The sequence below is a fragment of the Papio anubis genome, chromosome 9 (genome assembly GCF_008728515.1).
Source record: "Papio anubis isolate 15944 chromosome 9, Panubis1.0, whole genome shotgun sequence".
NCBI classification, from domain to species: domain Eukaryota; kingdom Metazoa; phylum Chordata; class Mammalia; order Primates; family Cercopithecidae; genus Papio; species Papio anubis.
The window spans coordinates 124,763,960-124,836,048 of record NC_044984.1 but is presented as its reverse complement, the minus strand read 5'-3'; the positions used below and the strand labels follow the sequence as shown (position 1 = coordinate 124,836,048).

Genomic DNA, 72,089 nt, shown 5'->3' with positions numbered 1-72,089 from the left:
GAGGGATGGCTGATACAGACATGGCCACGCAGGAGAGAAATCATGGGATTCCCAGGGACACGGCCAGCCCTGACGAGCCCTGTCCCTGTGGCCCGGATTTTCCTGTGCCACGACAGAGAGAGCGATCTGTCGTCCACATCTAATGGTGCTGCCACCTGAGGGCCATCTTTGGGAGGGAAATAAAAGCCCATCACATGTGGTCAGCAAACAAAAGCAAGGCAGTAGGCCCCTCACATAGAACAGAACAGTAGACAGGAAAGCAGGGATCGGTGAGGCTGCGTCGCCCGGCACCGCTTGGGATGCCTGGTGTCTTGAAGGCTGAAACCGCTGCCTTCAGAAATGAGATGGGGTCTCCAGTCTCTGCAGCCACCAGCTGAGATGACAAGATGTACGTGAACCCATGTTACACAGTACTTCGCGCTCTCTGACAAGCCATTGGTTTGCCAACTATATTCCCTCATTTTTACATTTAGAAAGAAAACGTGTTTGGTTGTTAATATCATCTAGAATTCTGTTTCCATGTTCTGCTTGGTGACTGTGAACTGACATGCGCTGGGTCAGTTGGACTCCTGACGGCAGTGAGGCGTTTCACACCACCTGACTCAGGGTTGCAGCCTGGCCCACAGTAGACACTGAATAAAGTGATGTTCAGGCCGGGTGCGGTGGCTCACGCCTGTGATCCCAGCACTTTGGGAGGTGGGCAGATTGCTTGAGCTCAAGAGTTCAAGACCAGCCTGGGCAACAAGGCAAAATCCCATCTCTCTAAAAAATATAAAAGTTAACCAGGCTTGGTGGCACACACCTGTAGTCCCAGCTGCTCAGGAGCCTGAGGCAGGAGAATTGCTTGAACCCAAGAGGCGGAGGGTGCAGTGAGCCGAGGTTGCGCCACTGCTCTCCAGCCTGGGCGACACAGTGAGATTCTGTCTCAACAAATAAATATATGTTTCATTAATAATTGAGTAGGTTTTAAAATACTCAGTGAAAGGATATTTATTTGATGGTCCTTATACTACAGAGAACATTCCCCTAATATTCCAGGTTTTTACAGTTAACTATTTCACTAGCTTTAAAAATGTATTACCAGTAGAACATGGTAATAATCTTGAATTTTGGCCAAAATCAAAGCACTGCAGCATTTTCATTTAGGGGGGCATTATCTTGGTTTGTCCTTACTTTCGAGAAGACTGTGGGCAGAGCCATTCATTAGCTTCTACCTTTATTTGAACGAGTCGGTGAATACCAGAAATTCTCGAATAGTAAGGGAAAGCATAGAGAACTTATTTTTAAAAAACAACTACTTTTGTATAGGAAAATACTATTAATTTTACGTTTCATCTCCACAGGCTGAACTTACATTTTGCACAGGAGATATTATTACCGTTTTTGGTGAAATTGATGAAGATGGATTTTATTATGTAAGTTTTGGAAATATCACGAGGTACCGTTTATGATTGTATTCTTTTTCATTTATTTTGTGTGTGTGTTTTGCTAGTCTGTTCCTTCTCTTAAAACTGGGCATGAACTTCATACGGCTGCTGACAGCTTTGCTGAATTGGCTTGTCTCTTTGCTGAGTTATAATCTAGAAAGTTGGGACTGTGAACTTCATTGTTTCTTCCTTGCAAATACGAGTCTTTTTAATGGATCTACATTGTAAACAAAACAAATACATTCATATTTTAAATTGCTGCCACCCAAACATTTACAAAACAATTTAAGTTTCTAGATTACTTACTGTATAGGTCAGAAATAAATTTTAGGAAAAGAAAGAAATACAAATAAGCAAAGAAATACATAACTAAAACACCCCAGATTTTAGGACTTTACCCTTTCCTTTTATCTAGAGCCTATTGCTGTTAGCAGCAGGGAACACCCCACCCCACCTTGCTGCCGGTGATTCCCGGCAAGGACCTCAGAGCCACCCTCCTTCCTTTTCTGTTCCCCTGGAGCATGTCTCGAATATTCCCTGGGGCAAAGAAGGGAGGGAATGGGGTGGGGTTATCTCAGAGTTTCTGCAGCTGGGGCAGCTTTGCAAGTAGCTGCCCCTCCCTGACCAGAAGCCCACAGGGCCACTTAGGACCCTGTGCAGAGCCCAGTGGGGGTCCCCATCTTGCACATGTGTTTCCACCTGCTCCCCCGCTGCCTTTATCAGAATCCGCAAGAAGTGACGACACCCTGGATGGTAGGTTTCTCTTTGAGTCAAACAGATGCTGCAGCCACAGGCATGTGTGGAATTCCCAGGCTCTCTCCTCTGCCTGGTTTCTGATTTTTAAGAGTTCAGCCCTTGGTGAGGATATTCATACTTTGTCACATGTGTTTCCAATAGTTCCAGCTCAACCTCTGCTTTTTAACTTTGTGTGTGTTTGGTTCTCCATTTTTGTTGTTTATTAACGATGAATTTTACGTTTGTATGTGGTCAGATGTTTCTGCCTTGGGGGTCATGCCTGAAAGGTCCTTCAATGTGATAGAAATAATCACCTCATTTTGTTTCGATTTTATAGTTTCCTTTTCCACATGTAAATCTCAAGTATCTACCATCTTTTCCTAACTATGAGAACTAATGTCTCAACACGTTTACTAAATAATCTGCACTTTCCCTACTTTAAAAAAATCATTTAATACTAAACAATGTAATACATTTTAAAGTATAAATAGGAATTTAATATTAGAGTATTTATGGACTTTAACACTACTCCATGCTGCCTTAATTATTGTATTTTTATCATGCATTTTTACATTTGGGAGGGGTCATTTTGTAAAGAGTCCCACCCCCACAATCTATCTATAATTTTTTGTTTAGAGGTACATTTCGCTTTTGGAAGAAACAGACATAGTATCGTCTTTCAATTCTGACGTAGCATGTACCTCCTTCTAAAAAGTTTTTCCTTTCATCTGTCAGACAAGATTCATGGATTTATTCTTACACATCCTTTATAGATCTTAAGTTTACTCTTAGCAACTATACAGACCCAATGGCTGGGCACGGTGACTCACACAGAGGCCGAGGCGGGCTGATCACCTGAGGTCAGGAGTTCGATACCAGCCTGGCCAATGTGGTGACACCCTGTTTCTACTAAAAATACAAAAGAATTAGCCGGGCGTGGTGGCATGTGCCTGTAACCCCAGCTACTTTGGAGGCTGAGGCAGGAGATTCACTTGAACCCAGGAGGTGGAGGTTGCAGTGAGCCGAGATCGCGCCACTGCACTCCAGCCTGGGTGACAGAGCGAGACTCCATCTCAAAAACAAAAAAGGAATTATATAGATCTTATTGCGATTGTGAATGATTTTTCGCCCTAGTATATATTCCACTGGTTATTTAGAAAACATGTTGGAAAGGTGTGTGTGTGTGTGTGTGTACATGTCCTCCACAAATCATTTTTCTGAATGCATTTATTTCTGTTATCCACCGATTCCCTTGGGTTCCCCCAGATTGTCATTATTTTGCCTCTTCTTCATCAATATTTATAATTGTCATCATTTTTAATTGTCTTACTAATCACTTAGAATAACTCTGAATAACAGATGAGGAAATCTGTGACTTGGTATGTATTTTAGTAGGAATACCACTAATATTTAACACTGTTATATGTAGGTTAGACTATCAATAAAGATAGATGGTCTTTATAATGCTAAGAAAGTATCCCTTATAATGCTAACAAAGTTTTAGTTTGCTATGCTTATTTTTCATCGGTAAATTACTGGCCATCATATATAATACTACTTTTAAGGCACTGGAAGTTGATTTACTAATATTTTATTCAGAAGTTATATTCCAGAGATGATAATAATCTGTATTCTTTGGATACCTTTCTTGTGGCTTTTGGTATCAGGATTATGCTAGAATTACCAAATAAACTAAGAAGATTTCAATCTTTTTCTATGCTTTGGAGCTGATTGAGTGACATAGGAATTACTATAATTGGAAGGTTATTAGAATCTGCCCAAAGATCCTTTAGGTTCAGTATCTTTTTAGACTGCAGTTTTCATTTGCTTAAACGGTTATCTTATCGACAATTTTTAACAATCTACGTATCTTTAGAGGAACGTACTTCTCATTTAGATTTTCACATGTAGAAATAATGGGCATGGTGCTTTCTTGGAATTTAAAAAGATTTTTCTAACTTGTCTGCATGTTTCTATTCCTGAGTTATGTTTTATCTTCTTAGTTTCTTGAATAGTCTTGCCTAAATTTTTATATTATAGTGGGAAGACCTAAATTAATATTAAATGTATGCTTCTGTTTATTGACCACTCCTCCAAATAGTTTTAGTATGATTTTGCTGGTCGTGTTAACTGAGCAGACTGCCCAGTTCATTTAAATATTTCTTATTTGATAAACAATGACAGGGGACACCTAATTTGATACCCAAAATCTTAAATTTCTTGGAACTTCGTTTTCTGATATCTGTAACCTTAAACATCTCAAGAGAGCAAACTCAAATATTCCACCAGTCCTAATATTGTAATATCACCCTCCTCTTTCTCTGTTCTGCTATATCCTGTATCAATAAAACAAGCGTAAGCAGGGACCCTGGAGGGATCCCTGCTGTGCTACCTGGACGTTTCCTCCTTTTGCTATTTCCTCATTTACATCAGCCCCCATTAAGTCACTGAAGACACTGAAGACTTCTAACACCCCATCATATTTTCAAGCTTGTGCTGTTCTTGCTACAGCCCAGCATCTCGGTATCTGACACCTTAAATGATGCACCTTCCTATGTCAAAAGCGTCCATCACGCGGCGTACTAAGGTACGGAAGATAATCCAGAGGTGTGCAAACATGAGTGAACTTCTCACTGACTGGGGCACAGAGAAAACTGGGAGGGAAGTGATTTTGGTGTTTTCTGCCTTTCAGCCTATTCCCATTCTGTCTGGACATTAGGCCTCCAGGTAGTTACTGTTTGGCCTCAAATAGAGGAGTGGTGGGAAATGAGGCATAGGAGAGAAGCGGAAATCAGATTATGGAGGGACTGAGGAGGGAAAGGTCAAGGTGAAATTTTTTTTAGAGAAAGTTATTCTGTAAAGGGTTTTGTTGGTACGCTTTTAAAGGGGGATGGGAGTGGGTCCAGGAAGCCAGGTAACATGCTATATGGAGCCGTCCAGGCAGGAAACATGGCCTGAACTATGTCAGTACCAGGAGAAGGCAGACAAGAGGCAGACTCAAGATGATCTTATCCAGAGCTCAGACTGTCAGTCAGAGAGACAGAGAATGTCGTCCGGGGGAGCCTCAGTTTCTGACCTAGGCGATGGGCGCCCTTGAGACTGCAAGGATAAGAACAGTGTTGAATGGAAAACCTGGCTTAGAAACTCTTGAGCTTGAGGGGTATGAACAGGACATCTGAGCCTCTCCAAATGGAACGGAACTTAGGCCAAAGCAGTGTTCACACTGTGAGCAGCTCCAGTCATCACCTCAGATGCAGCAGCGTGCAGTGGTAGAGGCATCAGACGTGGGGGAGTGACGTGGCACATGTGCGTTCTGATGTGGATTTTACTAGGGCTATGTGTGTTCAGCCCAAAACAACAAGACCAATAACCAGCGCAGGCAGTTCCACCCACGTTCTACCCAGCCAGAGTAGGGGCTGGCCTGGAGACCTGGCTCTGCAGGAGCCTCTGCGGGTTGGTGTACACATGCCTCTTGTGGTGTGAGCATGACACCAGTGGAGATGGGTGCATGAAGCTGTGTGTGTTCACAGAACACAGTCCCCAAATATAAGCCAACTACTCCATCTGGTGCTCAACCAAAGGAAGACTCTTTTCTAAGGCTGGAGGAGAAATCTGGCTGTTGGACCTAATGAGGGGGGGACTTGACTGGTTATAACTTTTGAGTGTCTTTGTGTTTAGATGTTATTTAAAACCCTTGATAGGAAGAAATCGCCAGGGGCACATGCACAGTAAAAAGGATAGGTGGCCTCGAAATAGTCTGTAATGTCAACAGAGAAAAATAACTAATAACGGAGCCGGAGAGAGAAGGCCCAGGGTAGTCACAGGTAAATAAAATAGGATCTTCAAAGTCCAAGCAGAAGAGTGGGGCAGGGCAGGGCAGTGAGTGTGCACCTGGCAGGCTGCTGAACAGGAAGATGCAGGAAGTATGTGGGGCTGCCTCTTCCAATTATTTTTTGTGATAAAATCTACATAAAATTTATCTAAAATTGGCCAGGTATGGTGGCTCAGCCTGTAATCCCAGCACTCTGGAAGGCTGAGGCGGGTGGATCACCTGAGGTCAGGAGTTCGAGACCAGCTTGGCCAACATGGCGAAACCCTGTATCTACTAAAAATACAAAAAATTAGCCGGGCATGGTGGCACGTGCCTGTAATTCCAGCTACTTGGGAGTCTGAGGGGGGAGGATTGCTTGAACCTTGGAGGTGGAGGTTGCAGTGAGCTGAGATCACGCCACTGCACTTCAGCCTGGGTGACAGAGCAAGACTCCATCTTAGTTAAAAAAAAAGATGTAAAATCATTTTAAGTATATAGTTCAGTAGTATTAAGTACGTTTACATTGTGCAAACGATCACCACCATCCGTCTCCAGAACTCTTTCCATCTTGCAAAACTGCTATCCTGTTTTCTAGAGCAGCTGCACCATCTCACCTTCCCACCAAAAGTGCACGAGTATTCGTTTCCTCGTATCTTCACCAGTACCTGTTTTTCCCATTTTTTTTTTTTTTTTTTTTTTTTTACTGATAGTAGCGTGAGGTGGTACTATATGGTTTTGAATTGCATTTCCCTGGAGATTCATGGTGATGGGCATCTTTTCATGTGCCTGTTGGCCACCTGAATCTCATTTTTGGAGAAACATCTTTAGTTGGGTTTCTGAAGTTGTTTATGTGTTCTGGATATTAACCTGTTAGCAGATAGATGACTTGCAGACATTTCCTCCCATTCCACAGGTGCTCATCACTCTGCTGTGGCCTTCACTGCACAGGTGTTTTGATGTAGTAGGCTCTTTATGTCATTTCCTAGACCTTATAAACAGAGGAACAGGATCCCCTGTTGCTCAGAGCCAGCCAATTTTGAACTTGGTTTAGGCACTCTGGGGGCAGATGAGAGTTTGGGGAAGAAGTGACGTGGTGGGCTCGTGAGCCACTTGGTGCAGATGACCAGGAGGCGGCTGGACTTACACGGATCTCGACTTTAGACAAGGCATAGATATGTAAATGAGTAGAAAGATCTGGAAGGACATATACCAACCTGAAGCAGTAATGTCTGAGGCGGTATCAACAGACACTTTCATTTTCCCCATATTGTTTGAATGTTTACAGTAAGAACATGTCCATGAGTAGGAGGGAGGACAGTCTCAAGGCTGAGTAGATGAGTAGCTCTCAAGCTTGCTGGCACGCGAGGACCACCGGGCCCCCACTCTCCGAAGCTGTCCGTCATCGGTCAGGGCTGGTGTGCTGAGTGATGGTATTTTTAGCAGCTCCCTAGTGCCTCAGATCAGCCAGGCCCGAGAACCACTAAATGACATCTACCAAGGAGTGTTTCCTTCAGAAGCCTGATCCTAAGAATTCCAGGGGCTCCTTGGCCAAAAGGCAGATTCCTCAGCTCCCCACTGAACAGGCAAAATCGAGACCCCAGGAAAGCGGCTTAGGACTCTGCCTGTTGCTGAGGAAAATTTGGAAACCCTAATTTAGAGTCGAGTCCTGCCACTTTGGAACCAGAATAAACTCACCATCTACCTGTACTCTGAGCTGTATTCCTTTAGCTAAAGCAAGATGTGAGTTTCTAGAAAAATAAATTGTTCTTCTGCTTCATCCCTGGTGTTTTAGGGGGAGCTCAATGGGCAGAAAGGCCTTGTGCCCTCAAACTTCTTGGAAGAAGTGCCTGACGACGTAGAAGTCTATCTTTCTGATGCTCCATCCCACTACTCTCAAGATACACCAATGCGCTCAAAGGCAAAAAGGGTAAGCAAACCTATTTAGCCTTTTAAATCTCTGTCCCGTTCTGCCATATGTGGTCTAATACAATCTCTGCACTGGTATTTTTATATCTTGGGCCGAAAAGCATATACCCTGATTTTTTTTTCCTCTGCCCTTCCGTTGGAGTTGTGCCTAAAAAATTCTTAATTCTCATTTTACAAAAAAAAAAATGACCCTTTCAATTCTAATCAATCAATCTGCCTTTACTCACAAACAAATGTCCCATCCTACATTATAGAAACACATCTCAGTTTGATCCAGAATGAAAAGAGGATAGCTCCTCTTCAGATTTGGTGGGCAATGAAGGTTATTTGCCCTCTGTTAGGATTTTAGTCTCTTCACAGGGATCCAAGGGCTTCTCAAGCATATTTAACTATTAGATTACATTCATGTTTAGTATCTCATTTTTATTTTATTTCATCACTGCAAGTTTTTATATATTATATTTTTATATATATATATTTTTATTTCTTTGCTCATCTGCTTGGAAACAGAAGAAGAGTGTTCATTTCACACCTTAATCAGGCAATGTAGCCTTCACGTAAGTGAGCAACTGAAGATACCGATAAAGATACCAACTTAAGCTACCTTAAACGGGCCAATGTGGTAGACTTAAGGCTTCATTGTGGGGTTAACAAAAAAAAAGATAAAAAGAAATATGTCTCAAAAAATTATTGGACCTAAATAATCAGAATATTACTTGGTCTCAGTTGTAAAGCAACTGAATTTATAGTGAAGCAAATCATCTTTAATCATTTCCTACTATGTGCATTAAGACTATTTGAAAGGCCAACATTGGGAACATATTTCTTAACAAGCTAACTGTGTGTTTACATAGAGCTGCATATTGCATTGTTAGCCACTCTTGGAAAAAGCACAACCTAACAAACATGTTTACTATAGGAAGTTTGACTTGAGACACTTAACCTAAGGTCAAGCAGATGAGTAGTGAACACAGGCGATAGAGTGTTGGCTCTGCACACTCCAAAGGCTGGCTTGAACGGCCAGCACGTGTTTTCCTTAAGTAACCCTGCCTCTACCTTACGAGAGGGCTATGCTCCTCCTCAAAGCACAACCTTCTGTGAGAGAAGTTGCTGCAACACGGAGTTGTTGTTGGTATACCAATGCAATACTAAGTTGATGAAGCACGCAGCTCAAACGATCGCATTAGATGGAATAGATGGTATCTTCAGGTGTGCTTTGGGATGCTTTACTAGGTGTTTTCCATTAGAATTAGACCTTGATTTTAAATCCAAGCAAGCTTGAAGCCCCTTGGCTTAGAGCATTTGCCTGCTGAATACTGAACACTCCCATGGCAAGAGTTGCTCTGGAGGGAGGGCCGGAGGAATGCTGCTGCTCTGTCAACGCAGGCACATGCTTCGCTGTAAAAGGAAGCGAGGTAAAGTCGTCCTGCAACGTATCAGAGCAAAAGTCTACCCCCTGAAGCACTATTAAGCGCTTAACGTATACTGAAATACTACCATGTGCTGTCTGCTGAGGAAAATTCATGTTTAATTATTTGGAAATAATGCAAGCATCCACTAAGGGCCTTTAAGCTTTCTTTGATTGTAATTAAGGTTCATTTTAGTTTTTTTTGTTTTTCTTTCAACCAGTGTGCCATCTCCAATATTTCTATAGTAGACTAACCAACCCAGGAATGCACTTTAACAATATCAGGATTTTATATAACCAAATAGTTTCCAATACAACAAAATTCCCTTTATGAACTTTTGCTTTTTAAGATTACTGATGGGTACTCGGCCAACTTTACTATCAACCTAATTTCAAATAATGTCTCCCCTGCCCTTAGTCTTCATTTACGAAGTGAATTATTACCTGCCTTAGCTTTGCCAAAGCAATGGCCATCCCGCACTCCCTTGAGACAGAGAAACGGAACCCACACATTTATGTCTGGGCCCTCTCTCTGGCGTGCTGTGGGAGAGGACCTTTGCTTCTCACGGCATACTTTAACAACCGAGAGAACAAATGAACCCCCTTGACCTTTCCTGGTGGGAAACGGGGACAGTACGATGTTACCAAGTGAATTCTGTTGTTGGCGCTCACACACTCAATAAACTGTCACACTGTACCTACTAGGTTCCTCCTGAGGGTTCAGGTACAGCAAGGAGAGCTCCATCCCCCACAGTCCATCTCCATTCGGGGTCACCTACGTCATCTATGGGTTCTGGTAGTCCTGGGAGAGGCAGGGAAATGTCCTCGAAAAAGAAAAAGGGGCTGCTTTCCAAAGGCAAGAAACTGCTGAAAAAGCTGGGTGCAGTGAAATGATTCATGTACTTCCGGACAACTGCCAAAATCTATGTAATTTTCTTTAATTCCAAACTAGGGCTTTCATGACTCAAGTACTTCCTAAAAAAACCCAATCTTCTCCCCTGACACCAGTAGAGAAATGCACTTTTGCACTACCATCCACTTTAAACCAACCGCGAGAACAAAGAGGAGCGGTTGCTCTCTGTCACCGCTGGCAGTCTGCTCTCATTGTCCAAGCTCTGATTTGGGAGGTGGGAGGGGACGTCTTATTAACAAACAGGGGGGCGCATAGCTATCACCTGTAGCTCCCTCCCTACCTGTAATTCCAGTCTTTGTGCATCTGTCATCCGCCCTTAAAGGAATGATTTTCAACCTTTCTCCCTTCTCAAAATGCTTGCCTCATAATGCATAACTTTCACTTTGACTCTGGTCTTGAAATTCCTAGTTTAATTCGCCTTGATGTTCTGCCTTATAAATGCACAATGATTTGTACTGTCTAATAAAAACACAGTGTATACTTTGTATGTGTCGTGCATTCAGTGGTCTTCATCCTCACTGACACAGTGGTTCGAGATCAAGTTGTACAGGCTGTGCATTTTAAGATACTAGTTTCAGTCTCTCAAAGCCAGCCAGGCTACACACAGAAAATGTTTACTCAATCATTCAAAAAAGTGAAAAGGAGAGAAAGTAACTTTGTTTGGTAAAACACCAGTACGCCAACCTTCCAGAAAGCCGCTAATCTTCATTGCTTTTGATGTTCTATTTTGTGGCATATGGTTTTCTGTTACTTCCGTTGTCAAAATGCCATACCCAAATACACAGCAATGAATGGCACACAAGTAATCCACATAATGCATAAGCCACACCAAAAACATGCTAAATTTAAATCTGATCCAAATGAGTCCATACCCATTTTCATCATTGGCATTTGAACAAAAGACTTACAAAGTTGCTGGCAGATGTATTTGATGGTTACTCTTTTGTAATTCTTGTCCACTTGTAAATTGTTTTTACTCTTTATACATACTTTTCAGACTGCCTTTCTTTTGTAATTTATGGACGGTTTATAAATGAATGACAAAGCTTTCCCCATTGTGTCTTCAAAAACTCTATTATAAATTGTAATATAATAGTATGTGGTAGATTTATTAAAGGAAATCCATGTGTGGTTAAGCTCTGTGTGGGTGTGTGCATGTGCACAGTTAGTGTAAAATATTTTCTAGAAATAAAATTTGTTATTTTATACAACACTGTTTATTCTCTTTGTTTTAAACATTTTATCATAGCGAGATAACAAATTCCTTTCTCTTATGTTTACAAAAAGTTCCATAACCTTACCGTTTCTGGGAGTATTTTTTTTTTTCCAAAAATAATTTTGGTCCATGTTTTGGGAGCCATTGACAAAACATTGTGACACTCTCATACCACTGGTAACAGTCCAGTCAGTGACAAACAAAAGGTCATTAGCACAGAGTCAGTATAAGTACTTCTGGGATGAATTCAAACACAAGTTGTTAATTCACTCTGGCAGCTTTAGAAGTCAAGTGAAATTAATGAACAGCTACAGCAACATAATACAACAAAATATAATTTCCCAAATATACAGAATTTTCCTAAAAGCCTTATTTTAGAATTCTCCAAATAACCAGATGTCTTTTCAAAGTAAGAGGTAAAACCAACACACTTATGGCAAGATGAAAATACAGTTCAAGTACATAATTTCATGAAAGTATAATTTATCTCATAATTGCTACCATAATGTTTTTACCTACCGTATTTATAAGAAAAGTTGAAGAATTGCTAACAAAAAGTATCCAGAACTAATGTTTCTCTAAATCTTTTGAAAGTATTTACCAGTTCCCCGAAGTATGAAAATGTAGGCAAACCTGAAGTAATAATGAGCTGGTCTTAGCTTTTCTCCCCCTTTCCCCCCCCCCCGTTTTATAAGTAAGTACAATTTTCCTAAAAGCAAAGCACCCAACCTGAGGACAACAAAGTGCTTAAGTCACATTTAATTACTCATTCGAGCCCCAACTCCCTCCCAGACTGAGCTGACAGCCACTTCAGCCATCTCCCTTTTCTAGTGATAAGAGAAACCATGTTTTGCTTTTGTTTTATGACCGAAAATTGTACCAAACGAGTTAGGAAGCTCTCCATTACCAGTGTGAGTGTGATTTTCTGTCTTCACAGGTTAGTCTAAAAGTCGAAGCCCAAACTGTACAAAGTACTCAAAGAACAGAAACCATTTCCTCTTCCAGTTCAGTGGCTTCAACCCTCCCTCCCGCTGCATCTAAGGAAGTGGGTGCACACCCAGACCCCATGAGCGCCCCCCACATTACCATCCCTTTGCCTCTGCTGCTCCCCTTCCCCCGCCAAAGAAAACAAGTGGTTCTTTGATTCAGAATGACCTTCCCATTCTCATCCGGACCTGCAGAGGCACAATTTTCATTGAACAACCAACAACTATACCTAAATTCTTAATTTTATTTTCTGTTATGACTTTCCTATGTATATTCAAAATAAGAAACTCTTGCCAAATTCTGTTTTGCAGTCACTTCTCATTCACATAAACATTTTCCTATTCTCTTGCTAACACTTTTCAAATAAACTATTTGCTTAAACTAGAACACAAAACTCCTGTGTTCTGCCAAATGAGCTTTACTATATTTTCTTATTCTTGAAAATTATTTAAAGCTGCACTCAAAAAAAAAAAAAAAAATGCAAAAAGCCCCAACTTTCCAGAAATTTCTACTGTACTTTTTTCTGTGGCCCCAAGGTAAAGGAGGTGTGGCAGTGATGAGTGTGGTTCTTGGGAAAAGTTCTGCTAAAGAAAGCTTGTTTGCAGGTATATTGGCAAAGGCTAGAACTCAATGGAAGCTTTTGGGAAAAGAAAGAAAACTACATTTAAAGACTCATTTATATTAAAAAAAAAAGATATACTTCTAAACATTTTTAATTTTGAAAAGAAAACCATTTTATGTGAAGTGCTCTTTCATGTGGGTAAAGAAAAAAAACGCAGCTATCCCCTGGCTGGCTCCGTGCACCCCCGTGTGCAGACTTACTGTTGCAGCCCGACTTCAGGCCCTGGTGCTGCCAGCTGGCACAGCCCCTTCCTGCAGCCCCTCTCATCACACACAACTGATGCCTGGGACTACCAAACAGTATATAGAGCTTATGGTAGAACAACAATAACCAAAGTCTCTAAAAAAGAGGATGAATCAGGTGTCAAAGTGAAATTAATATAAGAATGCAAAAGACATCCGACCCTGTCTGGAAATACCCCACAGAGCAGGAGGGGCTGGAATGGCATGGACTTTCTGAGAAAGCTGGGAGGGACATGCAGAGAGAGCTGAGCAGGAGGAGCTATACAGAGAGCGCTGTAGGAGAACTATGTCTGAGAGCGCTGACAGGAGGAAGCGCTATGCAGAAACTGAGCAGGCCCAGGCACAGGCTTGCCACCCACACCTGGGAGAGGGGCCTTCCTGGCCTTTAGAACCTCCTCCCAAAGACGTCAATAGGTTGGTGGGACTTGCAAACAAAATGCCCAACTTCACTAGCTGAATAAATAAAAACTAATAATGCAAAATTTTTCTGCTCCAAAGTTACCCAACATCCAAACGTGAAACCGCTGACATTGGGGAGGATGGGAGCTCCTGCTGTGGGGGCTGCAATCTCTATTGTGTGTCTTATGCACTTGGCCCAGTGACTTTCTAAAGCCTTGAACGTGTGTGTTTATGTCCTTTAACTGAATCTCATTTCTAGGAATCCAACTGAAAGGAGGTATCTAGGCAGGGATTTAAGAACTAAGAAATGCATCACATTATTATAACAGCGAAAAGTGGTAAATTCACAAAAAAATCCCATAGTGGTCTAGTGAAATGATAGCTATTCTTCACAACATTCAATATTCACCAGGTCACTGACGCACACACGTGATGACGGTGACTGGGCCATCACAACCTTCAGTATTCACCAGGTCACTGACGCACACACGTGATGACGGTGACTAGGGGGGAAGGCGCGACTGGTCACAGGCCCCCATCAGAAGCAGCATTTCTGTTAAGGTGCAAGGACCCCTTACGCATGCCCCATGGCTGTCGCAGGTGGCCTGTCTGCATCCTCACCCCTCTCTGGCCCTTCTCCATTTTCTCTGACACTCAGACCCTCTGCTCGCTTGGCCTCATCTACCACAGCTGGTGTCTGCCTCCAGCCTCGCTACCATTCTGCTGGGGTCTTTGCCTCCAGCCTCATCACCATTCTGTACTTCACAATCCCTATTCCCTTTAGTTACCAGAAGAAGAAGATACATGTAAATAACTATACAAATTGAAAACAATAAAGCTTGTTTCTAGTCCCTTCTTAACAGCCTTCTCTGGGGATGGAGTAGGAGGAAAAGGGATGGGGGAGGAGAGGGTTAAACAACAACACTGCCTTCTGATAGCATTTGGTGAGCGGTCTCCAAAACAGCTGCCTCTAATTTTCCAATAAAATCCTTGTAGAGACAGCTGGACGTGCATCAGATTTGGGGAATAAGCACCACACAGTGTGAGGGAAAAGGAGAGAGAGCAAGGCCCCAGCGAGAATTCGCAGCGCTGTCTCACCTATGTTCCCGACGCTGAGCCCGTCAGAAGGCAGGTGGTCTCACCTTGGCGAGAACCCGGGGCTCAGCAGCCCTTCCTCTTCCTCAGGCCCACGTGCTGCTGGTTGTCCCCCATCCAAATCAGCAACTCCTGAGGAACTTAGTAGGAAGCAGGGAGAGAACAATGAGACGCACACAGCCATTCTAGGGACAGCCCTGGAGTGCAGTCCACGCGACAGAAGACGGGAAAGAGGGCAAGGGCCCCAGGGACAGCACCTGCTGGGACTATGATTTTCCATATGTGCCAGTGCACAGAGAACCATGTGGGGAAGGCAGGAGGCTTCAAAGCAGTGAGACAGGGACCAGATAAGTTGTGCAGGCGGTGGTCCTGGAGAAGAAGCTGCCCAGCAGGTGAGAGACAACGACCAGGCCAAGCCAGCCCACCGTCTAGCCCAGTGATGGGTGGGCCGCATACAGCCCTTGCCTGTTTGAGGGGAGAGAAAGAAAACAACAGAAAGAAAGGGAGAAAGGGAGGGAGCGGAAGAGGAGGAGAAAAAGAGGGAACAAACCAAACAAGGGCTATGACAAATGAGTTTATAATAACGGGTAGGGAACAAGACATGAGATCCTTGAGTCAGAGACAGAAGATGTGCTCAGAAGCAAAAAGAGTATAACTGGTACCAGTTGCCCAAGCTCTAACTCCGAAGGACCAAAGTGAACGGGACCAGGTGATGCCACACACAGAGGTGGCTGAATGAGAGCAGGAAACCTGGGCTCAGGGACCCCCAAGTCCTTTATAATGGGCAGTAACCTTGTCTGACTTTTGCCCTGAAGCAACGTATTATTTTTATGGCCCTGGCCCGTAAGCATGCCTGCCCTCTGCTCTGGAGGGAGACACCATCTCTATCTTCTGGGGCAGTCTGCTGTACAAACATCCTCACAAAGATCGTCTGGACAAAGGTAGTACTGCTTCTCACGAGACAGGCAGAAACAAGAGACAGTGGACCACTGTCTCACAGCACTATTTCCAAATGTATTACATTCCAAAACCTGGAGATGAAGACATCAGAACATATTAAAATACCTATTCTATCTGCAGTACTCAGGGTACGAAGCTGAGTAACAGAAAAAAACTCGTCACAAAACTAAAATACTAATCACAGTGCTAATCAGATTGAACAATACATCACAAAATCACAATTAAGCTTGGTTACTATTTTTTAAAAACTTGGGGTTCATGTTAGGAGCTCTGGTTTCCAACAAATTAACCCTGGCTACTAAGTTGAAGTGAAACTATCAAATGGCACTAACTCAGAAATTTTAAAAAATACACTTCTGAAGAATTCGTGGATCAGCTCCATACAGAGAGAGCAGGATTACAATGAAACCATGACAAGCTTGCAGGACACAGGGAAAGCAATGCTTCGAGGGAAATGTGCAACTTTAGACTAGAAAAGACACACTAATGAACTTAAGATATTAGACAGAAAAGATAACTGAAGAAAAGAGATAAAGAGTAGAAGCCAGTGACGCAGAAAACAACAATACGACGTTGATGTGAACTAACTTTGAACGAACTAGAGGAAATACATCGGGAAAGATTGATTACAACAAACAGAAGACATTAATAATACTTTTAAATTAAAAAGAGAACATGATCATACAGCCGACTTTATAAAGATGAAGTATTATCAACTCTCTATTAATGAATTAGAAAACCCAGAAAAAAACAGACAAATGCCTGACAAAAGTGTAAAGTAATGAAACTGGTTAATTAAAAATATTGAAAGCTTAAAAAAAAAAAGGTAAGTACAAATGAAACCAAAGTAATAGTTACAATTTTTTACACAAGAAAAACTTCAGGCCCAGAGAGTTTAACAAAAAGAATCCTACCAAATACTCAGATCATCCTAATCTTATATAAACCCTTCCAAAAACAAAAAAATAAAAAGACAACACCCTTCAAGATGTTTTAAGAGAAGTATATACCTGGATACAAAACCAAAGATAGTAAGAAAATGAAAAACTGTAAGCCCATTTTTTCATGAATATAAGTGTAACCACTCTAAACAAAATATCAGCAAGCAAAAGCCAATGGCATATTACAAAAAAAGAACCAAGTTAGTTTATCTCAGGAATGCAAGAATGACTGAACCTGAGAAAATCTTAAACTAACATGAACTCTATTAGCAGAATAAGAGATGAAAACCATATGATCATCTCAATAGATGTAGAAAAACTAATAAAACTCAACAGAAATGCCTTTGAAAGCTCTTAGACAGCTATGAATAAAGTGCTAATGTGGTAAAGGGTGTTTCTCAAAATCCTAGAATGGGCGTCATCTTAAATGGAGAAAACTTAATAAAGTGAAAGCATAAAGACTGGAAAGGAGAAAACAGAATTATCATTGTTTGCAGAGGATACAACTGCCTACATAGAAAACACAAAATAATACTGGCAAATCATTAGAAATAAAAGTGTATTAAAGCAGCTTGATGTAAGAGCAATATTAAAAAGCTCAATTACATATACTTGTAAAAATTAGAAAATATCTTTAAAAGAAAAACATTCACAATGGCAACTCTAAAAGCACTTAGGAATAAATCAAACAAAAATGTACAATATCAGTACACAGAAAACTATAAAACTTTATGATGGAAGACATTTTAGAACTCAAATAAACGGGAAAATAAGCCATTTGAAGGATGGTAAAACCTAAACTCATAAAGATCATTTATTCTCCCTACATATTCCTATAGATTCTATGCAATTTAATAAAATCTTAAATTTTTCATGAATGTCACAAATAAATTCTAAAATTCATATGGAATCATAAAGGAACATGTCCTACCAGACATGAGGATGTAGGTAACAATGGGATGCTGATACTGGGATAGATCAACTAACTGATCAATGACAAATGGCCCTGCACATTTATGGGGCTTTGGTGTGTGTGTGAGGTTTAAATGAAAGATCAGCAGAAACAAAGAAGCCAGGCAAGGTGGTGCATGCCTGGAGTCCCAGCTACTCAGGAGGCTGAGGCAGGAGGATCACCTGAGCCCAGGAGTTTGAGGCTGCAGTAAACTATGTGCCTTTGCAGTCCAGCCTGGGTGACAGGGCGAGACTCAAAAAGAAAAAACAAAACGAAAAGAAGACACTCTTCAGGAAAGGGAAGTGGAGGTGAAAAACGACTGTCCAGGCCGGGTGCGGTGGCTCACGCCTGTAATCCCAGCACTTTGGGAGGCCGAGACGGGCGGATCACAAGGTCAGGAGATCGAGACCATCCTGGCTAACCCGGTGAAACCCCGTCTCTACTAAAAAATACAAAAAACTAGCCGGGCGAGGTGGCGGGCGCCTGTAGTCCCAGCTACTCGGGAGGCTGAGGCAGGAGAATGGCGTGAACCCGGGAGGCGGAGCTTGCAGTGAGCTGAGATCCGGCCACTGCACTCCAGCCTGGGTGACAGAGCGAGACTCCGTCTCAAAAAAAAAAAGAAAAACGACTGTCCATTCCATATGGAGAAAAGGAAAATTGTACCCTTATTTTAGACCATACAAAAATCAACTCAATCTACTCTAAAGATTTAAAGTTTTAAACTTCTAGGAAAATATAGATGAACATTTTCTCACTTTGGGTTAGAGCAAAATTTTTAAAACACAAGAAACTCTGTGTAAAAGAAAAACTGGCAAATTTTGACAAGGATATGCTGTAAATTTTATTAAGTTTAAAACTAAAAATAAATAGTAATTAATACTGACACATGTACATTTGCTAAAACTTTTTCAACAGGCAAGGGAATAACTTCAACAGCATCCACTTTGGCAGCAGTGAGGTCAGGGGACTGGAAGGGGTGGTGTGCATGGGTGAATGGAGATGGGAAGAGGTGAATTGCATTGAACAGGTGGATGACTATCGGCGTAATCATCCGCGAGACGATGAAATCTCAGTGATCAGACAGGAAAGCAATCTCGGTAAAATCGGCATCTCGGTGTCGAAAAAGTCGTCTCCTGGATAATCCGGCGAAGCGTCGTCTCGATGCGTCGAGAATAAAGTAAATCTCGGTCGAAACAAAGTCTCCTCGATGGAGTCGAAGTCATCTCGGTAAACAGTCTCCGGTCGGCTCGCGGAAAATCTCCAGTAAAGTCAGCTCGGCGTAATCCGGTCGTCGAACAGCATAAATCAATCAGCTCTCATAATCCTCAATGCATCGAAACTCGGCATAATCTCAATCATCAGCTCAGCATAATCAATATAAATAAAATAATCCTCGCGCATAATCCTCAATCATCAATGGACATCGGCAAATCCTCAATCATCGGCATCGGCATGGTTCGAAATCGTCCTCTCTGACAGAGGAGGTATGCATGGTGAATGGGGATGGTATGCATGGTAGATGACAGGAAGAGGTGGTATGCATATGGGTAGAGTAGAGGAAAGGTGGAAGGTGTTAATGCATAGGTAGAGTGATGGAGATAGGAGGTGAGTGTGCATGGGTGAGTGGAGACGGGAAGGGGGTGGTGTGGCTGAATGGTGGCTATTGTCAGCGTTTAGTTCCAGGATTGGGAGATGGGCTCAAGGGGGCCTATTATTAAGGATAATTCTTTCCTTATTGTCATTTCCTTATTAATAAGGAAAATAAAAGATACACAGGAGTCAATGATAAACTCTTGCAAAACAAGGATGATGACAGCTCCAATTCTGAGCATCTGAGCCTTTCTAAAAGTAAAAATGAAAAAAGAAACGAATGACCTACTTATTCCTGTCTTAACTTCTCCCATGGCATCCAAATAAGAGGATCAGAGAGAAGGTCTGAAGCAAACTATAACATTCCCAAACCACAGCATGTGTGGTACTGATGGCGGTGGGCTAGGTCTTTGGACAGACCTGCAGAGGGAGATTCAGAAGAACATCCAGCAAGGAGCTGCAGAAAGTTTCATTTGAAAAGCAGATATCTATTAAGATAGAGAAGTGAAGTGAAGGACTGATAGTTTTTAAGGCCAGATTTGCAACTTAAATATCATTTCAGTCACTTGGTAAAAAGAGCATGACTTTTGATAGGCATAAATTTAAAACTGGAGGGAAGGGTGGAGAAGTAAAAGTTTTCAACAGCTTCAATACCCAGTTTCTGAATTTTTGGGACATCACCGTATCAAGAAAGCCCCGAGTCACACAGATTTCAGTACAAGTGTCAAATAACAAACATGTCTGTTTTGCCTTAAAATCTCAAGACACTCCTCAAACTGATCCAGAAACTTGAAATAATAGTTCTTATTACTTCTGAATGTGCATGCACTGCCCTGAGGTGTTGAACATGAGAACTTCGCAGTCAATGACACATCTATAAGCCATTCACATGTATGCATCTTCAGGAAAACAGGTTAAACTGCATCATATATTAAAGCAGTACCTACATTAAGTTAAAAACACATTTGAGTGGGTGTTTTGTTTCACAGTTAAGTAGTTAACTATTTTAAAGAGTTACTAAAACCAGGCATTTGATGAACAAAAGCAGCACAGCAAATGAACTGGAACAAAGTCTAAAAATCCCACATAAGGATGTTATGAAATAATGATTTCAATAGTAGCTCATGGTAATGTTTCAACAATGAAGAAAGTACTTTAAAAGACAATTTTGAATTACACAAAGCACTTTAAATTCCATCAAGTTACAAGCTTTAAGAAAGCTTCTGAAAATAAATTGGCAGCACTGTGGACAAGCTGGTAAAGTGGGCAGAAATGTATTAATTAACATTCTTTCTCATCACCAAGCCAACTAACTACACACTTCATTACGTATGGAAAAGAAAAACTAATAGTTCATTAAAAGCAAAGACTAACAAGCCCTACAGTATAAAAATCATAATACTATATTATGGTGAGCGTGGAAGAAGGAGAAAAAACGCACAGCAATTTTACCAAAAAAGAGATGTTGTGTATATTGTTTTGGGGAATTTTCTCTAAAATATCTTTCCCTTCTCTAAAATATTTCAAATACAAAAACTGGAAAATGCAACTGATAATAAAACAAAGAATAACTTCAAGATGAGCATCCGTCAGATTTTTTATTTTTTAAAAAAGTCATATTTTTTCATTTTTAAAAAAAGTCATCTATTTAGGGTCTCCTCTTTGGAAGGTAATAGGTTGGGAGGCATCAGAGGACAAAGGTGGACAAGGCTCTGTTGGTTTTCTATGACCAAGGTTTATTTTAAAAGACGAAAACACATAATAGTTTCAGTATCTGTCCTTTCCTGGCCAAGCTTGTATAAAACCACAACGCAACCCAGCAGCTCTTCTGGAAACACACCGGGCAGCCCAGGAACCACTTAGTATGGTAATCAATAAAGCTCCTGACTTTCGACTTCTTGACCCTCAAATGGGTCAAGAGGTGCCATTCAACGTATGTTATTAACATGTTCTTGTTGCTTTATGGGCGAACATCATTTTATACCATTTGAAGCAGCATTCGTCCATGCCCACAAGGCAAGTCTATGTGCTGGTACTCAGCGTCCTTATCTGGCATGTATTCAGAGCAATCCTGATGATCTCAACTCACTGGGAGCAGACATCAGTTAAAGCTAGGCTAGTGCCTGACTTCTCTTAAAACCTGCACAAACTGAAAAACTGAACCAGATTTCATTAATTACAAATTTATTGCTTATTCTTCCCCAAATGAGTTTTCCTGAACATAAGAGAAATGGCCATTTCAACAAAACAAAGTGCTGAAAGGACAGCAGTTAATGTACATTCCACACACATCTGTTTGAGGGTTACTGTCTTCATTCGCTTATGTATCAACGGGATTATACTGTAAGTCTAATAATGTTCACCAAAGAGACATTTATAAAAAGGAAAATAAAAAACAGGAACAACCAAAATTTCTAGCAGTGGACGAACATTAAATAGAGTATGGAAGATTTGTAGTTTGGAAGACTATGCACTCATTAAAAGGAGAGACATGTCATGACATGAGAGATGTTCATGATAATTTCATATGAAACAGCAAGTTATAAAACGGTATGATCAAATTTCTGTCAACACAAAAATATACACATATAGAATAAAACAATAGGGGTCAAAAGAATGCTGTTTCTGCAGAATGATAGAGATTTGTGTTTTATTTTGCATTTGTATTTCCAGAAATTTCTACAGCGAAACATAACTTCTGTAATAGGCACATGTTAAAGCAAACATGCCTTACCACAGGCTAAATGCTTTAACAAAAAGTATGTAAAATTCGAAAACCACACAATAGGTTTCTAAGAACCAGTCAGGGGCTAGTCTATTGAGTACTTGGCATCTCTGCATTTTTTTGTCTTGGGTACATGCATTTAAAAAGCATTCCAGTCTAGGGTGGGAGGTGGGAAGCCACTGAGGCTCACATACTCTTTGGGCTGTGCTACCCACTAGGAAATCTAGATAAGATCCCTGACTGCAAGAAGCCCCATCATGATATTAGAGGAAAGTCAGAAACATTTTACCTTGGCAGATCATAGCACTTCAAGTTCCACCACAAAGATGCAGCTTTTCCATCCCCAGGAAATTCAAGCAGGGGCTCAGGTTTGCTGGTAGAACTCTTAGTCACTGACCCTGACTCCTTGTCTCAGGAGTAAAGTTGCCTCCGATTCTCACAGGGAACACGTCTCCTCAATTTGTATTCTAGGCCAGCTACTATCTGCAGGCCCTGGTCAAATTAACTTGTCCCTCATGAGATTGCCTCACCTGGGCGTATGCTCCTGGTGGAACTCAATTTGTACAAGAGAAATGCAAATCTATTTATGCATCTCCAACTCAATAAAAACTGGAAGATTTACTATGGGTTAATTCAATTAAGAATTTTTCACACTGGACAACAGTAAAGCCTTGATATATAAAACTTGCAGAGTCTGGAACTGATAAAGTTTGCAATCTATCTTGTTGAGTAATCATGGAAAGAATTTTGTTTACACCTAACTTGAGAAATAAAGTTTCTAAAATGCATTTAAACAAATATTTAACCTAACCAACTATGTGCAAACTGTTTTTACTATTTCAGCTTTCCAAAACACTGTACCTACTAAAATTGGTTTAAAACATGAAAGCATACTTAACCTGGGCTTTCTGTACTATTTTTTGACTGAAACTATGTAGAATTTAAGGCAAACATTCAGCCCAGCTTTTGGCCAGTATAACAACAATTGAACAGTAAGAACCTCGGGGTGGGGGAAATAAGGGGAGAGAAGAGAAAGACATTGAAGCTCATTAGCCTCAGCACTACAGAGATTATGGAGACTCCTGATTCTATCATTGATTTACTGAGGATTCCTCAAAAGCCTAACAAAGTTATTACTCAAAAAGTTAGTTTGCTTTTCAATGTGGCAGTTTGGAAACGGAGAGAATGGGGTTATTGTGACGACAAATCCATGGGGCCAGCATGTGGCTCTGGAGCGCTCACACCAGGAACTGCTGTGGGCACAGGCTCAGACCACGGTGGCCCAGGCCCCAAGCAGCATGGTGGTCAGGAAGGGGGTCAGGGAATTTTTGTTGAAGTATTTAGCCTGCAGAGCCAGCAACGAGGAAAACTCAGTGGTTCACAGCTCCAGGCCTAGCAGACCCAGGAGGCAGCTAGAAGACTCGGGGGCACAATACACGCCTCAGGAGCTGCAAGTGGATTCGTAGGGTTGGGACCCAAGGTCCACATGGGAAGTGACCACTGAAGATATAGGTTGATCCAGATCAGGGAGGGACTGGTGGGCCCTGTTAACACATTTTAATTCTCCAAAGGCAGTAACTTTACCCAAACATCAAACACCTCCATTCTACCCTCAACTGCTCCCATAACTAAGTGCCACCTAACCTGTTTTTTAAAAAGAGGATTCAATATATTTGCAAGAGACCTATCTGATAAAGGACTGTTATCTAACATATGCAAAGAACTCTCACAACTCAACAATGAGACAACAGCCTGATTAAAAAAGGGGCCAAAAACCTTAACAGGTACCTTAGCACAGAAGACACACAGATGGCAAGTGTGCATAGGAAAAGATGCTCCACACCACATGTCCTCAGGGCATTGCAAAGTAAAATGACAATGTGACACCATTACACACCTATCAAAATGCCAAAACCCAGAACAATGACAACAGCAAACACTGGGGAAGATGTGAATTAACAGGAACTCTCATTCGTTACTGATGGGAATGCAAAATGGTACAGTCATTCTGAAAGACAGGCAGTTTCTTATAAAACTAAGCATACTCTTTCCTTACAAAGCACGCTGCTTGGCATTTACCCAAAGCAGTTGAAAAGGTGTGTCCACACAAGAACCCACACAGAGGTGTTTACGGCAGTTTTATTCATATTTGCCAAAACAATCAAGATGACTCCTTCAAACGGGTGAATAGATACATGAACTGGTACATTCAAATAATGGAATATTAGTCACTGCTAAAAAGAAATGAGCCACCAAGCCAAAAAGACACGGAGGAATCTTAAATACATATTACTGAGAGAGAGGAGCCAATCTGAGAAAGTTACATACCATATGACTCTGAATATATGACATCTGGAAAAGGCAAAACTACTTCTAGGCAGGATGAAACCAGGTTCCTGATGCTGGTCATTTTTTTTTTTTTCCAGTTTGAAATTAATAGTAAAAATACAGAAGTAAAAAAAAGTTGGGGGGCGGGGTGCGGGGAGGTTGCTAGAATATATCCAAACAATGGTTAGTGCTTGGATGGGAACTGGGATTAGGGAGTTGAAGGAACTGTCAAGGAAGCACTTTGGTTTATTCAATGTTGTTTGAATTTCAATAAGAAAAAAATTTGTACAATTCCTTTATTTGACAAATGTGTGAGTGCCTGCTATGTGCCAATAAATTTTAAAAGAATGAAGAAAAAAGGCAGTATTTATAGATACCAGTACCAGGTACAAATGAAGTCAACTGCCAAACTTACATTAAAATAAGTCTATCTCACTCTATAGCAAATTAAACAGCTAAGGAAGATAGTTTTTTCTAAACACCATTCCAAACGTTGTTTGGCAAACACTGCAAGTCAGAACACAAATCAAGAACTTTGGCAGCCTTTTTTGACAATTACATTTTCAACCATGCGTGAAGCACATCCAAGAGCAGGAAGTGTTAAGTCCTCACCAGATGGTTCTCCCCCATCACTGGACTTTCAAATTCAGTTGTACAAACATCTTCTCTTTGAATGATACTTAAGAAAGGAAAACAGCAAGCCGGAAACTGGAAGGAATATTCACAGTGTATATCTACAACAAAAGATTTGTATCCAGAAGACATAAACAACGTTTACAACTCAATAAAATACCTTTAAAATGTGCAAGAGATCTGAACAGACATTTCATAAAAGACGTAAGGATGGCCAACATGTAAACAAAAAGATGCTCAGTATCATTACTCACCAGGGAAATGCAAATAATAACCAAAATAAGGTAAGATTACATACCCAAGAGATGACTAAAATTAAAAAGACATACATCAAATACTAGTGAATACTGGTGGATCAATGAAATCTCATGCATTGTAAAGAAAAAGGGAAAAGGGCATAAATACTTAGAAAACAGCTTGTTAGCTTTTCATGAAGTTGCAGACACGCTTCCCATATAAATCCAGCAATTCCACATCTATGTATCAGCCAGAGAAATGAAAACATACATCCCCACACAAAATCTTCAACAGAATTTTTCATGATAGTCTGTCTACTATATTAGCCAAAGAGTGGAAACATCCAAAATACCCACTGACTGATGATGGATAAACAAATGGTGAACTAATCACACAGTCGAATACCACCCAGCAAACTAACCACTTACACAGATGCACACACTCTGCTTTAAAACACCAGTCAGACCACAAGAAGCCAGACACAAGAGTGCACGCTACATGGTTCCCCAGGTGAGAGTCCAGAGCTGGCAGAGGCAGGTCACTGCTGCATCTGGTCCAGGTGGGAAGGGTTGCTTGCCAAGGGGCAAGAAGGAACCTTTGTGGGAGGAAGGGCAGAGGCATTCTCTAAAGCTTGATGGTGGTAGTAGATCCAGGGGTATAGACATTTGTCCAAACTCATTACAACACTGGATTCATTTACTTCATGTAAATAAACTATACCTCACTACAGTAGATTTAAATCAAAAGCAATGGCATGTAAGTTGGGTCACAGAGAATGGCATTGAAGTGTAGATTCTTGCACTGTCCAGAAAGAAGGTACATATACGACTCCTGCTCTCCACTTCACAGGGCCTGGGACCAAATGGGAAGGGTTGGCCTCTGATGGAAGGTGAAAGCGAGCAAATCACTAGGCCACATGCAGCCCCCAGGCCCCAGACCAAGGGCAAAGTACCTGCTTGTGCTAAGGCAGCTCAGGTCCTGCCACAGCCGAGGCTGCAGGGCCCCACCAAAGGGCTCCTTTCCTGCCTCCAAATCACACCCTAACATTGCACTTATGCCACATGGGTGCGGACATGGCCAGGACGGATTGGACCTACTCCTCCAGGCACCCATGAAGAAAACCACCCAATGCCAGCAGGGCATCTGGTGATCAGATGCAGCCGAAGTTGAGATTTAGAGTCCAGGTTTCTCGAAAGCCGGGTTGCTTTTTTCTCTGTCTGGATGGTCCCACCTCTCTGCCTGGTGTAACTTACATCCCAGGGGAGATTTCCAAACATATCCACGCCCAGGTCTCCATCTGAGATTCCTCTGTGAACGCATGTGCACTGACATTAGGGGTTGCTAAAGCTAAAGCTCTCTGGTGACTGTCATGTGTACCCAAGGAGTGAGGATCACTGTTGGGGCAGAGTCCTTCAACTTTAATATGCCCAGGAAATACTAGGGGCTGTTTTTCTGAATTGTGGGCATTAGTTATTCATCTATCCATTCAATACATATTTGAGAACCTGCCATATACTGGGGATCATCTAAATTGGGAAGACAAAAGTGAACAAAACACTCGAGAATCCTGGCCCTCATGGGCTCAGCATCTAGCGGGAGATGGGTAAGAGAAAAGGTGAGCGAGGCACTATGCTAATGATACCAGTGAAGCTGGGGAGGAGAGGGGAAGGGTAGGTCTCTAGGCTGCACGCTTACGGAGCGCGGTCACAGAAGGCTTCCTAGTGCTGGTGCCATTTCAGCCCAGACCCGAAGGAACACATGGGAACTGGGGCTCCGAGCACGGCAGGCAGAGGAAACCAGGCAGAGGAAACCAGGCAGAGGTGCTAAGGCAGGAGGAGAACGGAGTCTCCTGTGAGCAGCTGGGATGACACAACATGGGAACCCGGCAACGACTCTGTGTTCTTGAGATGGGGATCCACAGTGGGACTGTAAGCAGATGTGTGACTGCATCGCTGTGACTACTTTGCTGAAAATGGACCAAAGTCAGGGCAAAGGCAAGAGCAGAGACGTGGGTTTGGAAGGCGAGGCTGACAGGATTAGTGGACAGGTGCTCATACTGTGGAAGTGAAGCTGACAAACCTTACTGAGAACCTGAGGTGTGCTATCAGAGATGACTCCAGGATGGCTCCCAGGTTTCTGGCCTGAACGAACATTTGGAAGGATGAAGTTCTGATCCACGGAGCTGGAACACGGCTGCAGGAAATCACAGTTTAATTTTGAGCATAATGAGACACCTATTCAACCAGAGGTCGTCGAATGTGGTCTGGAGACCCCTGGAAATCTCAGACTCTTTTGGAGTTCTGCGAAATCAAAATGATTTTTATGATACTGAGAGGTCACTTTTCGATGGCACTCTCACCCTCCCTTAAGCATACACGGTGTTTTCCAGAGGCCACATGACATGTGCTGACGGTATCATTCTGACAATGGACTAGGGGCCTGCATGTTTTTAGATGTTTTAATTTTTAATCTGGTAATATCAACAGATACAACTCACACAAAATCTCTGTGTCCTCAGTAATTGAAGAGTGTCAGGCAGTTCTGAGACCAAGAAGTCTGAGCAGCCCGTGTCGGACACCCAGAGGGAGATGTCTAGGAGACAGCTGATATGAGTGTGGAGTTCAGGGAAGAAGCTGGATCTGGAGATGTGGTCTGGGAAGCATCTTTACAGAAATGAGTCATGAGTGAAATCACCAACAGAGGAAGAGCAGGAAGAGATGGGACGCTGGCAGTCTGACGGCACGTTTAGGCCTTAGGAAGACCAGGAAGAACCAGCAAGAGACTGAGAAGGAGCAGTCAGGTGTGGGGAGCCAAGACAGCGTGGTGTCCCGGAAGCCAGGCAGAGGACGTTTCCAGGAGAGAGGGCATACCATGCCAGGTGTGCAACAGGTCTGACTGGAGGATGGCCAGGAATTGAGCAGCTGGCACTGGATTCAAGAGCAGATGAGGAGGAAAGAAGTCCAGACAACATAGGAGTTTTAAGGGAAAGAAATGCAACAGTATTTAAGGGGCAGTGGGGCCCAAAAGGCTTTTAGTTTTTAACATAAAAAAATGACACCAGTTCTGCAGGTTGGGAATGAATAGGAAAAGAAAAATACTAAAGAGGGAAACAAGGAGAGATGAGATTCCAAAACAACGTCCTCCAAAAATGAATGTCTTCTGCCCAAGCAGGTGGGGTCTGCTCTGGCCGAGAACAGACAGTGCCGCCACACCACCAGGCTGCAGAGCGAACGCGGTTCCCGCCTGGATTTGTAGTGAAACAGACAGCAGTTGAGAATGAGGATGGAGGTGGTGGTGGTGGTGGTGCAAGCAGACGAGGTATGAAGAACATCGGAGAGCTGTGGAGCCAATGGCTAGACATATACGTATTCACAGCATCAAATGCCTGATTGTGATCATGAACTGAAATACAACAGTTACACGGGGTTGCGTGCTTTTCTCCAGCCATGTTTATTTGCACAGGAACAGGCAAGTAGGCAAAAAGTTGGACTTCACTGGTGCGTTTTAGCCAAGAATTAGAACAAAAGCAGCACAGGACAGTATGAGCAAGCCAGGAGCTTGGATCTGCGAGGAGGAATGTGAGCTCGGGGAGCATACAGTGACAAAGGGAGGGCAGCGGCTGATGTGATCTGGTCAAAGTAGATTCAAAGCCGAGTGGTTTCTTTTTTTGCGGGGGTTGGGGTGTCTGGAAGTATCAATGAGGAGCAAGAAGGACACCTACCTCACCCTCTGGGCCTCGCCGAGAGGACGAGAAGTGTAGGAGAGACAACGGCAGCACTGTGAGTGTCCTGGGAGAACGCCACGTTTGTTAAAGGGAGATGGAAAGAAACTGCCGCCCAGAGGCTGTTGAGAATAAACTCCAGAGGGCACAGGAAAAGCTGAGGAGCAGGGGATGGTGTCAAAAAAGAGACTGCAAGGAGCTTCTCAGAGATGAGTCTGAAATATGAGGATCATGGAGCTTTGGCCTTGTGGGAAGAGCCCAGGGATGGGGCATGCCATTGGTCGTGGGGTGCCCAGGCATGGGAGTGGGAAGGCTGTGACGGATGAGGGCAGAGCGCTGGGCTCAGCAGCACGGAGTTCCAGGTGCCCACTTGACTTCTGGCAGCACAGGGTGCTTGAAGGGGCAGCTTAACTCAGAGTGTAGAGGCCATCGAGCCTCCTTTGAATGGTGGCCTAGAGAGAAGAGTCATCTTACTCCAAGTGCAGGGACTCCCTCCTGGCTACTTTTGAAAATTTTACAGTTTCTCTACTGTACACAATGGATTTTTAAAATCATTGGGTAGTAGTAACGAAGGTAAAGAAAACTAAACCTAGCTTTTGAAATCTTGTATCCGAATGACAATACCAATTACACAAACTTTAATTAAGCTTTTACTTAAAAATGTACAAACTATCTGAAGACTCGTATCATAGTATCAGAATGAAACTGCTGTGGAAAACACTTTCTACTGGACTCTGAGGAGAGCGCCAGAGCTTTCACTGGGTGTAAGCCGCAGGTTAAGGAGATGACTGTGAACCTCCTGCAGGACTTAGGGAATGCGTGTAAAATTGCTAAATAGAAAGCTTCAGTGAGTGTCACATTTTTGAGTTTTGAGGGAAAAATCCTGTATACCCAGAAAAGAGTGGACAGATTTCCTACAGGCATGCACTTTTGGGGAACCACCCACCAAATCCCTGGGGTTCCCTCAGGAACCGCCAGGTGGACTGGTCAGACGAAGCTTGGGGAAGGGAGAGCCTGAGGTCAGCGTGTTTAACACTACAGCTTTTAGACGTCCCACTCAGATACGCACATCCCGTTTGAAAGAAGAAATCGGGATTTCATGGAGTCTCTGCTTTCTTCTTTGTGAGTGCGGCAACGAATTCCGACAGTGCTCTGTGTCCTCGCTGTGGCTCAGACATCAACCTAGACTCTGTCACCTCATGCAAGAGGTCTGTCTGATGAAAACCACAGCAGAGGCATAGCCAAGACAGAGCTTAAGGAGACCCCTTTCAACCAGCATTTGCCAAGAGTGCCGGGCCAATCGCCTGGGACTCGTTTAATAGATTGTTCAGCTGGCCTCTCCCCTGAGGGTTCTGATTCCTAGGTATGGTTTGGAACCCAGTCTGTGTTATTACAAAGCAAACCAGGTGATGTCTAACAGATGATCAAATTGGGGAAGCGTTACCTAGGATGATGAGAAAGTCAAGCAATACCCCTTTTTTGGCTTAAAATAACTTCAGCCAGTTTTCTGTTCCTTTCAACTAAGTCTTCCTTGATATAATGGGCGTCTTTGGACAACGGCAACTTTTCCAGAATTATCACATTTACCAATTTTTTCATGGTTCTCAAGACATTAAATTCTTTTAACTTTAAGGCAGAGCTTAAGACCTGCTAAGAATGAGCTTTTAAGACTTAAGTAACTGACCAGCCACAAAAATACATAAATAAAAATTAACACCTCAAATTAATATTTTCCAGTCATATAATTAGACTTCCTTATGTTCCTTAATGCTAGGACAACCTTAAGCAACTTTTATCATTGAAATGTTTGTCTTTGGCATTCTGTTGAAAGGTCACACTCTCCCGTGTTTCTTTTCTTCTCATGCTTAGAAATCGAACAGGTTAAAGAACCTGGGCTACTTGCCCAGAACAATGTTAACAACAGTTAAGAGCGCTAGGAACTAAAAGGAAAATAAAATGGTTTTCATTCATAATATGTTAATGAGGCTAAATCCAGAATGAGACCGTGTGCCACAAAGGTAAGACAACTTGAGTGATCTGCATTTGTTGAAATTACAGTTCCAGGGACTCGCGTATCGTCAATAAAGCTTACGTGCACCACATCTGTAAGCAATGTTTAGAGCGTTCCCAGGATTTACAATAATTTGTTCATTTTAAGCCTCTTTGCAAAAGTTCCTGAGAATTCCTATAAATATGTAGACATAAAAAACTACAATTACCAACTTTACAACACCACAGACTTCTGAGTCTGTACTTCCTTGTAAGCTGTGGATACCCATTCTTACTCTACAAATATTGGAGGTGGCAGCATTTCCTTAAAGAATTTTACTCTGACATTAAAGTTCCTAAGAGACACTAATTGAGCTTTTTTTTTGAGACACAGTCTCACTCTGTTGCCCAGGCTGGAGTGCGGTGGCGTGATCTCGGCTCACTGCAACCTCCGCCTCTCAGGCTCAAGATTCTCCTGCCTCAGCCTCCTGGCACCACATCCAGCTAATTTTGTATTTTTAGTAGAGATGGGGTTTCACCATGCTGGTCAGGTTAACTGAGCTTTTACGAATGGAACTGTATGCACTTTTAAAAATAAATGAAAAGAAAATGCACATACTTTCAGTAAAACAAGAATTACAGTTATTCAAATAAGGTGACAATCACATCAATTTTATTTTATAACAAATAGAATCATGTCCCAGTTCCAAAACAAAATAAATAGTAATGCTAATATAGAGATTTACTACTGGCCTTTTTTGTTAAAGAGTCTTAAAATGTTTCTTTGGACAATTTAAAAATTCTCAATCTTTTTTTTAATCCCATACAACCTAGCCCCCTGCCAAATAAAAATTAAGCATATTTTCTCCTATATCTTGTGTATAGGTTATGTAATAGTACCTTTTATCTTTTAAGATACGAGATGAAACCCTACCTATGACTGTAGTGAACATCCTACTTTATGCCTCTTATCTCCTTTAAATTCAAAATAGGTATTTCAAAAATAAAGTTAATATAGGTTTACAAGTAGGACTAGCTCACTCCTGAAAGTACTTTTAAGTAAATCTCCAAACACATTTCAAATACTCTCAGAGAGTCTGTTTATATTACAAAGTATCTTATCCACATTTCTTCAAAATAAACAAAAAACCTCACAAAACATGAGAAACAAACAAGAATATAAAATATAAAATCTTAATTTTTACCTATAAAATAAGGAAGCCAGTGAATAGCAACGCTAGAAATAAAATGCAAGATCTCCTAATTCCCTTCCCAAGTTTCATCCAGAAAGACAACAGTTAAAAAAAAGGAAATAAAAGCTTAAAAGAATCCCAAAGTTATCATTTCGAAAAGAAAAAGCAGCTGCATCTTCTTCTGCAGGTTAGAGGTAGTAAAGGCGGTTTGACAGTGACAGATTTGGCTCTCTGTGAATACTCTGGCCAACAAGAAAAGCCAGCTTGTGGGCGTACTGGCAAGGAGCAGGAACACGAATGACACCCTTTAGTGGAAGGAAAAAAAGGTTCTATTACTCTAGATTTCGCCTCTTTCAATTGCAAATCTCAGTATTAACCCTAAAAGTCTTTTAAACCACAGCTATTTCATTTTGAAAAGTGAATCTCCTTTATTCGCTAAACATCAACAAGTAGAAACACTTACTGGCCAGTTATAATAGATGTGACACAGCTTGTAAGTCAACCGCTGTATGTGGTCCGGCTTCAGGCCGCTGTTGTCATAGATGACGTTGTAATGTGTGGGAGAAACACTGCCACTTCTCACAGCCTGGCTTACGATAAAAAAATCATACCTGGAATTACAGAAAACACATGGATGGACTGAAAACTGAAACTAGGATGATTCCAGTTTCTGACAGTGAAAGGCTCTGTACTCCTCTTCAGTGTAAGTTACCACAGTAACCTCATCTCTTCTCACGCTCTAACATGTTTCCTTGAAGTCCAGGCGCGTGTTATTCATGAACCATTTGGGACTGTTTATGTGTGAATGATGTTTATCGTAAAGATTATGATTTTGATTTTAAGTATCTGTCATGATGCCTCCCAGCAGAACCAAGCTTTTCATATGGGTGGTAATAACTATGGCATACTTGGCTAGTTCCTGTTTTCCACTCCCACCCCCAAACCATGTGACTGAGCCTTCAGACTCCGGAAGCACAACCTGTGGGGCAGTGAGTCAGTCGAGCTTCAGGGACTGTTACTCCCCAAACATGCTTTTACCACGGAACCTTGTCCCCTCTTGCTGTTCCCATTGTTATTGAACAAAAATATAATTCATAGGCCGGGCGCGGTGGCTCAAGCCTGTAATCCCAGCACTTTGGGAGGCCGAGATGGGCGGATCACGAGGTCAGGAGATCGAGACCATCCTGGCAAACACGGTGAAACCCCGTCTCTATTAAATACAAAAAAAAACTAGCCGGGCGAGGTGGCGGGCACCTGTAGTCCCAGCTACTCGGGAGGCTGAGGCCGGAGAATGGCGTGAACCCAGGAGGCGGAGCTTGCAGTGAGCTGAGATCCGGCCACTGCACTCCAGCCTGGGTGACAGAGCGAGACTCCGTCTCAAAAAAAAAAAAAAAAAAAAAAAAAAAAAAATATATATATATATATATATATATATATATATATATATATATAATTCATTTTAATTCCCAGGAATTTAATGCAAATCTTCAAGAGGAAGGGAACATGAAAGAATATAAACTAGTACAGGACCAAATGGAAGAACAAAAACCAAGCATAGCCATCCTTTGGGAATTGGTTCCAGGACCTCCTGAGGATACCCAAATCCTCGGATGCCCAGGTCCCTAACATAAAACGATGTTGTCTTTCTATAACCTCCCATATACTTGAAAGTATCATCTTTAGATTATAATTCCTAATACAATGCAAATGCTATGTAAATAGTTGTTTTACTGTATTGTTGAAGGAATAACGACAAGAAAAAGTCTGTACATGCTCAGTACAGACTTTTTTCCAAATAATTTTGAATCCATGGTTGCAGGACCTACAGATATAGAGAGCCGCCTGTAGTACAAAGATGAAGGAATACACATTAGATTTTTTTTTCATTTTCTTGGTACCAATAAAATATCAATCCAGAGATATTGTAATTTGACCCAATAAAGATTTAAGGAAATTAACCCTGCAATTTATTATGCGCATCGAAACTAGTGAAATCAGGAAAGCAGAACTGATCTACAACAGACTGCACAGCTACTTTTTCAAAGAATGAGGAGTTAAGAAATGTTAAACGACTTGTTCAGAAAGAACAGAGAAATCATGCCAGGGCTGGACTCCAAGCCTGGCTTCCCGGCTTAGGCACAAACCATTTGCAGTGCTGGTGATTAGAGATGACTTTGGTGCTCATTAAGAGAGGGCTTCTCAGCAGCGACAAAAGCAAAAATAGACAAATGGGACCTAATTAAAGAGTGTCTGCACGGCAAAAGAAACTATCATCAGAGTGAACAGACAACCGACAGAATGGGAGAAAATTTTCGCAATCTACCCATCTGACGAAAGTCTAATATCTAGAATCTACAAGGAACTTAAGCAAATTTACAAGAAAAAGAAGAAACATTACAAAGTGGGCAAAGGGCAAGAACAGACACTTCTCAAAAGAAGAAATTTATGTGTCCAAGAAATATACACAAAAAAGCTCAACATCACTGATTATTAGAGAAATGCAAATCAAAACCACAATAAGATATCATCTCACACCAGTCAGAATGATGATTATTAAAAAGTCAAGAAAAAACAGATGGCAAGGCAGAGGAGAAATAGGAATGCTTTTACACTGTTGGTGGGAATGTAAATTAGTTCAACCATTGTGGAAGACAGTGTGGCAATTCCTCAAAGATCTAGAACCAGAAATACCATTTGACCCAGCAATTCCATCGCTGGGTATATACCCAAAGAAATATAAATAATTCTATTATAAAGATGCATGCACATGTATGTTCATACAGCACTATTCACAATAGCAAAGACATGGAATCAACTCAAATGACCATTAATGAGAGACCGGATGAAGAAAATGTGGTATATATACACCATGGAATACTATGTAGCCATACAAAGGAACAGATCATGCTCTTTGCAGGGACATGGATGATGCTGGAAGCCGTTATCCTCAGCAAACTGACGTGGGAACAGAAAACCTAACACCGCATGTTCTCACTTATAAGTGGAAGTTGAACAATGAGAACACATGAGCATGGACGGCAATAACACACACTGGGGCCTGCTGGGGGACAAGGGGGAGGAAGAGCATCAGGATAAATAGCTAAAGCATGTGGGGCTTAACACCCAGGTGATGGGTTGGTAAGTGCAGTAAACCACCATGGCACACGTTTACCTAAGTAACAAACCTGTATGTCCTGCACGTGTGTCTCGGAACTTAAAATAAAACTAAAAACAAAACAAAGAGTGGGCTTCTCCAGGTGTCCGAATGGCATCAGTAGTTGCTACATTTTAATAATATCTAGTGAAAACTCATGACTTTTTTTATACTTCATTATTCAACTGGAATTTTGCCCAATTTGTTTAAGGTAGTTACTATCTTCAGGCCAATGTCACATCTGCGCTTTGGTATTCAGAGTAGTAGTAATGTTGGAAAGCATCGGGGGTCGTTTTGAATGGTGAAAGAGAATCCTGCAGAAATGAATTTGCTATGTTAATATCTTAGCCTTGTTTTGTCTTTCTAGCCAATTGTTTCCCAATAGGTTAGGATCCTTCTGAGCCAATGCCGTAACATCTGTCTGAGAAAAAGACAGAAATCTAAGATAACGTATTTCACAATAAAAATTTCTCTCCACTGTCAGATAACACAGCAGACTAGATAAGACTAAACTCTGTATGCTGTTATCCTTTTCCACCTAAAGTCACTATAGTTTTGCCTCATTCACCCAAGGTTCACACAGGAAAAGTGTTCCCCATGTCAACTTTGCATACAGGCCGAGACTCTATTCTGTTAAAGTCGCCTTCCTCACAAAGGTTCCAAAGCACCTACGTGTGAAAACAGAAGCCCTCCCAACGGTTCGCTCTCCTGGGGAGAGAGTTAACTTAGAATGACTGATGGGTTTGCCATCACGAACGTGCTCACCACATTGACACCACCTCCCACAAAAGGGTTTTTGAGGAACTCACTAAAAATGGAACAAGTTTTGGCTGGGCACGGTGGCTCATGCCTGTAATCCCAGCACTTTAGGAGGCTGAGGCCAGTGGATCACTTGAGGCCAGGAGTTTGAGACCAGCCTAGCCATCATGGTGAAACCTCGTCTCTACTAAAAATACAAAAATTAGTTTGGCATGGTGGTGCATGCCTGTAATCCCGGCTATTCAGGAGACTAAGGCACGAGAATTCCTTGAACCCAGCAGGTAGAGGTTGCAGTGAGCTGAGACTGTGCTACTGCACTCCAACCTGGGGAACACAGTGACTCTGTCCCAAAAAAAGAGGGCCAAGTTTCCTGACTTTACCACTGAATCCTCCTCCTGTGCTACTAAGGCCATTTCCCGGTGCCCGCCAGTGCCCGCTGGACGCTCCGGCTGGCACTCTGCTTTTCTCATGGTCAGTGAGTGCGGCTCCTGGCTGCACACAGCAGCTCGGCTCAGCAGCCACTTTTCTCATAAGCACCTCTGTCTCAGATAAAAGTTCTTGACCTTTAGAAAACTAAGTGTATTACAAATCTAAACATTTTTTACTAGAAAACAGTCTGTGGATAGGTTATGTATTTAAAAAATACAAAAGCAATCTACAGAAGCAATTCTTAATCTCCATATATGTAGTAAATACCACAGAAAATAATCCTCTTCCCCCAACAAAAAACTGTACTTGGAAACCTCTGATCAGACGCTAGGAAACCACGGGCTTTCTTAATTATGTTTGACCAAATTAGTTGAAAAAATTAATGTTTATAAAAAATATAAGACCAAAGTAAACTGTATTAAAACTGGTAAAGCATAGGGGCCATGCGAAAGAAACCACCGCCCAGGAGAAGACAAGCTTCAGCTCATCGCACGGACTTACCATTCGCTCCAGACTCCAGCTCATCGCGACGGGATTCTTCACTCCGGGTCTGGCACCTCAGCTCATCGCACGGACTTACCACTCCGGTCTGGTGACCTCAGCTCATCGCACGGACTTACCATTCCGGTCTGGTGACCTCAGCTCATCGCACGGACTTACCATTCCGGTCTGGTGACCTCAGCTCATCGCACGGACTTACCATTCCGGTCTGGTGACCTCTACGTCAATGACGGTTCCAGGCAGTGGATTCTGAAGTCTTCCTCCAGACTGAGCGAAAAACCTGGCGTTCACTCTTTTCTTCACCACAATTACCGTTAGTCTAGGGCTTAAAAGTGATGACGAATGTAACTACATTTAGCCAGTCATATTTTCAGGGCACTCATCATTCAGGTGTTCACATGCTCCATGTAAACAGGAACACAGCCCTCCTGGGGCGTATCACCTGTCCAGGTTGTGGAGAAGGATCAGGATTTTACTCTTGACAGGAGTAAAGACCAGGGATAAATGGTGGGAGGGAAACCAAACGGCACCTGTGTCCGGTGACACGCGGTCATGTAGATGGTTTATCCACAGACCAAACACGTTACATACCTATCACACCAAAATGTTAAACCCTCCATGTCTTCAAAATTCAGTTTATAACAGTCTTCAGTGGGCGTTTTCTACCATGTAGAAAATATAATACTAACTCTAGAATCTTTGCTAGGTAAGTGGATTTAAGTAGTGCTTTTCAAAATTACTGGTTCACAATATATCAGGGGACACACACACACACACTCTCACACATACATACTACATATTCATATACCTTTTTCAGGAGTAGCTGCTTCATTTCATATTAGTGTTTCACTGGAGTCTCAAATGACATTTTGTGCAGACCCTAGGACAGCCCCATACTCCTTGGCCTACCACATGTCAGACGCATCCATACTAGAGGATGCCCTTTTCAGCCATCTGTCCCCACCTGGGTTCTTCAGGCGGCTCTCCTGTGTCACGGTTCATCAGGCTTCTCGGCCTGGACACATCTGTGCACGCTCAGCTGTCCTCGCTGGCAGATCCCTGGCCCTTCTGCCATGCCCTCTGACCCTGCTGAGAGCAGCCCTGCACTGTGTGGTCTGCTCGAGTACCTTTCACATCCTTTTCCACCCGCTCCTCCAGGCTCACTTCAAATCCTTCTGAAGCAGCCACACTTGTACACACATAATCCACATAGTTAATCCACGAATTAGAACAGGTAGTAATTAGAACAGCGCTGCCAGGTAGTAAGCACTAGATAAATATAATTATTAGCACCTCCATCTCCAATTACCACGTTAGTTCCTTAAGAGGGCAGATACACTTGATTTCCAGCACTGGGAAGCAGAGGGTTTTATACAGTATGGACCTAAGTAATGTTTGACTCAGCAATTTTGCTGATGTTTTTCACTGATACTTAAACAGGGCAAGAAACTCAGCGAGAGTACTTGAGTAAGCAGAGGACATCTTCAGAAATGTCCCTCTCTGCCTATGTAGACTACTGCTGCCCAGCGACTGCCCGCTGTAATAGCTCTGAATATAACAAAACCGCAATGAACGTGTTGAAAAAATGTACAGCCTTCTGTTTCAAATGCCTCTGCCACTTACAGAGATTAAGTTCAGCATAGGGCCTTGTTAGAAAGTGATTACTATCTAGGACTTCATGATAGCATCCAAAACAAGTATCAGTCTTGGGAACAGAAGGACATAAGGTGGATAATATTAATCCTGTAACATCACAAGAAACAATTTAGCAAATATAGTAACAGAAAAGCAGGTCACAAATATGCTGGCGTGACTTTCTAATTTGTTCTTGTATCAAACATTCTAAATCAGCTACCCTGTGATGCATCTCTATAAAAGCTTAAAAGCAACATTTCAATTTAAAAGCAAACATTGTGGTTCTAATGAAAACTCCGCCTCCCGGGTTCACGCCATTCTCCTGCCTCAGCCTCCTGAGTAGCTGGGACTACAGGCACCCGCCACCGCGCCCAGCTAATTTTTTGCATTTTTAGTGGAGACGGGGTTTCACCGTGTTAGCCAGGATGGTCTCCATCTCCTGACCTTGTGATCCACCCGCCTCGGCCTCCCAAAGTGCTGGGATTACAGGCATGAGCCACCACGCCCGGCCAATGATAACTATTATACAAACATTTAAGTCCAAACTTTGCATTTTTTAAAAGTGAAGAATAATTCTCAGATATTCTACCTTTACATACAACTTGAAGGCTTTTCCGAAGAGAACTGTCTGCCATGTATCGAATACTTACTGGATACTGTGTGAAGTGCATTACGTATATTTTCATTTACTCCTTTCAATGCCTCACTTAACTGTTCCCCTCTTCTACAAATGAAAGTAAAGCTGGGATTAACCGAACTCTGATTTTAAGACATATTGCTCTTTACCACTGATCTCTACTGCCACCAATTACCAGCACAGTTCACAGTGTGCCATCTACTTCACGCAATAGTGTGCTAAGAGTCAGCCCAAGCAGTCGGCTCAGGTTCTTCTTCCCTGCAACACTGTGTTCCCACCTGCTGACGGAGCTGGGCAGGTGCACCCAGCAGCTGCACCAGGCTCTACTCTGCACACTCGGGACGACTGTTCACAGGTACTCATTCACTAGGGTGGCAACCTCCTCTTCAAGAGCCGTTTCTGCCAGTCCTTCTGGGAATCAAACCCAAAGGACCCTAAGAAACAGAGATGACCCAGCAAGGCCAAGAGTATGTACTCCTAGTAGCCCAACAATTCAGCTCAAGGGAATGTGACGAACTTGCACAATGACCTCTATTCATCATTTCTTGACAATCTTCACTTTGGGTATGAGGAAATGATAATGAAGACTAGAAAACACTGTGTGTTCAAGTAGTAAATCACAGGAAAAAAAGAGTAGGAAAGAAGCAGTCCAAGTTAGATCCTTCTTTACTCCCTGTGACACACACCACACCATACCTCCCCACACAGACAGAAAGGTCAAGTCAGAGAACAGTATAAAATAAGGCTTAGAAAGCCTGAAAACAAAAAGTATCATTATTTGACAAAATACAAGCATTAAGAGTCTTAAGGGAATAGGAAAGAACATTAACTGTCATTTGAAAAATATTTTAAAAATGCGTAGTCTTTTAATATGAAACACAACTATTTCAAAAAAGATAAAAACACTCCTGACTTTCTCTGAGACCTTCATGGCATCACATCTCATTTTAAGAAGCGTCTGGGATAAACACTCATTGTGTGGGGCCTTTTAGCATTGGCTAAAGATGACTCAGAAGGCCCTCAGTAGAAACCAGGAATGAGCTCTTGGTGCTTGTCCTTTTCCTACGTACCACGTAAAATCAAGCCCCCGATGTGGCCAGTGGCTTTCTGAATCCCTCCTTTCTATAATGATACAAAGTGCTGAAATACAAGAATAATGGGTGTGTAAAACGTATGTGCAAGCACACAAAACAGGATTCAAGATCTTCCAAATATCCTGAGAAGTTCAATCTTTAAATCTGTACTCTACTATGCACTTAGCCCTTAATACAACCGTCCCTGATTTCAAATCACTCACAGATCTGATAAAGAGAAAGAGGACTAGTTAATGTAACTTATTAAAACGGCTATCCTGCAATGGTACACATTTTATTGACTCATAATGGCACTGATGGAAATGGTTGTAGGCGAGCAGAGGAAGACAAAAACCAATATGGGTTTCACAGGAAAACAAGTGCAGATCTGGATACTATCCTCGGCCATCCACATCGCTTACAGGGAGAAAGCAGAGGCCGGGAGTTGTGGCTTACGCCTGTCATCCTAACACTTTGGGAGGCCGAGGTGGTGGATAACCTGAGGGTGGGAGTTCAAGACCAGCCTGGCAAACATGGTGAAACCCTATCTCTATGAAAAATATAAAAATTAGCCAGGTGTGGTGGTGCACACCTGTAATCCCAGCTACTCAGGAGGCTGGGGCCGGAGAATCGCTTGAACCTGGGAGGCGGAGGTTGCAGTGAGCTGAGATCGTGCCACTTCACTCCAGCCTGGGCAACAGAGTGAGACTCTGTCTCAAAAAAAAAAAAAAAAAAGGAGAAAGGAGAACCACCCCCTGCCCCATGAGACTAGATGCTCACCAATCACCTTACTGATCAAACACTAGTCAAGTCCACAAGGAAATGAAACAAGTATTCAGTAAGTTAAGACTGTCATGAACGCTGATTTCAATAGTGAATCCTGTGGATACCTTTGGATGTACAGAATTACCAGATACCTGCGCTCCAAGGTCTTAGGTAAGAAGGCCGATTGATGATTGGTAATGGTGTCTTACCGTGCTACCCTGTGAAGGAATGACCCTCTATACTACCCCTCAACACAGCCTTCTCGTGAAAAATTTCCAATAGATTTCCCTCTGCCCTTCCCATTACCTCAAAGGCCCTACTGTCCCTATCAAGTTAGCTTCTCCCTTACCCTTTCATCTTGTGATGCTAATTTCAAAGATGTGCAGTTTTAGAAAATGCTTTACAATTCGCATGCTTACTTGTAACCTCTACCAATGGATTTTAGACAATCCAGAAACTGTGGCACTTCGTAGTTCACCAGTGTTTTAAGCTGGCCGTCTCCTACGCCATCACGGTACACGATGATCCGGCTGGGCATGTACTCATTGCAGCTATTCCAAGCCCTCAGAGCCGCTGAAACAGGCCAGAGAAGTTTTACATCAATTCATGCCTACAACACAACTAGTCTGTTCTTCCCCAATTCTGGGCATATCAGTAACACAGTTGAGGGTAATTTCTGGAAGACCCCAGTTTAGACAGCAGAAAGGCAACCCCACAGGAGACTAACCTTGCAGGCAGACTTTGAGCCCATCTACCAGCTCTTGTCCTCTATCCTGAAATATGCAGCGTGAGAACCAGCTATTCAGAGAAAAACACAACCAGAATGAGAATGCAATTGTCTATCAATTTTTCCTTTCTGAATTATTCTATATTTATTTCACTCTTAACAATCTGTCATTGTAACTGCCTTGAAGACATCTGCTACCATCTCCAAATACTTTATAAAACCTTATACAGAGGGAGCAGGATACAGGAGATCCCGTATCAGCATCACAAACTGTGTCTGTTTTCATTACAAATCACTACCATGATTCCAGCTGCTGGGGAGAAAATAGGATTTAGTTAAATTTAAATACCCAGAGGTGCTGTCCAGGTTTACTACACCTAAATACACACAGAAGCACACTCATGGCTATGCTCTTGAGAAACCATTCATTGTAAGTTTCACTCTTCTAAAAGATAAAAGACCTTCAGCTCCATCCATCACCTCTAGCAAACTAATGCAGGAACAGAAAACCAAATACCACGGGTTTTCACTTGTAAGTGGGGGCTAAATGATGAGAACTCACGGGCACAAAGAGGACAACAGACACCAGGGCCTACTTGAGGGTGGAAGGTGGGAGGAGGGAGAGGAGCAGAAAAAAATAACTACTGGGTACTCGGCTTAGTACCTGAGTGATGAAATAACCTGAACAACAAACCCCATGACATGAGTTTAGCTATGTAACAAACCTGCACACGTACCCCTGAAACTAAAAGTTAAAAATGATAAAAGACCTTGAAACATATCCATTACTTATGTCAACTACTAATGTGCCTTCAATTTTCATATATTACTATTCTTGGCAATTCCCTTAGTTCCAAGAAAAGCACTGAAAAATAATGTTATGTTGAAATACAAGTGACTGGGTAAACCGAAGTGGTTTTTCTACATGAAAAAGTGAAACTACATTTCAGTGGCCAGTAAATATTATTAAACAAACACATTTTATTTTTATTTATTTATTTATTTATTTATTTATTTTTGAGACAGAGTTTCACTCTTATTGCCCAGGCTGGAATGCAGTAGCACGATCTTGGCTCACCACAATCTCCGCCTCCTGAGTTCAAGCGATTCTCCTGCCTCAGCTTCCTGAGTAGCAGGGATTACAGGCATACACCATGCCCGGCTAATTTTTTTTGTATTTTTAGTAGAGATGAGGTTTCTCCATGTTGGTCAGGCTGATCTTAAACTCCCAACCTCAAGTGATCTGCCCGCCTCAGCCTCCCAAAGTGCTGGGATTACAGGCGTGAGCCAAGACACCCGGCCTAAACAAATACATTTTTAGAGAGAGTCACATTTAACAAGATGTACTTGCCAATACATACGACAAAGAAAAAATCTGAAATGCAGTTTGACTAATATAGGATGAAAGTCATTCAAGAGCTAGAGTAGGTCATTATCTTTCTTTGCTAAATGTGTTGCCATGTCTAATTGAGAAACTAGAAGGCTAACAACGAAGAATGAACACTGCTCCTGAACCTGCAGACCCTGCTCTGTGTCCTCACTGCTACCCACAGTAGCCCAGTCTCACTCACCGGGTCATCCCTTCATTGATGCTGGCAACAAACCCTGCAATTGACCTCCGTCCAGCTGTGGTGTCGTGGTAACAATCAATGCCAACGATCATCGCTAGCTTCAGCTTGAATACAAATGTGGTAATTTTAGATACAGCAGAGTACTAGCAACATTTAAAAAGTCAATCCACTTTCTTAAATACCAATTTTAAAACTGCATCTACCAATTAAATCAAACTCACGGGGATGTCCACCCTCCAAAGCTCTCCTCCCATCTTGCAATTCATCTGCAGGGCAATCTTTGTAGCAATGGCCATGACAGTTTGCTGTTTGCCTAAGGTTCGGGCCACCACACACTGACTTGGGGTAGGGCAATCTGTACACAGGTATTTTTTAATAGCATCATATTTGTCCTTCCGATTACTTGACAACAGACAGACAACCTAAAAACAAAGCGTCCTCGTTACAAAGAATCAGGAGACAGATGATTAAGAGTAAGGGAGAGGACAGGAAACTAAACTCACCTGTGGAGTATCAAGGTCAAGAACATGACCATTTATTTTACTGTTTACTTCAGCCACACAGCTAATCAGTAGGACATTAACAAATACTGCTCATCATGTTCAACTAAATAAATGCGTGTGAAGCAAATAAATCATGTTAAGCAAACTACGAGTCAAAACTGAATACTGTTTAAACTTGAGAACTTAAATATGCTCTATGTAACCAGTGTGGAAAAATTTAGAGACAGAAAACAGGGTAATATAAGTTAGTGATAAGTGACAGGTAGACAAATCAAAGATTTTTTACAGTCTTAATTTACTCATGATTCACCTAAGATCATAACTTGTAAGATTTAAAGCTCTGGATTGAGAATCTGATCAAACTATGAACTTTCACAGGAGGTCCATGGACAATTTTGGGGACAAAACAGAGCGCCTGATCTAAATGTACCCCTGTCCCAATTCTGGGCATCCAAGTTTAACTTTCTGGAGTGTTTTGTTTTGTTTTTGAGACGGAGTTTTGCTCTTGTTGCCCAGGCTGGAGTGCAGTGGCGCAATCTCGGCTCACTGTAACCTCTGCCTCCTGGGTTCCACTGATTCTCCTGCCTCAGCCTCCCGAGTAGCTGGGACTACAGGTGCACACTACCACGCCTGGCTAATTTTTGTATTTTTAGTAGAGATGGGGTTTCACCATGTTGGCCAAGATGTTCTCAATCTCCTGGCTTGTGATCTGCCTGCCTCGGCCTCCCAAAGTGCTGGGATTACAGGCATGAACCACCACGCCTGGCCTGAATCCAGCTTTTAACTCACTGTCATGTTCTCCAATTTATGTTCCCAGATTCTTCTCTTCCCTTTCTATAGTGCCCAGCAAAATAATTTTCCCACCTTGGGTGTTTCCGTTACCCAGATAACATAATAGATATCTGCTTGTGGGATTTAAAGTGTGAGACGGAGGGCTAAAATAATAAACACATGAGAGGAAGCCAATTCATTTCTTAGGCTTACAGCAACACAGATGTATTGTTTACCATGAAATCTGTCTTTGCCAGCTCATTGCCATGTGGCTGTACGAAAACTCAACGGGGCAGAAGAAACTCGCCCTGGCACTCACTGCCCCACAACGTGCTGCTGTCTTCAGAATGTTTCCCGTCAACTAGAAATGTACTTTCCATTTGTTTTAAAAAATAGCCAAGGATATAAATGTCTAATAAAAATAATCAGTGAAATCGTTGAACTGATTATTCACATGCATGTCATTTTTCCCTTCCTACTTTACAATCATAATCACATAATAGTATAACCTATCATAATTTTCCTTACCACTTAAATTTTAATCTCATAGTGTCGTTCTATCTTTTGCAAGTTCCATGTTCCCTCAGCAGATCTGTGGCAATTTTATGCTACAGATATAAAAAGCAACAGGAAGGTACTGAACTTCTACGTCTCACCCACTACAGTCCCAGGCTACTATTACCTTTGTGTGTCAGTTTTCTAACAATCATCAACCAACTCTGCTAAAAATAAGGAGAAGTGAAGTACTTGACTTGGAGATTTTATCAGGAAGGGCCCCACCAAAACAGATGGAATATTCAACCTGGACAAGATGAGAGAACCTCAATAAAAGGACTACTTGTAAGACACCTTCCCCCACACCCAGGGGCTCATGGCAGCAAGAGCAGAGCAGGGAACGGTTATGGGAACAGGGCATGGGGGTGGAGAGTGCGAAGAACCCGCTGCCGGGGTCATGGCCTTTGGCCCGGCTGTGCTTGCACTTCTGCAAAGTCAATGTCTAAGCCCTACTCTTTCTCTTTCACTAGGGACCAGGAAGTCTTGAGGCCACAATTCCAAGTTCTTGGACAAAGACTGAATGGAAAGGAGATTCTAGACCAAATATGATTAAGATTTGGACAACTCCGGAGTTCCCTGACACTGAGTCTGACTCTATTTTGCTACATTAAGCTGGGTGTGTGGACTTAAAAAGAAAACTATGACACTGCATCTCATGTTTATAAAGGCTACATTCTAGATGCAAACTAAAAACAATAACCACATCAATCTGATAGAATTTCAGGGTGGGGAGGAGTGTTAGAGAAGAAATGTAAGTTAGAAAACTTTAAAGTTGAAAACTCTGCTAGGAAACACAACGGCAAGTTTGAGAAAAGCGTGTCAGCAGTGTGTGCAGGGGTGTGTGTCTGAGAAAGGATGAGCAGCATGGCAGCCTGACCGCGTCTAAAGCACTGCCATGGTGAACAGGGCCAGGCTGTCGTCGTGCAACATGTTGGCGCCTGGAACACAGAAGGCCCCGTTCTCAGCACTGGGGACACGACATGATCGAGGCAGATGGCCTTGCACTAGAAAGCAGTGTGCCAGAGTGACAGACAGTTTCTAACCAACGATTTATAGAAAGCTGGACAAACAGTGAAGTCAAGACATACCTGACAGGCTAAAAAACTAGTTTGAGAAAAGGGGGATAATTTTCCCTTGAATAATTCAAAAAGCTTACTGGGATTGGGAAAAACGAAGAGTTACCTCAGACTCACTGAGTTTCAGGAGCTGACTGGAAGCAGCAGCAGCAACAGTGATTAACACGTCCTCGGCTACTCGGGAGGGGCCAGGCATGACAATGCCATTAAACTTCAGAAGCACTATGAGGGTTCACTACTATTATTACTACCACCCAGTTTGTTCAGAAAAGGCAATAAAGCCAGAAGCACTTCAAGAAGAGCAGGCAAACAGCTGAGCCGAGATGTGAACCCAGGGGTTTGATTTCAGAGTTTACCCTCTTAATAACTGTGCTACAGATTACAACAAAAACGAAACCACAGCACACACTTGCTGCACGTCCCCACAACTTTAGATCACCAATGAAAACCACCCGTCATTCAGTGGCTGCCATCAGCTAATGTCCCCATCTCCAATTCCTAACCCTCTGCACCTTCCCCACGCCCACGCTAGGCAGCGAGACTCTGGCAAACCGGCATATGGGCTCTTCGGGACTCAGTCCTCCCCTCCTGAGTCATCACTCACTCACCTGGATGGGTGGCTCAAGCGCACACACAACAACATGTTTGCAGATAACAGGGGAAAGAGCTTGGGAGAGTGGTTCAATCTGTATCCTGACCCCTCGGGGTGACGTGGATGCCCGTGGAAGCTGACAAGCTGCTGAGTGTCACTCAGGGCTCCCTGCTCTCTGTGACCCTGCTCTTCCCATACCTGGCACTAGGCTGTCTGGGGAGCTTCCATGTAATTACACAACCATACGTCTATGTGTGCTGAACAACAGCTGATTTTGACTTTTGTGCTTTCCTGTACTTTCCAAATTTTCTAGACTAAGTAAAGCCTTTGAGTCTGAATAAATTAAAGCTGGCTTTGTTTTTCTCCACTCCTTCCTCACCTTTTGCAATGTGTAAACCAAGCTCCCAGGTACACAACTAAAGCTAGCATTCATTAGCTTAGCTACTTTATGGTTACAAAACACATTTTGCGCCTAGTTTGAGAACCTAATAACATTTGAAAAAAGAACCCCAAGTTCCAAGATGTACAAATGCCCCCTCTGAAAAAGCTCTTTCACTGAAAACTGCCTATATGTCAATTAGCTACTTACTATCTGGGTGTCTGTTGTGACCTTTTGCTGTAAGACTCTTAAGTAGGCTTCAGTTCTATCATCCACTTCAATCCTAGAATGAAAGTACACAATCCAACATTCAGACAAAGTAACGACAAATGGACCACGCATAAACACTTTCCTATGTAACACACGAAACATTTCTGTATAAAATATGAAATCAAACACCAAGACTAGCCATTCATTCAAAGGGCTGTTTCTAATACAAACAAGAGCATTAGTTGGAGCAGTTTTGAGAAACTGTCTGACTTGGTTGTTTCTCCCACCCATTCTTAGTTATTAAAATATATCTGTTTATCTACATTACAGGGAGTCATATCAAATCTTTCAATTAAAATAACGTTGTTTGTATTTTTAACAGTTCCATCGCTTTCGAGTTCCCACCCCCTCCAAATGACTGCTAAGCAATTCTCAGAGCAGAAATGATTTGATTAACTTACATTATTGCTTTTTTCATTTGCATGCCCATGGCTGGTGTAACTTTAAACAGATTCTGTATCAATGAATTGGCTGCTTCATAATTTCTTCGCGTATAGATCAACAGCCAGTTATCTAGTGGCTTAACACTAATTAATGGTGCACCTCTTGTTTCTTTTGACCAATCTGCAAATTGTGGATTGTAATCAAACTAGAAGAGAGTTCAGACACACTGTAAATTCCATTGCAAGTTCTCAATCATCAAGCCAAAAAGTCTTCAATAATTCTACCCCGGCATATTTTGAAACTTAGTGTACTGCTCTCATACTTGAATTAAAGGGACAGAGAAAATGTCCTCAGTAGGGGCAGAGTCTAAAACGTATCCAAAGGATGACGGCAATTTTATTTAAAATACACTCATACTGACAGCTGCTCCTCAAATGCTTACTTGGACCAGGTACTTCCCTAAGTGCTTTAGTTGCATTCTCCTTAATCTTTTCAAAAATCTTACAAGTATAGCTACTCTTTTCTTCATAACGAAAATATTAAAAAATAAGGCTTTGAGAGTAAAGTAACTTGACTGAGGTGTTACATGCCACAAGCAAGCTACAAAAACATCTGACAGCAAGACAGACAGTGAAATAAACGCGAGGCACAGCACCCGAGTGCTGGTCATCACAGGGAGCAGCCCGGTGTCTTCTGCGTGTCCTGGCCGCCTCCCTGACTGGCCTCATGCAGGGGATAGCATAAACGATGCAACCAGAATATTAAGTTACATTGTGAGATCACTGTTCACAGTACATTTCAAAGGCAGGAAGGACACCATTTTCTACAAAAAAAAAAAAAAAAAAAAATTAAAAATGTTGGCACTTTACAGTGCTTTAATTACACTAAAGATATTTTTAGAATACTTGCTTCTCCTTTTCTGAAAACAAAACATAAAAGGTATCATAATAATTAATACATTATCTCTATAAACAAATGGTCCAGGCCAATCAAATCAGGGATTTTCCATCATTTTCATGGCAGTCAAAATATCAACCCAAGCAGATAGTTAGGATTCTACACTTTAGCTCAAGTTATTGAAAAAAAATAAAAATAAAAAAATATCAAACCGCTTTTTAGCTAAGTCTTACAGATTATTTTTGAGGACCAAGCTACAGGCTCCACATTCTCTAGGGCTTCCACGTTTTCTCCTCCTGGGGTGTACCTATTTCTGAGGTCCTGGGCTGCTCACGTGGGTTGATAGAGAGTGGATGTGGAAGGGGAGAAGAGAAAGGTGAGGAAAAGATCATTCTGGCATGGAACTAAGTTATTCCCACTTGCTTTATTGTGATCTGACCCAAGTCTCACTCGATTGTCAACTTTAAAAACTGCCTTGCTAGGAGCTTGCAGTGAGCAGAGATTGCGCCACTGCACTCCAGCCTGGGGGACAGAGCGAGGCTCTGTCTCAAAAACAAACAAACAAACAAAAAACTGTCTTACTGTTTTTCCACCTTGGTGAATCTTTTCTGTTTGCAAAATTCTTCCTGAGAAGGACAATAAGTTGGAATCAAAGCTCAAACCCCAGTCTCGAAGCTCCCTTTGAACATTATCGTTTCTGTAAATTTAACACATTTACATGCCACTAAACAAAGAGACACAGCAAAAAAAACCCAGTCAAACAGATATCCATTCTAGCCTACAACACATTCCAATGTCGCTGTCAGGGTTAAGGCGCTGGTGAGAATGCCAGCCAGCACAGGAGCATGACCATCCTTCTCTCACCACCTTCAGGCTTCTCTTCATGACATTGTTTAACTTAAAATTCTGATGCCCAGACTTTCTCCCCATCAAAGGAAACCCCTTGATATAACGAAGATAGGAAAAAGATTTGACCAGAAATATCTCCTTTTTCAGTTGTTACCTTTTTCTAACAGAGGAATTAGAAAGACTACGCACTACGAAGTTTAACTTCATTATTTCCTGAGGAATAAGTGAGGTATAGGTAGCCTTGCTTAGAAACACCAAGAACAAGCCTACCCCAAATACTACAGATACAAAAGGAGAAAGTTACTTTCTGCCACCCCCTCAAAAGATACCCCTCAAAGCCACGTAAAATACTAAACCAAAAACGGAAACCATGCCCCAGTGAAATCAGCGACTTACTTATGGATGTAATCAATGAGTCTTCCCACTTCACGCTGCCTTTGCTCAGGAGTTAGTCTTGTATGAACGGCTAAGTCTTTCATCACGTTAAAATCATTACGCATTTTATCAGTGAGGCCTTTAAATCAGATTTCAAGGCACAGGTTAAAGAATTAATAATCAGGTCTAGATTTCAAGGCACAGGTTAAAGAATTAATAATCAGGTCTAGATTTAAAGGCACAGGGTTAAAGAATTAATAATCAGGTCTAAATAACTGGAACACAGGGTGATGGTGACCGCGAATCCCCAGGAGGCAAAGCAGTTTTAATAAAAGGTTTTCGGGGGAAGGGAAGGGGAAGTAAAGGGATGTCTGAGGACTCCTAGGAAAAAAAGGGTAAATCCAGTGGCTTCCTTCCGAGTAAACGAAATGCAACAGTACCTGTAAGATAGCAGAGCTCAGGAATCAGCATGGCAGGCCCTGGCAGTGTCCCTCCGGGGCCCCGCCTTCTCTTGGGCTGGCTGACCAAGACGGGCTGCTTCAAGTCGGTGATCTCTTGGTTGTATTGCTGCTCAAGAGAGGAGAGCGTCGCGGGTCACAGCAAATGCCTGAGTAGTATCTCAGCGGGCAAAAGGGGTTTCATTTTTTTAAAAAATAAAGAACTGATCCAATAGCAAGGCTGATAATAGCTCCAGAGTAAAGTTTTAAAAGGCACTTTTTAACCTTCTTAAAACAGAGGTTGTGATTTCTATGCTCTACCGACTGCCCCATCCTTTTCCTAAAACCTGTGGTGGTCCAGGAGAGTATGGTTCTGAGTCCGGGCTTGGTTCGTCACAGTTCTCGTTGCTTAATGCTTTATTTCTTGGTTTAGAAACAGTAGTCTGTGTAACTCTGCATCTTCACCATAGGATGATTCCTCTAAAACTATTTTCTGTTATTGTGAGAACTTACTTTTGAAAGCAGTCTCACTGTAAGAATAAAGAGGGGGAGGGAAGAATGCTACAGGGCATTTTTAATCAGAAAAAGTTTTTATAGTATCTTGATATTTTCAAGAAGTCAAATTTTGATTAAGTAGTATTAAGTTTCCCCATATAAAATCACTGCCCAAAATAAGTGTTTACAATTTGTAAAACAACAAAAAATGACATTCGTGATTTTTTTTTTTTTTTTTTTGAGATGGAGTCTCGCTCTGTTACCCAGGCTGGAGTGCATACCATCTCGGCTCACTGCAACCTCTGCCTCCTGGGTTCACGTGATTCTCCTGCCTCAGCCTCCCGAGTAGCTCGGACTACAGGCATGCACCACCATGCCTAATTTTGTATTTTTAGTAAAGATGGGGTTTTGCCACGTTGGCCAGGCTGATCTCCAACTCCTGACCTCAGGTGATCTGCCCACTTTGGCCTCCTAAAGTGCTAGGATTACAGGTGTGCGTCACCACACCCAGCCAATATTCATGATTTAATGTTCTCAAAAGATGAGTTCTCTGGCCTCCAGCTCAGCTCTGCAATTCTAGAACCATGTCAGACTTTGAGTTTTCTTCACTACAGATTCTGGTCCTGTGTTTCAAAGATCCTCTTTCCTACCATATCCTGTATCTTGCTGAAAACAGATTTTCTTAGCATCCTGCTTAATTCAGATCCAGCTTTAAAAAAAAAAAAAAAAAAAAAAAAAAACCACACAGCTCCACCGGGCACCCCAGAAGAACAAACCACACAGCTCCACTGGGCACCCCAAAAGAACAAACCACAGAGCTCCACCGGGCACCCCAGAAGAACAAACCACACAGCTCCACCGGGCACCCCAGAAGAACATCATCACAGCATGTCCTTAGTCTGTCTCTCATCAACAGACTAAGGGTACTTGCATATTTCTTATTCCTAGCATATGACAAGGTCCTGGCCATCTACTACAAACCCTTACGAATTAAGAAACCATGAATTCTAGCCCGTTCTCGACTTGTTCTGTATAGAAGCAACCATCCAGGAAAGAAGTTAATTTTCTTATTTCAAATAAGAAAATTGTAAGTAGAAGAACACTCACATCTGACCTCTGCTTCATGTAGCTATATGACCTATTTTATCACACATTTGAAAATGAGGAGTCTGGGAACAGTTACCCTCCACACCACGTGCAAACACACACAGTGGAAGTGTGGTTGTAATTCAGAAGTGTGCCCTCTCTCACCCTGTTTCACCCAAGGCCTTAAGTGCATGGTTCCTGATATAGAACTTGCACTCACACTGCCCCACCCCCGCCACCTTTCATATTCTTAGGGTTGAAACAGCCTGTCATTCATTCATTCATTCATTCATTCATTCCTTTATTTATCTGAGACAGAGTTTCGTTCTGTCGCCCAGGCTGGAGAGCTGTGGTGCGATCTCAGCTCACTGCAACCTCTGCCTCCCGGGTTCCAGCAATTCTCCTGCCTCAGCCTCATGAGTAGCTGGGATTATAGGCACCCGCCACCACATCCGGCTATTTTTTTGTATTTTTAGTAGAGATGAGGTTTCACCATGTTGGCCAGGCTGGTCTCACACTCCTGACCTCAGGTGATCCGCCTGTCTCGGTCTCCCAAAGTGCTAGGATTACAGACGTGAGCCATCGCGCCTGGCCCTGTCAAATATTTTTAAACATTTTCCTCTACACCTGATAAAACAGCACTCTCATTTTTATTAGGCATTACTGTTAAACATTTTATTTTAAAAACCAACTATGACCTTCTCTTCCAAACACCCTTCCTTCTTCTACTGTTTCCTAGATATTATCTTTAATCCCAAACCATCACTTACTACTAAAACTGCATTTCTACCAGAAAATCTAAGAATGTTTTCTTTTAAACATTTCAACATCAACCTCTTTCATTAATTATTTCTACTAAAGACAGCTGATTATCCCTGATTTCCAGAGAAGTCTTCCCTACAGAAAGAAGCTGACCTGAGATCTCAAACACAAGCATACAGGGTGTGTCCAACAGAGGGGACACAGCCCTATGTTTAGTCTAAGGGCATAGTGGGGGACATGCCATGAGAATAAAGCAGCAGGCAGAGTCTCACGGAGAAAGACCACCACACTTCACAAGGCACAGGGCCGCGGGCATCTCGGAGAAAGACCACCACACTTCACAAGGCACAGGGCCGTGGGCATCTCGGAAAAAGACCACCACACTTCACAAGGCACAGGGTCACGGGCACCACATCATTTCTGATGGGAAGGGGAAGAAGAAGAACAGATGGGTACGAGTTGATTGATCAGAAGGCAGAGGAAATAAATACTAAGAGACTAGTTAAGTGAATTATAAAAATTGGGCCTGGACAGGAGATGCCAGTCATTTAGAAAAGGAGAAAAATGAAGGCAATTCAGATAACAAGGTGAGTGACGGGTCTGGACAAAGAGGGAGTACTAGGAGGCAGGGGAAGGTGCAGAGATCTGACGTGTGACTCATCCACCATTTTTTTTATTCAAATACCTGAGAGCCTACTTAGGCATGGGGTATATAAATCATAAAATCTCTTGCCTCTGTCCAAGTTACCTTCTCTGTATTGACCAAGAGAACCGAGTAGGGGCCATGTTGGGAGGACAGAACACATTCAACACTGGCAACATAGGAGAGGTATCGTTGAGTCATCCAAATACTTAGAACAACCAGGCAGCTAAGCTTAGACAAGTCTAGGCTGGAACTGGAAGTCTGGGGATTCTTAACATTTCATGCCTGAAGCCTGGGCAGAGGAGACTGGAAATCACCTAGGGAGTGAACGTAGAGTAAAAGGGGCCTGGGCAGAGCTCGTAAGTATGATAACACATAAAACACCACTTACAGGAGGATGAGCTGCCACAGGACACTCAGTACCAGTCAGGGAAGGGGAGAGGTTCCACTGACTTTGCTTCAGGTTTAAATCACATTTTCAGCTGATGTTTCCTTCATATTTGCTGTTGATATATACCAACTTCTACCATCCCTGAGAGTGATTACTAAAATGAATGACAGAAAAATGCCACAACTCATTCCTCACAGTAACCTCTGACACCCAGAGGGATCCAGGTTAGGCATGGTTGGAGTCCTCAAGGAGTAAAGAGGCTGAAAACAGTGGGAGGAAAGGCATGCTGAAATGACCACTGGCTGTTTCCATCTTGCCAGGAATAAGGTCAGCCCTTCATGCAGCGTCTCATAGAATCCTTCCCTCCGCAGTGGCTTATGTTTTTAGTCACAGCTGAGCAGCTGGACAGCAACACACAGACCTTTCCAAGGCCACTGGTAAGATGCACACTTTCCATGCAAAATACGAATACTTTTCATATCTAAGCTCATTTATCCAAATTTTTAGAAACAGGAAATACTCTATTTAAAGTAGAAGAAAATGTGAAATGTTAGCAATTCAAAGACAAGTTTTGAGATTTTAATTGATAGTTTTCTAGAAATAATTTTCCTGCAATTTTAACATATCAAATGGAATGTGACATTCTAAGGATTTGGGGACCAGATCTGCTCATCTCTGAATACTAAAACAATGTTGGCATGCATTCCAATGTTGGCATGCATTCCTATATAAACAGTTTAATTTCTTTTAGTCAATAGTTGTTCTTTCTTGCTATTTGCCTTTGATGGTCTTTTCAAAACTAGAATCATCTCTTTAAAAACTGTTTTAGATGATCGCCCAAAAGATCAGTCTTTTGTAAATCAAAAGTTAAGAGTTATAACCCACAGGCAGCAGATTTAGCAGAAATGATACTGAAGGTTCAAAGATCTTTAATTCCCACCCCTGTCCAAGGTGAAATTAAGTGAAATGTTGATTATGGAGGGAGAGACAGTATGGCAAGCTCTTAATTCCCACTGCTTACCACCTGTTATCCAACCTACTTGTCCTCCATAGGCTTCAATTCAAATGTAAGCTTTCATTCTACTGGAAAAAGGGAACCAGGACAGGGCACTTCTCATTATGTGAACTGTACCAAATAAAAAGAGGCATTTTAATAATCTGAGAATGAATAAAATTATGCTGTGATTGCCCTAACAAATACATTTACACACAGCTTTAAAAGCAACTTGTTCCAAATGTGCAACAAGTGTTAGAGAATTCTACCAAAGATATTTTGGATTTCTCCTAAGATTCAACTACTTCCCTAAGATCTAATTACTTCATAGGAAAAAGATAACACCACTAGCATCTTACCTTCCTGTAGTATTCTAGGAAGCTGACTTCAGAGCCGTCGGCTTTCTTAAAGGTGCTCTTGGGATTCTGGTCCCAGTCAATATCATCCACTCTGTACGTTTTATTGTTATACCTAGGGATCAGTTGAGATTTGACTGCATTTGATGGAAATGTGAAGAGCTAATATTAAAAAGAGAGACTAGACAGCATGTATTCTCTAAAATTTCAAATCACCTGGGTATATACAAAGTTATGGAAAAAGAAGGAAACAGGATTTCTTACAGACTCTGCCAGATGGATGGGGGAAGTGACTAAATTACTAACAGAAAATAAAATAATTTAAAAGGATAAAAATCACTAGCTATTTGTCCTCTCCAGATGAGTTATGTTATCCCCAAAACTATGATCCCAGGAAAAGTGAAAAATACCGTCACCCTTTTTTGTGCTATTCCTACCACTCAACTTGAAACACTATTTCTTAACATTATAGAACTACAAAGCCACTATACTTTAAGACTCACAAAAATTATTTTGCATTTTAAAAAGCAGTCTTACTTGGTAAGAACAACTAAACCTATTAGTTCTTTGGAAACTTGTTCTTGAAATTTATGTTCTTCTGTCTGATGATAAAAGTTGAACATGAAATCCAAAACAGTCTCACTTCGAAGCACTTTATGGCTAACGTCAGTGCAGAGCATAATGCTGTTTTCATACTGAAGGATGGAAGTAGTGAAGCCAGGCCAAATCACCAACCTGTCAGGCAAGATGGGGGTCATGAAGAACCTCTCCACATTCAAACACATTCTGCACACACTAAGTTGCGTTTTCACTTTTATTAACTGGGTCTAAACTGTAAGTTTTTGAATGAATCAATTTCCTTATTTCTAGGATTTACATGGTTCCAGCTTTAAGACCTTCAATATTATAATAATTGTATAAGTTTCATTTTAAATGAATGTATTAACTTTAATCAACTATTCATTACAGTGGTCTAAGACTTTAAAAAGCTGTCAATCTGCACTTTGGGAGGCCGAGACGGGCGGATCATGAGGTCAGAAGATCGAGACCATCCTGGCTAACACGGTGAAACCCCGTCTCTACTAAAAAATACAAAAAACTAGCCAGGTGAGGTGGCGGGCGCCTGTAGTCCCAGCTACTCGGGAGGCTGAGGCAGGAGAATGGCGGGAACCCGGGAGGCGGAGCTTGCAGTGAGCTGAGATCCGGCTACTGCACTCCAGCCTGGGCAACAGAGTGACACTCTGCGTCTCAAAAAAAAAAAAAAAAAAAAAAAAAAAAAAAAAAAAAAAAGCTGCCAATCTAATTGAAAGCACCTACAATTACTATGATAAACTTAAACCTGTTGGGCTGCAATATTTTATTTCTTACTTGTTTTTTTTGACAGAGTCTTGCTTTGTCGCCCAGGCTGGAGTTGGCATGATCTCGGCTCACTGCAACCTCTGCCTCCCGGGTGTAAGCACTTCTCTGCTTCAGTCTCCTGGTTAGCTGGGATTACAGGTGCCCGCCACCACACCCAGCTAATTTTTGTATTTTTAGTAGAGACAGGGTTTCACCATCTTGACCAGGCTGGTCTAGAACTCCTGACCTCGTGATCCACCCACTTTGGCCTCCCAAAGTGCTGGAATTACAGGCATGAGCCACCACGCCCAGCCTTTTATTTCTTATTTCAACTTTAGATTCAAGGGGTACACGTGCAGGTTTGTGACACGGGCATACTGCACAATGCTGAGGTCTGGGTACGAAAGGTCCCGTCACTGAGGTGGGGAGCACGGTACCCAGCAGGCAGTTTTTCAGTTGGGCTGCAATCTTGATACACCACATTAACTGATTATTTTTATCTAAGGGCAAAAATACAAACTTAGCACTGGACAACTATGTATTCTTCCCTAGTGACAGGTAAATTATGTGTTTTTTTTTTTAAATCCAAATATTCTGGGATGTCTCCTCATTATTCAAGTTAAATAGTCACATAATGTGATGGGTGGCATTAACAGTCACTGTAGTAAATTCAACCATTTCAAATTAGATTATTATCTCAAAAGTTTGTAATTAAGCCTAAGGAATACTCAACTTTCCACTTCATACAAACCTGTGACTTGGAATATCAATTGGGTCATTTGGGTTATAATAATTTCGTCCAATTTGTTGCAAATTCATGATTTTCAAAAGCCTAAAAATTGAAAGGTCAGAATAGTGAATATTGATAAATATCTCCAATACGGCAATCAGAACAGCATGTTGTTTAGAGCAGGGGTTGGCAAACTGTGGTCTGTAGCCAGGCCAAATCCAGCCTACCGGCTGTTTTTTATGGCCTATGAGTTAACAATGGTTTTCAAATATCCTTGAGGTTGGAAAAAATAAAAGATTATTTCATGACACATGAATTATCTGAAATTCAGATTTCAGCATCCACCAACAGTTTTACTGGCACACAGCCATGACCGCTCACTTACACACTGTCTCTGGCTGCTTCGGTGGTCCCGCAGTAGAGCGGAACAGCTGCAAGAGATGACACGGCTTTCAGAGCCTAAGATGTTTACTATCTGGCCCTTTGCAGAGAAAAGTTTGCCAACCCCTCATTTAGGGAAAAATAATCTACCAGTTACATTAACTGAAAACGAGTATTTATCACAATGAATTGTCCTATCAGTGTCAGTTATCACTAACTTAAATTAATACAAGTATTCTGGCCCATTATTCTCACGAAAATTTCAGCCTCATCTGGATTCTCATCCCCCTCAAAAAATAAAAATTTTTGCAGACCATGTGTCTTGCTTTTGGATTGGGAATATGTGGTATGTACCCTGAAAGCAAATTATCCAGCACGCAGTGTATCTCCTGCAGTGGAACAAGCGAGCTGAACTCTGCCCTCCTCCTGACCAAGGACCCACTGTGGGGAGCAGGAACACCAAGTCTGCAACGTCCTCACTCTCGAGGATATGAGCGTCTGAACACAAGCTCAGATAGCATTTGAAGTCAACAGACTTAGGGAGGGAAAGGCAGGATACTTGCTTAAAGCAAATAGACGAATTTTCTATCAGTAAACCACACCTTAAGTTACTGCAATACAGAGAAACCCAATAATCTCAGCCAACGTTGAAAATCGAGGAGACTTGAATGTAGATGATCAATGTACAATTATTTCAACTTTGCTGGTTTTCCTCTTAATAAAATGTTGAAATAAAACACATACCTCCTGAAAATAATATTATAGAACTGCAAACAAGTTGGTGATGTAGGTGGAAGTTCATTTGTTAAAGTGATCGTTATCCTCACATCCTCTCCGTTCCGGGTCTTACTAAAAACTTCAGTAACCTGAAGCCAGAGAGGTGAAAACCCAAACTTTAAATCCTTAAAGGACAACTCTGCCCAATCACAGACCGCTTGCTTAATAAGGCAACACTGAAAACTATAAAATGTTTCAACTGGATTTTTTTTAAATGGCTCTGAGAAAAAGAGTGGCTAAGTGTATTATAATTCAACTGTAACCATCAAGTTATTCAGACAAATATGACAATGCTACAATAATGCCAAAGTACCCGATGTGTTTATTCCGTCACATCAGACAGGAGACTCCTGGGGTCTCTCTAAAAGCCATGTGAACTATCTTACATGGTAGTAGTTTTGCCTTGAAGTGGAAATTCCCCATCTCCCTTTTGCCAAATAACCTTTTGCTGTAGTCTTTTAGGTAAAAATAATATTGTTCCATCAAAAGCATGACACTTTCCAATGAGATCCTCATGTTGAAAAAGAAGAGCTGAACGGAGTCGCCTGGCTTCCATCAGTGGGTTATAGTCAATATGATACTGATACAAGGCCCACTGGGGACGGGATGTCAGTCGGAAATGGTTAGTGCTTAACCTCACTATGATGCCTGAAGAACCTGGAAAAGCAAGTTACAGTCAGTTAACAAAATATCAAGTTTATTTTTCCTTGAAACCTTCCTACCATGACAAGGCAGGCACAGTTCCGTAAACCAAGGCTAAGAGCAGCAGACAGCATCCGACTCTGGAGACCACTAGTCTACCTCTTTAGGTGAATTTCTAAAGAAGCATACATTTAGAAACAGATCTTCCTTAGACTAAGTAATTTACAAATAATTTTGCAACAAAACCAACCAAATCTCTTCATGGCAAAGAGTTTTGAAAGTGATCTATTAATATTTAATGAGATGACGTTTCAAAATGTGCAGTTCAAGATATTATCTATAACCTATTTCATCAACGCCAAAAGAAACAGAGAGAGGAAAATGCAAAACCCATGCAGGATCCTTGACCAAATAAATACCTAAACTAAAGTGCCTCAATTCACTGTCCTGTGTACCTGAGACGTAATCTCACAAAAACTTACTCTTAATTAACCTACCTGTTTTTGATTCTTTAACATGGTCTAGGTTCTGCCTTGTATTCACACCAAGATCGTGAAAATCTCTACGACGACCTCCTCTCTCTGCTAATGATAACTCCTGAAATCCAGCAGATATCTGGAGTTCTTAAAAAAGAAAAATTATCTACTTGAAATAAAGTATGAAGTAAAGGATGACAACATTAACTCCCACAGTGCTAATATATGTAATCCAAAGGATACTGAGGTGTAGGAGACAATGCATAAAACAATCCTATCAACATGTTTTTGGTATCTGCCAGCCTAACGAGAGAACGGTTTCCTATTTATAACTTCATTCACAAAGGCTTTCTTGTCACTGTCCTGGGAAGTTGCAGATGCACTCTTTCAAGAGATGTACACCTTGAAAAGATCAAGCCGGCGGGACTGTGGTGCGAGAGTGGAGCAGCATATGTTTGCTGACTGGGAAAATATTTTTCTGTATTGTAAGTCTAATAACTATCTAAAGGTCTTCATGTATTTTCCACAGTCTGTCATGATGCAATTACAGCTACAGGAATTGGTGGCTTAGAGAGTTTAAATCTGTAACCTGGATTAGAAAACTTACATCTAAAATGCAACTTCCTCACTACCTGATTCCATTCAGAATCAGAAGAATGGATTTCTGCATCTGCACATATTCTATGGCCACGACACGCATCTCATACTGGTAATAGGTAATAAGCTTGTGATTAATCAGTTCATGCTTACTGCTACAAGCTGTGGTTATAAGAACCTAAATTATTTAAGTCATTTGATTTGCTGAAATTATACAATTATCTCAGATCAACAATATGATGTGAGCCAAAAAACCAGTATGAACTTTGTAGTCAAGTGTTAAAATTCCAGCTGTCAATTAATAGGCATGTTATCTTTTGTAACAGAGATTACCAGTTGACTATCCAATAACCAATCCCTCATTCTTTAAAAAAATTATATTTTGGGAATAATATACTTAAATAGACCAAAATTTCCACCCTCCCCATGGTTAGGGATGGCCTAAGAGACTTAAGCAGAAATTGTAGGATGACCCTTTTGGAAACATTCCATAAGAGAGCCAATAGCTGACTTGTGACTTTTGTACTTCCTGCCCCTTTACCCTGCCCATGAAGCCTGGAATCTGGATCTGGCAGGGAGGGCTCGAATACAGAAGTTCTGAACCAAACAGAGGTCTTAATTATGGCAGTCATGGCCCAGGACAAAAGAACAAAAAGATCAGAGTCCAGTTCTCTTCTGACCACAAACACCAGAACTGCCTACTTTCTAGACTTCCTCAGAGAAATAACAGTGGCTTAAAATATTTCAGTTCTTGCTGTACTTTGGAAACCAGTTATTTAACATGAGCGTTGATTCTTTCACCTGAAAAATTGAGAATAAGCATCACAGGCATGCAATAAGTTTTAAATATCACATCTAAAGCACTTTAAAAGGCGCTTCCATGTTAGTTTCTGTACCTCATGATTTGGAGGGGGCTCTACCTAAAAATCTGTTAAATATGTAACTGTTCATATTTGTCTCTCTCAGTGAGTTTTTTATCCCAGAGACTTGGTTTAAAGTATTGATGGCATTGGGCGAGTAACTACACTAAATCATGCATACTGAATCCAACCTGACGACACTGAAGGGTCATAAAGGCTGATTTTTTTCCTTAAAAATTTTTAATTTGTCTTGAAAAATTTGGTTCTGGATGCAAAAATCCAATTGCCAGTTTCTGAATAAAAACAATGATGAAATCTGTTCCGCTTGAGATATACAGTACTGCCATGACACTGAGCCAAAGCTTGATTTTGTCACTCGAAGAGGACAGATTTCAGAACGGACAAGACTGGGAACCTTGCTAATTCCCCCTTCCATGCAGCTCCCAGAGTGATTTATTTCAAACACAAATCAGAGCTCACGCCACTGTGCTGTTTAAGAACCTTTCAGTGCATCCACATCCCCTTTACAGAAGGAAAATCAAGGTCCAAACAATGTCTAATTGGCAATAATCTGTTAAACGTATATTAATTTCTACAAAACAATAGGTACTTGAGCATTTACTGTGACAAGCAATTCTCAGATATAATCTCCAAAAAGCAGTGAAAGATGACAAAACAGGCCTTTATTTGTTACCCCACGGATTAGTTAATGGCCACAGTGATCTTTACCTCTACAGGTAGACACTACCTCGTTACAGATAGGGAACCGTTTCATAGAGTTAAATTTGAAATCCTGAGTAACCATTTTCTTTTAAAGTCATTTACTGGTGAAGACTGACACATAAAATGTTTAAGAAATTAGATTTAAGTATTTTCCACAATTGTATTTGCGTGTTATGGCAACATTATAAGGAAATGTTTCTTAAACAGTTTCAGCACAAATTTTTGTACCAAGTTTTAATTCAATAAAATTTGCTGCATATGTTGAACACAGTTGTTAAGATCTCCTGTTACTTTCTCTTCACCTTGTGACTTGGCTGTTCCTCCTACTGTTCCTCTCTGCCGTCCACGGCCAAATAACTCCCCCTCTGCTGGTGGCTGCTGAGACCTAGGCTGAATATAACCAGGTTGCTGACTCTGTAGTTATAGAAAAATAAAGAACATTCTTTTTGTCAAGCGGTCACAGACACCAGAGAAAATGTCCAGCCTTAAGTCTCAGGAATTCAACCAACACCTATCTAGATTAATAATCAAATAATTTATTCTTAAAAAGAAATTTGAGAGAAGAGTCACCAAATAAAGTCATGAATCAGCTTCTAATATCCGGAGGAAACAGGACATGATCTGCCTTGCTCACTCCCTATATCCTTCCCAGCACCGTCTTTAGCTTATTTTCAACAGCCTAGGCTGATCGAGATTCAAGGACATGTTCTGTAGTCAGAAACGGCGAGACACTCACAGCAGTGGAGCCCACCAGCGGCACTGTCTCCTGACCGCGGGCCCTTCCTCTGGCTCTGGCTCTGGCTCGCCCAGTCATTGTTTTCTATTTCTGGAGAGGAAACAATCTTGAAGACAATAGTCAATGGAGGCAACCGCATTTGACCATTTCTACAATGTTACTTTAAACTTCTTTCAGATTCAAAAGTAAGCTCGCCAGGCAATTAGTATGTATCCTTCTAATCTGTAATGACAGTTTTTTAATGTAACATTCCTGCATTCAGCAAACTCAGTTGCCTACCTTGCACTGGGCACTGCTGTAGGGCCAAAGGGGAAAATGTATTTTAATAGAAGACTTAGTTTTTCATTTGGATTATTTATTATAAACAGACTTAGGAGGAGAAAGTGCTGAAAGAATTAACATGCTGGTGGCTGGTTCTTTCCCATTTGGAGATACACATACACACACATACACACACACACACAGAGAAACAGGGCACTTGTGGCAAGTGTCCTGCCAGGCCCCTTAGATAATCCTTCTGCATACATAATGAGTTTTCCGGGATCTTCCCAGAGTTCCATGTGTGGCTTACGCTGAACATACCCAAACTAGTATCTCTTCTACCTCATGTCCCCATAATCTCATTCTTGGGGAGTGGCATCATCACCTACGTTGTATCTACATAAAAAGAATGGAGTCATTGATTTCAAAACTACTTTATTTCTCCTACATCTGCCAGGACCATTCTCCCCATTTCTTCAACATCATGGTGGCACTAAGTGCTTCCTGTGAGCCGGGATCAGCTTTGGGCTCAGCTATGACAGCCTCTCACTCTTGCCGCGGTGGTACACAGTGTCATCAGGCTATTAAACGTAGAGGCCTCGGAGCTCAACTGCCTGAGCCCAACTCCTTCACATTTTAGACAACATGAGAAAACGACATAGCCTGTGACTCGTTGTCGAATGGTTGGAATAACCTACTGCACAAGTCAATGGTGAGGATCAAATGAGAACTCACACTGACCTCCGGTGAGCAGTCAACAAACATTAGCCCTAATGGAAAGGGCAGGTAAAATCGTAACTCCACGTGTTAAAAAGTGTGATGAAGGAAATAAGCAGAAAGTTCTTACCAAAAAGAAAGTAGGAACTGATGTAAACCCTAAAGAGGCCTGCCTGTAACAAGGCTTAAGCTGAAATGGAGAATCAGGAATCGGAAGGCAGGGTGATACCAGTCTTCCACACAAGCGGTAACAACCCACACGTAAGTGCTTGAATTGGATGCAGAACCAAAAGACGCCCAGTGGGACTGGAAAGGGAAGGAACAAGGGGAGCGGAGGAATTCATGTGGACAGGGAGCGGACTGCTCAGAGTCCTGCAGACAGCTTGGATACTCAACACATGAGAAACCATCAAAGGTTCTACATGGGGCAGGCGATGACATCATTTACCATCACTCTGCCTTAAGTCACGTTATCTTTTTCATCCTTTGAATTTTAACAGCTTCTAAAATTCTTGGCTTCATGATCTTCACAGAAAGACATTTCTAATGCCATTTTTCAATTTTAAAAACCTCTGACTTCCTATTGTATTTTACAGGATTAAAGCAAACATTCATCGTATAAGACCCCCTACTCTAAATCAGCAATTTCCAAAGGAGTTTACACAAGATAATCCGCTGAGGTGCCAGCATATTACAACTAACTTTAAACCTCATGTTAAACTGCTTTATATTTATTTTATAATGTGTGTATCATGATAATGGTTACGTATGCATACTCAATTTACACACTGGGCACATGGTGCATGAAAGTCTCTTGCCGATAATCCACAGGCAGCGTCCCTAGCACGCCGGCCATGGACCCGTACGGGAACCAGGCCACACAGCAGGAGGTGAGCAGTGGCAGCAAACGTGACAGCCTGAGCGCCCCTCCTGTCAGATCAGTGGAGGCATCAGACTCTCCTAGGAGCGTGAACCCTACTGTGAAGTGGGCGTGCCAGGGATCTGGCTTGCATGCTCCTGATGAGAATCTAATGCCTGATAATCTGAGGTGGAACCATTTCATCCTGAAACCATCCCCTACCAGTCAGTGGGAAAGTTGTCTTCCACGAAATCGGTCTCTGGTGCCAAAAAGATTGGGGACTGCGGATCTAGAGATCAGTCTGAAAGCACCTGCCTGAGACGCCAGCAAACGCTACTTGCTTCCTATCACAATCAATTCCGTGACTTACCCTATACCACGGCACAGTCTCTGCTAAACAAAGCCTCGCCCTCCTCTGAAACCACAAGAATCCAGTGAACCACTTAAGGACCAGCTCGCGGGCCATCCCTTGCCCCCTTCTCTGAAAGCCGTTTCCCCGGCGTGGCCACGGTCACTCTACTACATGGTAACCTGCTTTCTCCCTCTGCACATCCCTGCACTCCATAGCTTCTACAACTAGGCTGCGAATTACAATTGACGCCTTTGCACCCAGATGGCCGCTTGACACCTTACAAACAATAGTGTGAAATAGTGATAAAAAAAAACAGGGACGAGCTGAACTCTCATCTCCAGCAGGAAATGCAGTTCTCAAAGCCTGTTCCTTGACAGGCAGCATTTGGACTGGCTGGTAACAGAAATTACGGGGTGGGGAGCGGCTCTCAGCCCTGGCGAGTTAGCAGCCGGCTGGAAGCAGCCCTCCAGCTGATTCTCATCATCTCCAGGGCCTGAAACCCAGGGCAGCGCGTTGTGCTGGTCACTAAATACCTGGCGGGCCCAGCGCTCTACGTCCAGGTTTCCCAGCACAACTCCGGTTTTCAGCTTTATCTCCTTCCAATCTCAAAACCACCTCAGTCTGGATATCGAATTCTTAAAGTCAGAAAACAAGTGTGTGCTTCCAATAACCACACTCGCTGGAAATCACATGCCCAATTCATTACCAGCTCTGCCAAAGACTCTTCCACCTAACAACATCCCTCCGGCCCTGAGCTCAGGACGACGCCATGCACGTGGGAACCACCACCGCGCCACAGGCCAAAAACCGTTGGGCGGTCCATTCTATGCCAGCGGGGTCTCTCTGGCCACAACTTAAAAACGAAAAGGAAAGGGCGCAGAGAACAGGCTGCGCAGGGCTCCAGCCGGCTTTACCCTGGAGGCCGCAGGGGCTGAAGACAGCGAGAGCATCCATCCCGGGAGCTCCCAAGGCCCCCGCCGCCCCTTTCCCTCCACAGATGCCAAGGGCCCGGCCGCCAGCACCCGCGAGAACCCCCCGAGCCTCGCAGAGCCCGGCCCTTGTGGTCGCCGCCTCACTTGCGGTCCTCCGGAGCTCCGTCCTCTTCCCAACGTCCGGCTCCCAAGGCTCCCGGGGACACAGCGCAGCGGCTGCAGACGCGGGAAGGGGGCCTCGCCCTCCGCAGAGATCGCGTCCCGCGGCCGCGTGGGTCAGGCGGGACGTCCCGAAGGCCCTCCTGCAGGGCTCCCGGGTCCCCGCAGTTTCACGCACTGCCGCCACTGCGGAGACCTCTGTCCCCGACCCCCGCACCCCCAGCAACTCAGGCCTCAGCCTCTCACCCCGGCCCCTGCACACCCCGCACCTGGGACCTCACCCCCGCACCCCGGCCCCTGTACCCCCGCACCCTGGCGCCACAGCCCCGGCAAGTCGGGCCTCAGCGCCTCACCCCGGCACCGCACCCCCACACCTGAGACCTCGCCCCCGCACCCTGGCCCCTCGCCCCCACACCCCGGCGCCACAGCCCCGGCTAGGCGGGTCTCAGCGCCTCACCCTGGTCCCGCACCCCCCACACCTGACACCTCGCCCCTGCAGCCCCCGCACCTGCAACCTTGCCCCTGCACCAGGGCTCCTGCATCCCCTGCACCTGGGACCTAGTCCCCGCACCCGGCTCCTGCATCCCCCACACCTGCGACCTCACCCCCGCACCCCTGTCCCCACACCTCGGGCCTCACCTCCACATCCCGGACGCCCGGCCGCCGCCCCCGCACCCCGGTCCCCGCACACCTAACACCTCAGCCTCGCCCCGCACCTCGGACGGCCGCCCTCGCCCTAGTCCTGGTCCTCGCACCTTAACCCGAGGCCAACAGCCCCAACGGCTCCCGCGGGGATCCCTCCGCGCCGCCGACTTCCCAGGACCTCCTGCGGCCTGCGCCCACCTCGCCTTCGGTGCTGGGTTCCCGAGAAAGCCAGGGACACGCGGGCGGCGGGCAACCGGCGCTCTTTTCCTGGGCGGATGAACACTTCATTCCAGACGGCAGCCTCGTGGCAGCGCACCATACGCCCAGTAACGGCGGAAAGCGGCGCGCGCCACGCCCTCATTGGCTGCCCAGCGAATGGCGGTTTTCAATGTAGCGGGCGCGGGACCAGATGAGCCCGCCCCACAGGCCGCGGCCCGGGCCCCGCCCCTCCAAGACCCCGCCTGGTCCCTCCCAGACACCCCGCACAGGCCCCACAGGCCCCGCCCCCGCCCCACAGGTCCCGCCTGGCCCCGCCCAGACACCCGGCACAGGCCCCACAAGCCAGGGTGACCGCCCCTCTCACGGGCCCTTCTGCCCTCCCTCACGGGCCCTCTGCCCCTCCTCACGGGCCCTGCCTCCCCTGCCTCGATGGGGTCCCTGCCCCTCACTTCCCTTACAGGCTGCCTCTCATTTCCTGCCTCGAGACTTGACTGGCCCTTCGCTCTGAGCACTCCAGCACAGCCCTACAGCTTACAGGCATCAGCCTGGGCCTTACAGGCTCCTGGCCTCTCTCACCAAGAGAGAGATGGTGTGGCCTCAGCCTTCTCTCTGCCCCTCTTCGAGGACCTCTGGCCTGGCTCCCTGGGCCCCACACTTCCCAGGCATAGGCCCCATTAAGCTTACAGGCACGCCCCTCACTTCAGGCCTCGGGCTTCTGCTGCGGCCCTCGCCTCTGCCCTGAGACTCCTGCCTGGCTCCTGCCCAGACACCCGGGCACAGGCCCTCTACAAGCCAGGCATCAGCCCCCTGGCCCTAAGGCCCTGCCCCTCGCCCCATCGGGTCTCTCTGCCTCGGCCTACAGGTGGCCCTGGGTCTCCTTGCTCCCGCCCTGACAGGCTCCTGCCCCTGGCCTCCCCACGGGCCCTGCCCCCTGCCTTACGGGTCCCCTGGCCTCAGCTTCATAGGTCTTTCCTTGTTGTTTCTTGCCTTTGAGAGCCTGTTTCTTTGCTCTTTATAGGGTTTTTGCTTTCTGTTTCTTTGAGATTCCTTTGTTTGCCTTGCCGAGCCTTTGGGGAGGGTTTTGAGAGGTTTTGACATTTCACTTTTCAGACTGTACTTGGTCCCCATGTGATACTCCCAGATATGCTCCTATTCTCCTATTATATTCCTCGAACGCCCACTCTAATCTATAGGCCCTCTGGCAGATTGTTCCTCTTACGCTTCGCCCAGACCCCTGGCCTTCGATGGCTTGGCTCTTGCAGTCCCCCAGTGCGAGTCCCCTGCAGGCCGACACAGGGTCGGGCCAGTGCTTTACTAGCTCATGGAACGGGGCAGCGGTGCACGAAGCTGACCCTCCATGGACCTCGAAATTGTGGCCACGTGGGCACCGAGCGCCCCACAGTGGACTCGATCTTGGGCTGGCCCTTAACGTCGAAAGCTCTTTCACTCATCACACAGAGATTTGAACTTTGCCTCCAAAGTAAATAAAGCTGCAATGCAAGTCTAAGATGCCGGGCGGCCGTTACCTAGAACCTTAGCTTTCAATGACTTGTGCCTTGGGTGCCTGCCAACGTGGACCGCAGGGGTTCTCGGCCCTCACCTGAGGGAGATCACCTGCAGGGCTGGCTGGGACGCAGACCAGAGATTCCCGGCTGCAGGTTCCGCAGGTGGGGCCCGCCGGCTGCATTTCCAAGGCGTCGCAGGTGGTACTGACCGGATCTACGCCGAGCTAGGTGTCCTCCATAGGAGTTAATTTCCTCACTGAGGCAAAGCCAACAGCCACAAAACAACCGGAAATATTGTAAGATAGAACAGGTTTATTTGTCAAGGTGGAAGTGGGAACCGAGGCTCACTAACTGCCTGACTTGTTATGTTCCAGAACTACAAAAATGATTGTAGGAGGTAGTAGAAATATGGTCGCCTCTGCAGAAAAGTTTTAAAGCTGCATTTATACGGTAAATATAGTGCTTTTTCCTCTTTTTTTTGAGACGGAGTCTCGTTCTGTTGCCCAGACTGGAGTGCAGTGGCAGGATCTCGGCTGACTGCAACCTCCCAGCCTCCTGAGTAGCTGGGACTCCATACAGGCACCCACCACCATGCCCACATAATTTTGTGCTCTTTGTTTTGTTTTGAGACAGGGTCTGTCTCAGTCAGGCTGGAGTGCAATGGTGTGATCATGGTTCCCTGCAGCCCCGACCTCCTGGGCTCAGGTGATCCTCCTGCCTCAGCCTCCCCTGTAGCTGTTACTACAGGTGTGTGCCACCACACCCAGCTAATTTTTGTGTATTTCTTGTAGAAAGAGGGTTTCATCATGTTGCCCAGGCCGGTCTCAAACTTCTGGGCTCAAGCGATCCACCCATCTTGGCCTCCCAATGTGCAGGGATTACAGGCATAAGCCACTGAGCCCAGCCTACATATTGCTTATCACTCATACTTAAAAGCAGATGCTTGGGAATTGGGGGCTGGAGAGGGCTGATGGCTCCCCAAGTCACCTTCCAAATCTTATGTCTCATCTGTGCCATGAAAGGGGCAGGTTAGATGTCAGCGTTTCCCACACTAGCCTGAGTGTAAGCATTCACTGAGGGAATTTCCAAATAATACAGACTCCCAGATCATGCTGATTCCAGGAGGTCTGGGATGGGTGCAAGGAATTTTAAGAAGTACCATTGTTATTCTTATGCTCAGAGAAGCCTGATAAACTTGGGGCAAGGTCAGAAGGCATTGGAAGTCGGTAGTATGAAAGAAAAATAGCTTTCCAAAGGCATTCGCTTTGTAAAAACTAAATGTTGCCTTTTGGAATACAATGTGAACATAACTTTTCCGAGGATTTAAGGTGTTGATGAGAAACGTTCTGAAACCTGCCAGCAGATGGAGCTATAAAACTAGAAACATGTTTACAGCCTCAACTCGGGAGAAAAATACCATGAATGGACCTTACACTGTAGAAATAACACTTTTCCCTCTGCTTTATTTTCTCTATAAGCCTAAACTCCTTGCCTCTGCTAAAGAACATCGCTGGAGTGTCTTTGTGTGTGAAGTATGAAATAGTTTCTAAAGACATGAGTTGTGATATAACAAGACAGAGGCAAAACCCCTAATTCTTCTGAGAGTGTAAACATCATGTCGCAAGAAGCTCACTTAACATTTAAATAGGAAAACTCAAAGAAAAATTGAAAAGAAATTCAAGGGAAAAAATGTGACCTTTAAAAGTTTCTATGTTGACAGCACAACCAGGACCCCTTCTGGGATCAGAAGGTATGAATGCTATGCTGTTTGTAGCATAAAAATGAATAGATACAGATTCTTTTTCCGGGAGCCACATCTGGAGGGGTGCACCCACCAAGGAAGGTGAACAGAGTGCCACCAATCCTGTGAGTGCTCAGAGGGAGGTTGCTGAGGGATGCTTCGTCACTCAATGCTGCTGAAGCTGATTTGGGTTTGCAGGGAGCAGGAGGATCGGCATGGCGGGGCGTGTTGGGCTGAGCACATGTGAGCTATTTAGAGAACTGCATGTCATCCAGCACGGGAGGAACACCAGGTCCAGGCAGGGGAGTCACAGGGGATGATGCTGCAGAAGGGACAGACCGGGTTCTAGAAGTTGGCAGGCAAGGAAATGTGAGCATCTGGACTGCTGAACGCACCTTGTTAAGTGCTGTGAATAAAACACACTCTGTCCTCCCGCTGATGGCTCAACAAGGGAAGCAGGGACTGTGGCAGTTGGGAACGTGGATGCTGACCTGAAGGGCCAGTGGCTGCTGAGCCCTAGCCAGTTACCAGGGGAGAATGAAGGCTCAGATTTGCTGGGCCTCACCTGATGGCTTTGGTTGGCTATTTTTTTTTAAATTGAGGTGAAATTCACATAACACGACATTAACTATTTTACAGTGAACAATTCCATGATATTTAATGCATTCATAATGTTATGCAACCCCTTACCTCTAGTTCCAAACATTTTCATCATCCCAAAATAAAACTGTCACTTTCCAGCTCCCTCTCCCCCTACTACCCTGGCAGCCACGAATCTTTCTGTCTCCTTTTCTGTTGATTTCATAGAAAAGGGGTCATACACTAGGTGGCCGTTTGTGTCGGGCTTCTTTCTCTCAGCGCCGTATTCTCAAGGCTCACATACATCGTAGCCCGTGTCAGAGTTTCCGTCCTCCTTATGGCTGGCTCTTCCTCTGCTGTTTGGATGGACCACATTTTGTTTATTCCATTCATCTATTGGTGGACAGCTCAAATGTTTTTAAAGGGAAGCAGGAAACTTGGACATTTCTGATGCATTTTTAGGAATGGCCACCAGCACTCACTAGTGTTGGGCGGAGAAGCATCCCAGGGAAGGGAAACAGAGAACAGAAAAATCCCAAGTTACTTCATGTAAAGCTGAAAATATGATCTGGGTAGATTGTGCTGGGGGTGACAGGGACTAGATGGAAAAGAAACTCATCATGAACCCTGAACACTGTGTCCAGAGCTTTCAACTATATTCTGTAACCAATCAGTTTCCCAAGTTTTTAAAGCAGAAAACCACATACACAGAGCAAGCCTTGACCCAGTTCCTTTCATTCAAGGATCTCAAAGCCCCTTTAAACCCATGATCCAGATTTTGTTTGTAAAGGAAGAGATGGAGTTGAAAAACAAGATCTAAAGTAATTCCTGTTAATCCCTCCAATGTAATTTTTCAGAACATTTCCCTTCTCCCTTCATATTCATCATGTGGTTCTGATTGGGCTGAACTGAAGAGCTGCCCAGCCTCTTCCCTGGCCCCGAGGCCCCTGATCTAGAGGGACTAACTAGAAGGACAGCATGGCAATGGCAGGTGTACCCAAGCAGTTTATCCGGGAATATTCATCCAGAGGGAAAGAGCGATTGGTAAGGCTGAAGTTCGTGTGTTCTCTGTATACAAAATGTGAACAAATCCTGAATATCACAGTCTGGCCACAAGGGGGATGTTTTGGGGTGGGTAGGGTGGTGGAGGCAGGGGGTCCTGACCTGGCTCCCCAGGAACTGGGTTCTGTTCTGTTCGCTTAAGCTTTCTGCATTCTTTTCTCCACGCTAGATGATGAACATGTTGGACCAGATGGACACGTGTCCAAGTGCACCCTGTGGAATGTATCAGCATCGGCTTCGCCTGGAAGCCTGATAGAAATGCAGATTCCCAGGCCCTGCCCAGGCCTGCTGTATCTGGATCTCTTGGTGGTGGAGCCCAGGGATCTGCATGTCATGAGTTTGCTCAGAGTATCTGTGAACTGAGTTCAATCCACAGCCCTCTACTCCAACACTAGCCAGACCCTGGGGCCATTGCCTCTTCCCCCACATGCCCCTCCATACTGTCAACACCTCTGCACTGTGGCCTTTCTGCCACCCCCAACCGATTTGGGGATCCTAGCCCCCCACACCCAGGGGCCTGCACCAGACTACAGAGTGTTGCCTGCGGTGACACAGTCCATGGTCATCCTTTCCTCCTCTCCTTCCCAGTTAATTCCATTTTCCATGCCTCTCATGGCGATTCGTGACCTTCACAGGCCCCAGAGTCTCTGACCCTGGTGTTCCCCCTGAGAAAATTGAGGCC

At 43.3% G+C, this 72,089-nt stretch overlaps 2 protein-coding genes across 8 annotated transcripts in view; one reads left to right on the top strand and one right to left on the bottom strand.

Moving 5' to 3' along the window:
- The window catches only part of RIMBP2 (RIMS binding protein 2), a 339,298-nt gene extending 327,965 nt beyond the window's left edge, over positions 1 to 11,333 (top strand). The window contains exons 20-22 of one of the 2 annotated variants that reach the window (XM_021923155.2): positions 1,344 to 1,415; positions 7,766 to 7,900; positions 10,013 to 11,333. In XM_021923155.2, coding sequence (XP_021778847.2) covers positions 1,344 to 1,415; positions 7,766 to 7,900; positions 10,013 to 10,201 — 396 coding nt within the window. In that variant the 3' untranslated portion in view covers positions 10,202 to 11,333. Of the gene's footprint in view, positions 1 to 1,343; positions 1,416 to 7,765; positions 8,104 to 10,012 lie in introns of those variants that run through there. The other variant, XM_031650932.1, reaches the window with a different exon arrangement.
- A 20,166-nt stretch (positions 11,334 to 31,499) lies between these two features.
- On the bottom strand, positions 31,500 to 66,627 carry PIWIL1 (piwi like RNA-mediated gene silencing 1). 6 transcript variants are annotated; one of them, XM_021923143.2, is made up of 21 exons: positions 66,373 to 66,627; positions 62,377 to 62,466; positions 61,943 to 62,054; positions 59,482 to 59,607; positions 58,785 to 58,999; positions 58,310 to 58,431; positions 57,206 to 57,286; positions 55,654 to 55,851; positions 55,120 to 55,231; positions 50,393 to 50,519; positions 49,974 to 50,091; positions 49,311 to 49,425; positions 47,849 to 48,036; positions 47,388 to 47,460; positions 43,523 to 43,723; positions 43,302 to 43,405; positions 41,731 to 41,801; positions 41,423 to 41,576; positions 37,093 to 37,218; positions 32,514 to 32,661; positions 31,500 to 32,355 (listed from the first exon to the last, which is right to left on the bottom strand). In XM_021923143.2, the coding sequence occupies exons 2-21, from the start codon at positions 62,452 to 62,454 to the stop codon at positions 32,239 to 32,241; spliced, it is 2,586 nt and encodes an 861-aa protein (XP_021778835.1). In that variant the 5' UTR covers positions 62,455 to 62,466; positions 66,373 to 66,627; the 3' UTR covers positions 31,500 to 32,238. The 6 variants fall into 6 exon arrangements, with proteins under 6 accessions (XP_021778835.1, XP_021778837.1, XP_021778838.1 ...); XM_021923145.2 differs by having other exon boundaries at positions 66,412 to 66,509; XM_021923146.2 differs by having other exon boundaries at positions 66,348 to 66,412.
- Positions 66,628 to 72,089: the final 5,462 nt, after the last annotated feature.

Bases quoted from the DNA above. Each gene is read 5' to 3' on its own strand.
- PIWIL1 (XM_021923143.2), bottom strand. From the start codon at position 62,454: ATGACTGGGCGAGCCAGAGCCAGAGCCAGAGGAAGGGCCCGCGGTCAG. The intron at 50,092-50,392 runs GTACTGTTGCAT...TCTGATTTAAAG, and splicing joins TGAGCTCTGCTATCTTACAG to GCCTCACTGATAAAATGCGT. The intron at 47,461-47,848 runs GTAAGTTAATCA...CTTTCATTCTAG, and splicing joins CAAATGAAAAAAGCAATAAT to GATTGAAGTGGATGATAGAA.